Source organism: Nyctereutes procyonoides, unplaced genomic scaffold (assembly GCF_905146905.1).
Source record: "Nyctereutes procyonoides isolate TBG_1078 unplaced genomic scaffold, NYPRO_anot_genome, whole genome shotgun sequence".
NCBI classification, from domain to species: Eukaryota; Metazoa; Chordata; class Mammalia; order Carnivora; family Canidae; genus Nyctereutes; species Nyctereutes procyonoides.
In genome coordinates, this window is record NW_026575125.1 from 96,094,509 (window position 1) to 96,166,597 (window position 72,089).

At 37.2% G+C, this 72,089-nt stretch overlaps 2 protein-coding genes across 2 annotated transcripts; one reads left to right on the plus strand and one right to left on the minus strand.

Moving 5' to 3' along the window:
- The first annotated feature begins 19,241 nt into the window (after positions 1–19,241).
- LOC129518570 (proline-rich protein 32-like) lies at positions 19,242–21,080 on the plus strand. Its single transcript, XM_055338737.1, has 2 exons — positions 19,242–19,367; positions 20,192–21,080. The coding sequence occupies exons 1-2, from the start codon at positions 19,348–19,350 to the stop codon at positions 21,069–21,071; spliced, it is 900 nt and encodes a 299-aa protein (XP_055194712.1). The 5' UTR covers positions 19,242–19,347; the 3' UTR covers positions 21,072–21,080.
- Positions 21,081–42,132: 21,052 nt separating this feature from the next.
- Positions 42,133–44,044, minus strand: LOC129518073 (keratin, type I cytoskeletal 18-like). Its single transcript, XM_055338109.1, has 2 exons — positions 44,023–44,044; positions 42,133–43,576 (listed from the first exon to the last, which is right to left on the minus strand). The coding sequence occupies exons 1-2, from the start codon at positions 44,042–44,044 to the stop codon at positions 42,192–42,194; spliced, it is 1,407 nt and encodes a 468-aa protein (XP_055194084.1). The 3' UTR covers positions 42,133–42,191.
- Positions 44,045–72,089: the final 28,045 nt, after the last annotated feature.

A 72,089-nucleotide genomic window follows, 5' to 3' on the forward strand; every position in this document is an offset into this window, starting at 1 on the left:
ATTCAACATAGTATTAGAAGGCCTAGCCTCAACAATCAGGCAACAAAAAGAAATAAAAGGCATTCAAATTGGCAAAGAAGAAGTCAACCTCTCTCTCTTTGCAGATGACGATACTGTACATAGAAAACCCAAAAGACTCCACCCCAAGATTGCTAGAACTCATACAGCAATTCAGCAGTGTGGCAGGATACAAACTCAATGCCCAGAAGTCAGTGGCATTTCTATACACTAACAATGAGACTGTAGAGAGAGAAATTAAGGAGTCAATCACATTTACAATTGCACCCAAAAGCATAAGATACCTAGGAATAAACCTAACCAAAGAGGTAAAGGATCTATACCCTAAAAACTACAGACCACTTCTGAAAGAAATTGAGGGAGACACAAAGAGATGGAAAAATATTCCATGCTCATGGATTGGAAGAATTATCCTTGTGAAAATGTGAATGCTATCCAGGGCAATTTACACATTTAATGCAATCCCTATTAAAATACCATGGATTTTCTTCAGAGAGTTGGAACAAATCATCTTAAGATTTGTGTGGAAGCAGAAAAGACTCTGAATAGCCATTGGAATATTAAAAAGGAAAACCTTAGCTGGGGGCATCACAATGCCAGCTTTGAGGTTGTACTACAAAGCTGTGGTCATCAAGACAGTGTGGTCCTGGCACAAAAACAGACACATAGATCAATGGAACAGAATAGAGAACCAAGAAGTGGACCCTCAAGTCTATGGTCAACTAATATTCGACAAAGGAGGACATTCAGGAAATATGAGGAAAGACTATCCACTGGAAAAAAGACAGTCTCTTCAATAGATGGTGCTGGGAAAATTTGACAGCCACATGCAGAAGAATGAAACTGGACCATTCTCTTAAACCATACACAAAGATAAACTCAAAATGGATGAAAGATCAAAATGTGAGACAAGAATCCATCAAAAGCCTAGAGGAGAAGACAGGCAACACCCTTTTTGAACAGTCACTTCTTGCAAGATACGTCCATGAAGGCAAAATAAACAAAAGCAAAAATGAATTATTGGGACTTCATCAAAATAAGAAGCTTCTGCACAGCAAAAGAAACAGTCAACAAAACTAAAAGACAACCTACAGAATGGGAAAAGATATTTGCAAATGACCTATCAGATAAAGGGCTAGTATCCAAGATCTATAAAGAACTCATTAAACTCACCAGCAAAGAAACAAGTAATCCAATCATTAAATGGGCATTAGGGGACAGAAATGTCACAGAGGAAGACATGGCCAACAAGCACATGAGAAAATGCTCCGCATCACTGGCCATCAGGGAAATACAAATCAAAACCACAATGAGATACCACCTCACACCAGTGAGAATGGGGAAAATTAACAAGGCAGGAAACAACAAATGTTGGAGAGGATGTGCAGAAAGGGGAACCCTCTTGCACTGTAGGTGGGAATGTGAACTGGTGCAGCCACTCTGGAAAACTGTGTGGAGGTTCCTCAAAGAGTTAAAAATAGATCTGCCCTAAGACCCAGCAATTGCACTGCTGGAGATTTACCCCAAGGATACAGATGCAGTGAAACGTTGGGACACCTGCACCCCGATGTTTCTAGCAGCAATGTCCACAGTAGCCAAACAGTGGAAGGACCCTCAGTGTCCATCGAAAGATGAATGGATACAGAAGATGTGGTCTATGTATACAATGGAATATTACTCAGCCATTAGAAACGACTAATACCCACCATTTACTTTGACATGGATGGAACTGGAGGGTATGATGCTGAGTGAAAAAGTCAATCAGAGAAGGACAAACGTCATATGTTTCATTTATTTGGGGAAATAAAAAATAGTGAAAGGAAATAAAGGGCAAAGGAGAGAAAATGAGTGGGAAATATCAGAGAGGGAGACAGAACATGAGAGACTTCTAACTCTGGGAAAGGAACAAGGGGTGGTGGAAAGGGAGGTGGGCGGGGGGTTGGGGTGACTGGGTGACAGGCACTGAGGGGGCACTTGATGGAATGAGCACTGGATGTTATGCTATATGTTGGCAAATTGATCTCCAATTAAAAGAAATTTAAAAAAATAAAAATAAAATAAAATAAATAAAAAAGGAAATTAAAAAAACAAAACAAACAGAACAAAAACAGATTCAAGCACAGGCAGAACTTCTGCTAAATAAAGCAAAGGAAATTTGAAAGGCAAAAGTAAAAAAATAAAATTAAATAAATAAAATAAAATATAATGGTGCAATAGGCACGGGGTAGACATTCCCAATCCAAAAATGAGAAGTAGAAAATAAAAATGGAATAACAAGTCCAAGACATAAAAGGGTAATCACTAAACCTCAAGTCTTGAGAACAGTTCTCCTTGGCTTGATGCCCTTCCTTACCTATCCTCTAGTCTGGAGATTATGCTTCCAGATACATCAGGGCATTCTCCAACCCTACTATTTTGCTGCCTATGCAGCAACTCAGATTCTAGTTGTGTATCTGTGACTGTCCTAGCCTGGAATCAGACAAATGTGTCTTTACTGGTCTGGGATCACAGGGAAAGCCCCACCCCCATAGGTCTGCTGGTCATTGTTCTACCTAGTCAAAGCTCTCTATAGCAGCCATGCTTTTGAAGAGGCTTTATGCTTGGGTTCTGTGCCCTGGGTTCCAGAAGGTCCCATCATTCCAAATCTAGGCAGTGGTTTCTCACCATGACTTTGCTTGGGTCTGGTCCCCATAGTCTGGGCAAGGATCACCTGTCTTGTTTAAACCCAGGAGATGCCCCTCCCCACCTTTGAAACTCAGGAGGAAACCTTGATGATCTATGAATTGAATCACCTTTGAGGATCTTCTTCCCTTGTCCTACAGAATAGCACACATTCTCAGCCAAATAGTTCCATTGTCCTGCCCTATAAAGTCTAAGAAGTAAGAGAACCTTCTTTCATTCTTTTCTGTCTCCTTCTTGATCAATTCAAACTGACTGTTTTCCTGGTAGAGTGACTGATTTAGCCTGTGGTTCACATCCATTTTAATATCCTTATCAAAAAAGCCACTTAGCCACAGAATGTTCTCTTCTGAACATGCTTTCTCATTTATAATATTTTTTGCAATATGATATAGGATGAGAGTTTCCAAACTCTTAGGTTATTTTAAACACTAAATTTTATCAAAAGTCACATCCCAAATTCACAATTAGTAACAATCCCTTCATTGCAATGTAGGCTTTTTCAAGCATACACCTCAAAACTCCTCTAGTCTATACCCATTACCTGGTTCCAAATCCACTTCTACATTTTTAGGTATTTGTTACAGCAGCACTCCATTTACAGTACCAATTTTCTGTCTTAGTCTGTTTAGGCTGCTATAACAAAATACCACAGATTGTGTGGCTTATAAACAGCGGAAAATTATTTCTCACATATCTAGGGGCTAGAAGTCCAAGATCAGGATACCAACATGATAGGGGTATAGTGAAAGTTCTCTGCCAGATGACAGACTGCCAACTTCTTGCTGTGTCTTCCCATGGTAGAAGGGAAGAGTCTCCTCTCTGGGGCCTTTTTTTTTTTTTTTGTAAGGGCACTATTGTGAGTGCTCCACCCTCTTTACTTAATCACATCCCAAAGCCCTCATAACCTAATGTCATCATCCTGGGCATTATGTTTTCAACATATGAATTTGGGAAGGACACAAACATTTATACCATAGTATTTTACTATTTTGGAAACAGAACAAAAGTCTATATCAATAGTCTTTATTAAATATAACTTCAATAGAATAGTTATTAGACTTAAAACCAACTAGTTTGAACAGTAGTATACCTAAATCCATCTAACAATGAGCCCTACCAATTCCAGGTTCTTCTTCTAGTAGCATATAGCCAGAAAGATTATTAAATTCTTTCATTTTACAAATGGGAAAATTAAGTTTAGAGAGATGAAATGTCTCAATATTATCCCTGTTGGGTCACAGGCAGGCTGCCCCAAGATGGGCCACTTTTGCATAAATGTTATTTTCAGTTAAAAGCAATCAAAAACCAGTGAATTCAGGAAAAACTCTTTAGCTCTCCCTCAACTTCTTTCTTGTACCAAGAAGAAAGTTATTAACAAAGACTTTCTTTACCTAAGAAACTTACCCACATAATAGGGCAATCTTTGTTTTCTAAATATCTCCTTTCCCCTACCTGCTGATGGTCTTTCTCATCTGCATATCTTTAGATGCCTTCCCATCTCCTTAGCTCATATGAGCATCCTGTTGTCTCACTGTCTTTGGAATTTCCATGTCTATGTGCATTCCCCATACATACACCCTCTATTAAATTTTATTTTCTCTTGCTAATCTGTCTCCTGTCAATTTGATTCTTAGTCCAGATAGAAGGATCATGAAGGGTAGAGAAAATTCTTCCTCCCCAACATTCTCAATTTCCACAAATTAGTTAGTGGCATAGTCAGGACTAGAACATATTTCTACTCCAAGCCCATTTTTTCTAATCAATTCCTATCACAACTCAAATTAATATACTGTATTTTTCACATACTTCAATTTACAAAACACACCAAATGATGACTTAATGTTGAGAAATCAACTGTTGTTAACTAGAGAGAAGAAAGAGTAGGTCAATCTTGTTGAGGGGAAAAGAAGTTTAGAAGAACATAAAAAGCTAATTACAATAAGATAAAAAAATAATGAAAATCTTTTATTTTAAAGATTTATTTATTTATTTATTTATTTTTTTTGAGAAAGAGAGAGTACACATGAATATGGGAGAAGAAGCAGAGGGAGAGAAAGTCTTAAGCAGGCTCTGTACTGAGTGTGGAGCCCCATGCGAGGCTCAATATCACAACCCCGAGATCACAATCTGAGCAAAAAACAAGAGTCACTCGCTTTAACCAACTGTGTCACATAGGCACCCTGTGAATTCTTTTCAAACAGATCAAGTTAGATACTGTCTCATTCTCATCATTATATCTGAATGATTCTTTTTTTAAATGATTTTATTAATTCTTGAGAGACACACAGAGAGAGAGGCAGAGACATAGGCAGAGGGAGAAGCAGGCTCCATGCAGGGAGCCTGATGTGGGATTCGGTCCTGAGACTCCAGGATCACGCCCTGGTCCAAAGGCAGGTGATAAACCTCTGAGCCACCCAAGGATCCCCTATTATTTCTTACTCTATAAAGTAATCTGTATGTCCAATGAGAAATATTCAGAAAAGAAAAAAAATGACATTTTATAAGCAAAACAATATCTTCAACTTCACTTTGTAAAGGTTTTACCCCGTCAAATGTCCTTTTTTGATAATTTTCTCTGATCTTTTTTTATATTCATATTTTCTATCCCACACATTTCATTTCTTTAGGATTGGGGACATGTAGATGTGGCATTTGTGTCACTCCTTTATGTGCCCAAATGTTCTAAGGTTTTCTCCTTACAGTATCCATAGATTTTAACAGCAGTTGCTCCCAAATTTTTAATAATGAATACAACTTTTAATTTCTAAAAATTGTATAGATCCCACATAACAGTTACTTCTTAATAGTTGTTGATTGATAAAGTCTTTAAACTCCAACATTCATTCATTAACACTCTAAATGAACTTATTTTGTTGTTGTTTGGGTTTTTGTTTTGTTTTGGGGGTTTTCAAAAGTTTTATTTTTTAAGTAATCTCTACACCCAATGTGGAGCTCAAACTTGTGATCTTGAGATCCCAGGTTGCATGTGCTACCAACTGAACCAGCCGTGTGCCCCTGAATTTGTATTGTCTTAATAACATCATTTGCATATGTTTAAAAATTTGTAGATAATTATTTGTAAAGCATGGTATTTATTCAGTATGTACACCATGACTAGGCGGCATAGAGTTTCCTGGACTCTATAGTAGAGCCCTGTCTCCCAACACCAATGATGAGCCTGGGTTTAACCCTTACAAGTCTCCCTGTGGAAGCCCTGTGTTTGTAACAAACTGGAAAGAAGCCAGGAAGGGAATCTACACTGGTCCTTCTTCCTACTCATAATTATATCCATATTCATATACTTTCAACTTCAAGAAGACTGAGACTTCACTAGACTTATCCACCACCTCAGTTGAAAGGTTTTAGGGCACAGTCCCTCCCCATCAAAAGTGTCACTTAAATGTGGATTTTTTTGAACTGAAGGCACTTGAGACTCTGTGGTCTCAAAAGGAACATTTGTCCCTCCCTTAATACAGAAGAATCTAAATTGAGGGTCTTTCCCATAATAAGAGTTATTAACAGAGATAAATTTTATCTGAGAGACCCATTTGTTATGGTAGGGCAAACATCTAATTAACAAACAATTGCTCTTATCGCCTTGTAAAATGCATTCTTTTTCTCTGAAATCCCAGAGTTCTACCCCCATCTCCTTTGTCCAGAATGACATATATACCTCATTTTTCCAATTATCTTTGGAATTTCCATGTCTGTGTGGATTCCTTGTATGAACTTCTGTTAATCTGTCTCATGTCAATTTGATTTCTAGTCTAGTTAGAAGGATCTTTGATGGAGCAGGAATTCTTGCTCCTCCATACAGTACTAGGAAAAATGCCTGGCTCATAGGCTGTCCTCAATAAATATTTGATGAGTATAAATCAATCTGCAACGATACCACGTGTAAGCATACCTCCAACCAAGAAATTTTCTTTACTTCAGTTTTTCAAATCTGACAACTCTGGAAACACTTATGAATTACCAAGAAAGACCCTCCCTCTGACAATAAGCATTTCCATGCCAACTAGGGTACATATATTAACCAAGGTAAGAGAATATTTAATTTCAGGTAGACCTAGCTATCCAAGTATTTGTTTTGTGAGTTTTCATAGGGGGAGTACAAATAAATAGAGATCAAATACAGAGGGATGCCTATTTTGGAAGCACAGGGTGATAATTACAAGAGTGAACATTTTAGTATTTCCAAAAGCTATATTATAAATCTGGGAAATTTCTGCCTAATGATGTAACAAGTTTATTGAATAATGATTATTAACCAGGCAATAGCGCTAAGTGTGTTCTGTGCACTATTTTATTTAATTCTCACAACAACCCTATAAAATTGGTAATATTATTATTTTTATTTTACAGGTGAAGAAACTAAAGTTAGGGGAAAGTAAGTAACTTATCCAAGGTCACACCGGTAATTCTTGAGCCATTACTACTAACTGTTATATTCAAATATTCAAAGATATACTAAAGGAAACTTTTAGTAGCTTCCTACCTAGATAAATTAGAACATTTCTCCTTTTATCATTAGTTCACTAGAGTATTAATTACAATTGCCATTTTTGGCAATTGCCTTACCTCCTTCATTTCCTATGATTCTGGTTATTTAGTTATGTGTGCTTTTATTTTCTACTTGCCCCTTTAAAAGAGGGAAGAATTGAAAAGTAGCATTAAAGATGGTTTTGGGAGCACCTGCATGGCTTAGTTGATTAAGCCAGGGACTTCAGCTCAGCTCCATCCCTGGAGTGGGGCTCTAAGCGCAGTGGGGAATCTGCTTCACCTTCTTACTCTGCCTCTCCCCTGGCTCATGTTTTCCCTATCTCTCAAATAAATAAATAAATAAATAAATTTTTAAAGGTTATTTTAAACACTAAATTTTATCAAAAGTCACATCCCAAATTCACAATTAGTAAAACCGAACTCCATAGTATTAGACGGAGTTCCATTATAAACAAAAGTAATTAGGTCAGAAATTGGGAGGAAAAATATAGGTGATTGTAAATTAATTTCTCTCTAGTGTTGCCAAGAGATCTATCACAGCCACTAACTCAGGAAACAAATGCTGAGCATCAGGAAACAAATCCTGAGCCCTGGTGTGCTGCTGTAGCCAACTGCTCCATTCCAAGGGGACTGGACAAATCAAAAGCATAGCTCCTAGTTGGGTTTGCTAAAAATATTGCAGAACAAATTTGGATAAACTTGTCACAAAAGAAGCCAATAACTCCAGAAAAGTGGGTTCAGTAAAAAGAAAGGAGAAATTTGTTTCAGGTGCCAGCAGTGAGGGGAAGTGGCAGGCTCAAGACTTCAAGAAGACAAGTGACTTCTCCATCCACTAGATGGACACCTAGTGTCTTATAAAGAGGTTGGGGGGGGGAGGGGTACCTGCGGAAGAGCAGACAAAAAGCACGTAATTATGGGTAGGGGTTGGTATGTGGGAAGGGGATATGTAAGTGTGGTCTTCTAGGCATTCTGTTGCTATCAGGGTTATTCTGCTCTGGCTGTTGGGACGTTCCAGGTTATTGTAAAACACCTTCACCAAAACCTCAAGAAGATGCAGTAAGAAACAAGCATGATGGGTTTTAGAGCATGAGTTAAGCAATCTTGTCTATTTCTGGTTTTGACTGGGGGGGGGGGCGGTCTTTAGTTGAGTAAGAGGGCTTGCTAGCAATAGTACTTATCATCAGTTTTGACCTTCTAGCAGTTGTCCATTCTCCCTTTGTTTGATTCAGTAGCTTTTTCAGAGTTACTTTAAATTCCAGAACACTGGCAACAACAACAATAAGAAAATAAACAACAGGATAAACATTTGTGGAACTTGGCCTGTTAACTCCTGACCAGACATTTATGCTTTACCTCCTTCAAAATCTTGGGAAGAATTAGGCATTTGACATTTTGTCTTTGCACAAGGCCTACTTTTCTCTGTGTTTCTTTTTACCATCTTCTCTCACTGTTTTTTAGGTCCTACCTGATCTTACATACCAAAGAGCAAAAGATGGGTGCATGTCTAGAGCAGAAGGATTGGAAAGAGTCAAAAGCTTTTTACTGAGTATTCCCTTTAACCTCAGTAGTTCATTTCATTCATTTGTACTTAAAAGTAGTATGAGCTATTTAAGAGATCAGTGGCATGATTTTCAAGCTAATTTTCAATAGATGTGCATGAGATAAGGGTAATTTCAGAGACAAGTTAAAAGTAAGTTTTTAGCAAAAATTGCTATACATTTTTGTTCCCTGACTTACAAGCTTGGAACGTCTTTATCAGCATGGTTTACAACTCTCAAGAATTTGGTTATAGCCCTATTAATGGTATACCTTACATTAGTTCATATTCCCCAAAGATTTTTATTTATTTATTATTTATTATTTATTTATTTATTTATTTATTTATTTTTATTTTTTTTTCCACAAAGATTTCTTAAGATGCTTATTGTTCACTTCGGTAATAATTTTGGCATAATCTTTTTTAGTATGTTTAACTTTCTAAACAATAGATGTTTATAAATTTTTCTTTGCCATCACTGCTTCTGGATCGTAAACTATTTTTTTAAAGATTTTATTTATTTATTCATGAGAGACACAGAGAGAGAGAGAGAGGCAGAGGCATAGACAGAGAGAGAAGCAGGCTCCCCATGGGAGCCCAATGTGGGACTCAATCACAGATCCCAGGATCATGCCCTGAGCCAAAGGCAGATGCTCGACTGCTGAGCCACCCAGGGGTCCCTGGATTGTAAACTCTAGATAAAATGTTTTAGTATGTCTAACAACAAACCAACCAATAGTGAGGTACTTAAGATTTGGACCCTTTAAATGTTTGACAGATATATGGAATTTGTTTATGCTTATATTAATGCATATATTAAGTTCACAGGTAAAAATATAATGCCACATTTGGTTGATAAGTTCTCTTTACACCTTTAAGTTTTAAAGACTGTATAGCATCAATTTTCCTTTTACTACAATTTCTTATTACATAGTAGTATATTCTGGTATGCTGCTATGAAATGAATTTATATTTAAGCCATATTACATTTCAAAATCTCTAAGTTAATTTTGTCCTGTATTTTTTAAATAACAGAACATTGAGTAGCATCAACTATGAATTCACCAAAGCCATGGAGGAAAATGATTTTGTAATTGTATCATACCTTAGTTTGGATTTATTTTTTTTAAACATTTTACGTATTTATTCATGAGAGACATACAGAGAGAGACAAAGAGAAAAGTAGACTCCATTCAGGGAGCCCTATGTGGGACTCCATACTGGGAGTCCAGGATCACGCCCTGGGCCAAACTCAACTGCTCAACTGCTGAGCCAGCCAGGTATCCCTTAGCTTGGATATAGAAGGTAGTGGAATCTAAAATGCAGCTTCTGGGGGCTCCTGGCTAGCTCAGTTGGAAGAGCCTGTGACTTTTGATCTCTGGGTTATGAGTTCAAGCCCCTCACTGGGTGTAGAGATCAAATAAATAAACAAACAAACAAACAAACAAATAAACAAGCAAACAAACCTAAAAAAATAAAATGTAACTTCTGTTAGCAATTAATAAGATGTAGAAGAGGAAAACTTTTCCTATACCCTTTAAGAGTCTTCTGGCTGATATGAGTTAAATTAACATGAGACAGATTAACAGGAGAAAATCAAATTTAATTGTATTATGTATGTATGGGGAATCCACATAAACATTAGAGATTTCAAAGGTAAAAAGAGGTATAGTCATTCTGAACTAAGGAGAAGTAGGAAAGGGTCTGAGACCTCAAAGGGAAGGAAAGCAATCCACAGGAAGGCAAAAAAAAAAAAAAAAGAATAAGCTTTTGGCAAACAAATGTTTTCTGGGCTACACAGAGACAATGGGGCATAGAGAGGAATTTTAACAAACATATTTTGCTAAATTCCTGCCGGCCACCCTTACTTCTTCTTATAATGTATTTATCTATAAAGATAGCTCTCTTCCTGGAGCATTTAGTCCTTGATCTAAATTCTTTTTTTTTTAATCTAAATTCTTTTAAGCAGTTTGTGGGAAAGTCAGTTTCTTCCTAAATCTTTTTGGCCTTGATGTTTTCACCTTGAAATAATCTGCAAGCTGAAATGGCACATTTTAGGGCAATTGGTTCTGAGCCCCTACAAGGGTGTGTAAATAATGAATACTAAGAACTTTATATTGGCAATTCCAAATCTGTTTCCTGTGAGTGATTCAAAGCACAAGACTAAACAAATATAATTAGGTTTTGCTGCATAAAGTTATTATTTGTTTAAATGTTGTAATCCTCTTACTAAATATAATCTGAAATTTAATTTGGTGACAAGCAGTAAATATTGAAAAGGAGGCTGAGCTTTCATCAAATCTATCTGGTGTGCACCCCTCTTTTGATGATTTTTATATTTGCATAATTAAAACTTTTTTTCTCCTGCTGTTTTCTCAAGTCCAATGAAAACATGGTGAAATTTTCTTGGAAATACAGCATGGAAAGGGAAAGAAACCAATTTTTTTCTTGTTTTTTTTTTTTTAATCTTATGGAAGCCAAACAATTGTGCAATATAATGCACTGTAAACATACAAATGGTCTTCTTTCAACTGGATACCCAGATACCCTTGGGAAAGTTTTTCAGGGACCTTCACAACAGAGCTTAAAGGTCTCAAATGTAATAATAAAGGTGACTTTTTTCTACAGTATAATAATAAAGTCTGATGAATTTAGCAAAAACAAGAACTACTGCTTTCATTTACTGCTGATATAGTAGAAAGGGGTCATCATGAGGAGATTTTAAAACAAATTGCAAGCCATTGTCAGCACTGAACAGAGAAAAGACATTGGTTCTTTCTCTGGAGCAGTTGGAAAAGTTCCCAATAGCCATTTCAGAACTCTGGGAGCAAGCAATCTTGCAACTGGACACTCCATGTATAATGTTAGCTGGAGCTCCCTAGAGAGCTCCCTAGAGAGTGCTTGAACCTCACCACATGCCTTCAGTCCAAAATAATCTGACCAGTTAAAAATACATAAAACAGGGTCAAAAAATAAGCTAATTTACCCAGTGGTGCATAAAAATGAGGTAGCTACATAGAGTAAAAACAAAGGAAATATCTGATTTTGAATCCAGACTTTGGTAACAATTTTCTTTTTTTTTTTAAGATTATTTATTTATTTATTCATGAGAGACACACACACAGAGAGAGAGAGAGAATGAGAGAGAGAGAGAGAGAAAGAGAGAGAGAGAGAGGCAGAGACACAGGCAGAGGGAGAAGCAGGCTCCATGCAGGGAGCCCGATGTGGGACTTGATCTGGAGTCTCCAAGATCACACCCTGGGCTGAAGGCGGTGCTCAACTGCTGAGCCACGGGCCCTGATAACAATTTTCTATGTGGCTCTGGTCAAAGGCCAAAGATGGAAAAAAAAAAGTCTGTGATAACTATTTGACTTAATTCCACTGGAAAAATAGTTTCTTTTAATTTCTAAGACACTGAGGCAAGTGTTTTAGCATGTTTTAGGCTAAAATACTCTAGTTATTATTTTAGATCTCTGATATTATATTCTGTGTTGTTTAAAAATGATGTTATTGGGACACCTGGGTGGCTCAAGCAGTTGAGCATCTGCCTTTGGCTCAAGTCATGATCCTAGAGTTCCGGGATGGAGTCCCGCATCAGGCTCCTGCATGGAACCTACTTCTCCTCCCTCTGCCTATGTCTCTGCCTCTCTAGGTGTCTCTCATGAATAAATAAATAAAATATTTAAAAATAAATAAATAAAAATAATGTTATTGTTTAGTAAAGTGATGGTAACTAAAAGTATCAAACGATATAGAATGATTCAGAATGAATACTAAAATCCCCTTAAAGTCTATTTGTAGTATTTCTTAGGAAAAGATTTAATTAGAGAACTGTTTTTTCCTATTCAAATCCTTTACATCTTTTGAAGTAGGGCTGCAGTTTTACCTCTCCTGAGAAAACCTCTGTGATTAGATTGCTTAGCTTCCACTCATCTTTGCTTTTGATTAATTTTAAGGAAAATAATGTAAACATTCTACAATTGGACATTTATTTAATATGATTTATTTTTATTTTCCCAAATGAATGTAAGTTACTTAAGCCAAAATGTATTTTTATCTCATATATAGTGGCTTACATAGCATTGATAATACAGGAGACATCCAATAAGTCAATAATTGTTGACTTGTATTGTACTACTCATTTCTATCTTAAGGATTTATAAAAGGATGAAAAATTAAGAATCTGAGTATTTTAACAAGGCTTGAAATTTCCTTGAGATTGGGAGCAATTTCACCAATTCAGATTAAATGATGCATGTTTAAAATTATGCTTGGTTAAATAAAACATAGATTTTAAAACTCTTCGATCTGATGCTATAACTGATCCAAACAAGAATTCATCCACCTGATGAACAGTAAGCAAATAATAATTGATATTGAGCTTTTGCAGTGAAAAAAAGATAGGCTATTTATTTGTGTGGTGCCCCCAAGAGAATTAGGGGGGCCGAGGTGGGGGGAGAATGCTCAAAAGTTTCAAACTCTTTGATGGCTTGCAAGTGAGGATTTTTTAAGGGCAAAATTTGGGGTAGGAGTCTCCTGAGTAGGTGGATGCCACTAATTGGAGGCCCATGAAGCCATTCTAGCAAGTGTTCTGGTGCCGCTTCATTTGGTTCCCTGGAGGTCTTTTCCATTTCAAGAGACTTGTAATCTGAAAAATATCTTTATGTTATGGATTTAATTAAGTACATATAATAATTTTATCTTTAGGGTAGTGCTGATTAACTACTTGTAAGCGAGTGGGGTTGCATTCCTTTAGGTTCCTTAACTGGTCCAATATGACCTCTGGTGTTTATTCTTTCATCTGAACTAAAAGATGGATGCTAGCTTCAGGACCACTTTACACTCCTTTTTTAAAACAGATTTTTTTAAATGAGTTATCTCTACACCTAGTGTGGGGCTTGAACCCACAACCTCAAGACTAAAAGTCTCAGGCTCTACTGACTGAGCCAGTCAGGTGCCCCGTGGGCCATTTTACACTCTTAAAAAAATTATTCAAATCTCTACAATGAATTTTTGTTTGGGAAGGTTATATCTATCAATATTTATCATATTAGAAATTAAAACTGAGAAAATTTGAACATGCAAGAATATAGAAACATATATGCATTAGTTATCAAAGCAGTGACATTTCATATCATATAGCCTCTGAATTCAAGCCACTATATACTCTTGAGGGAGTGAAAAAAGCAAATAAAGTCTTCATGTAATAGTGAAAATATTTTGATATTGTGGGCTTCCCAAAAGGATCTTGACAGTAGTTTTATCCAGACCACACTTTCTGAATTGCTGCTCTTGATGAACTACTCAACACATCTGTTCAAAAGTAATCATTGATGGAACAAAAAGAACTGGAGACATTGGTTATGGTCAAAAAGATTTTATGTTTTAGTGCTCCAATATCTGGTCCATAGGTTAGACCTAGAGAATAAGAGTATCCACTAGAAGCCTGGGTTCATCCCCAGAAGGCTAGGCTTCAAAGCCATTAGACCATATAGCCAGTATTTCTCTGTTGTGATCTGAAGACCACATCAGAATTAGTAAATATTTCACCTACAGATAACTGGATCCCACTACAGATCAATTAAGTAAGATTCTTGGAGATGGAGCCCAGGAATCCTCTATTTTAGTAAGATCCCCAAGTGAATCTGTTACTCAGTAAAATTTGGGAACCACAGGCATAAATAGAAGTATAGGTTACCAGAAATAGCACAATAGCCCACAGCACCACTTGTTCTGGTTTACCTATATACAGAATGACCCAGTGCCTCTAGAAGTTTCATCACCTTGGTTCAGATATTACTCTAGGGTTGTTGAGACTTCAATATCTGAGTAAGATTCCTGTTATCTGCTAATAATCTTCCAAGAAGCACTTTCCCATTGCCAGGCCCACAGTCTGATATTTTCTTCTGATGAGTTTTTCCCCTAAATAAACACACATATCAATTCATAACATAAAAAATGAAAAGCGCAAGATCTGAAACATTGCAAAAATAAAGCAAATAGAGACTCTACAGCACTTGTGATTATCCAGGACCTCTGAACAAGCAAAACAACATAGGCATACAGCATAATTCAGACAAGAATTAAGAATGGTTTGGATGGGCTTCATTATTATCATAATCATTATTATTATTTTAATTATGAGCTTCATGAACAGATTTTCTTGAACACTGAATTACAGTCAGTCTATAAAAATGTTACACTTTCTTCAGCAGCCTATTTATTTGACCACTTGAGAGGGATATAGGGTTGGGGGCAACTGAGATGAGAAAATTATTATTTTTTCTTTAAAGTAACGAATCATTCGGAGAATCAATCAAATCTTCACTATCAGGAAGCAAAAGCAACCTTTTTCAGGCTTTTCATTCTAATCATCACAGGAGCTTTCAGTGATACAAGATTTCCTGCTGTGAAACACAAGATTCTGAAGCCCAATTAAATATATAGTCAAATACAAAAATGCAGACTTTTTATTCTAACATAGTTACTGCATTAAATACAACAATGGGTGAGATTTATGTAGCATCAATTGAAAAGTTTAAAGTATTTACATCATGCAGCTTTTAAAATAGTGTAGCTAATCCTTCCCACCTTAATGATTCAGGAAATGAAAAAAACGGCCTTAGGTATAGGTGGAATAGGTGACCACCCACACAGTGCTATTTAAAATGTGCCCTAAAGTCCTCTTGCCTCTGAAAATATCACCCAGGGTTACATTAGCCTAATATATGTAAAGTGATTTACAGATTGCCAAGCAGTTTCACATAATTATCATATTTAAATTTCTCAACTGTCCTGAAACTGGTTAATAGAGGTATCATCATCCCCATTTTACATATAGGAAAACTGAGTCTAACATGTACAAGGCAAGGGACTATATTTTAATCACCTAGTATATAACAGTTACTTTTCACGATCTATTATAATTCTCTCTATAATCCTACTTTACAAACGAAGAGAGTGAGCTTCAGAGAAGTTAAAAAACCTGTCCAAGGTCACAAACTCAGTTGAGTAATGAAGCTGAGACTTTAATGCAGGTCATTGTTCCTCTGATTCCAGAACCAAAGCTCTTAACAACTTGGCACATATGACTCATTTTAATAAAGTTTGATAAAATATTTTCAACATGAATCTACAATGTCTTAATTACAAGCAAGAAGAAACTAATCTAAAATAGTTTTTGTTTTTCAAACCAAATGCTCAAGAAGTTAAGTATGCCTTCATTCCTTTGCTTACCAATTAATTCTAACATGGGGAATATACATCTATGTATATGCCATCATTATAGATTTATGGTCTAATGGGCTACTGTAAAGTAATATTTTTCATTAACTTTCCTTGTTTTACTTATTAGTACATGTTCCTATCTTAATTTATAATAATATATACCAATGTGAACATAGAGTGCTTTTATTTTTAAATTAATACATCTTTCTAATTCAGAAAGATATTCTCTAGAGTTATCATTAATAGCTTACTTGGACAACTCAACCCTACTCATTTCAACCCAACACATTCTCTCTCTCTCTCTCTCTCTCTCTCTCTTTTGCACATGCGTGCACGCACACACACACACACACACACACACACAGTTAACTCTAAGTTCTTCCAGTTCCTCCAATGCTGCAAGGTGCATGACCTAACCACAATTATGGGCTCAGTTTCATCTTAGTGCCATGGAAAAAATATGAGGCATATCTGAAGCTCAGAAGTTCAATATTAATTTAAGCTTAATATTGGTAATATTGGGCATATGTTAAAATTAGTGTTTTAGTAATAGTGCTTTTTTATGACTAATTTATTTTTTCTGTCACCAACCCCAGTTGTTCCATGACAGGGATTGTAGTCCTTACCTTCTTGCAGTAGTACCACCAAATGCCTAATCTTCACCTGCTGCATCCCTGCATAGGGAGGCATTCTGGGATGCTTTGCAGATGGGATGATTTCTTTATTACAGAATTACCTTAAGATGAGTCAGTGAATCAATGAATTAAACTAAATTCAGATCTGGGACACATATTTTTATCTGAGCCACTTACGTGATTCACCTAGAGCTACAATTAGGAAGCCATGTGGGCAAATGGAAAAAATATGGGCTTTGGTGTCAGACTGACTGTATCTGAATATTTTCTGCCACTTACTAGCTGTGGGGCCTCAGAAAAAATATACTTAACTTCTCCAACTCTCTTTATGATCATCTACAAAATAGTTGTAATAATAATAGGAACTGCCTTAGAAGTATTCTGCGAATATTAAATGAGACCAAATCTATTTGTCTAGTACAGAGTAAGTGATTAAAAAAATACCTCTGTTTCCTTTTCCTTCTTTCTTTTTTCTCATCTGGTTTGCTCCACTACTACTTAATTTCCAGTTTTCACTTTCAGGAGATCTAGAAAAAATAGAGAGATAAATGATCAAGGAACTGATAGCTTTTGATTTATACAAACAAATAACCTGTTTCGGAGGAACTGCCATAAATACTTGATTTGAAACCAAAAAAAAAAAATGTTTAAAAGTCTGCAACAAAGAACTTTAGAAAAGCAATGACAAGCTTTTCAATTTCATACAAACAGGTCCAACAGTGAGGCATATATTGCTAGTTGTTTTTGCATGTGCTGGTGGTGAAATAACCATACTCTCACCTGTTCATCCTCATCACTTACCACACAGAGTTTGCAGGACAGCTGTCGCAGAGAGGATAGGAGTACAGCCTATAGTTGTGCAACTGAATAATGTCTGACCCATTCTGGGATAATATCATGCTTTCATTAATCTCATGGTTTTTTTTAATACACTGAATTAAATAGCAAGAGACTCAAAAATATCTGGTCTGTCTTTGAGAAGTACTTTTTGATATCTTAAACTTGCAGAACTTTCCACAAGAATAGCTACATTACATTTTGAAAGTGAGTTAATGGATGGAATCTTTTGACAACAGTCCCCCAATGATCAGCATGATAATCTCCTCATCACTTCCTGATTACCCTGATGGAAACAGAGAAAGCCATTCTTATGTCTCTATTCCCTGGATTCTTCTTCTAAGCAAAAGAGAAAGGATGCATTTTAAATGAAACTTTGCTTGTATACGTGCACATCTGCAAAATTTCTTTGAAAAAAAAAAAACAACAACATGATTTTGGCAGTACAACCACATTTTTAATGACATTGTAATTGTGCAAAAGTAAATATATCCTTCTATGGTCCTTACTTAGCATTTCAATGAAGTCTTCAAAAACTTTTGAGAGATATGTAATATCTGGAGCTGGCCTCAAGAAATAAGAGGCCATGGGTAATGAAAGGCATTTATAGCTTAGCTGCTTTCACAACTAAGCTACGTTTTGGCAAATCCTCAACTTCCATTACCTATTTTCCCTGCCCAAAGCAGTCATTCAAACAAACAAAAAAGGTACACATTTTACTACTTCATTTTCAGAGCTCAATAAATAATTGAGGTAGCCCAACTGCTTTTTTGTAAAGGTTAGGTTTTGAGATGATTCTAGTTTTCCCTTTAAAATATGTGAGTGCCTTCAAATATTACTTGATTGGTACAACTTGACTAATTATCTTCCTGATCTTACTATCTGCAATTGATTCTTTATATTTCCATTTCTGTCAAATATGAGTCCTAGAAAGGATTAAAAATCTGAACTTAAAAATATACTTGTTTAAAGTGGAGGAGGAGGATGAAATTTAGGCTGGAAGAATAGAAAGTGTCTTATGCAAAGAAGTTACAAGGTGAAATCTGAGCTAATATTCATACATTTATGATACCTGTTATGCCTTTTATTCCCCTCCCACTTGTAGAGAAGTTTACCAAGCTCTGTTATAAGAAAAAAATGTATATTTACAGAGCTCTATTACAGGAAATATGTATATAGCACACACACACACAGAGATGCACACACAAACACCGACATACAGAGCCAATAAACTAGAAGGTAGGAAAAAAAAAACAAATTGAGGGGTTAAAAAACAAAAGCCAATATGATTTTTAGGCTGATTTTTCTATAACGCTATTTTTGTTTCATCTTCACAAGAGAGACTCAGATTGAAAACCTATTTAATCCCACAAATTTCTATTCATGAAGTATGCATCTTCAAAACTGGAATTTTAAATTGCAAGACTACACATGGTACAGTACTCAAAATTTCCATTTCCAAACTCAAGGAAGAGATATGGTAACTACCTTTCCTAACCGAAACTTCAAAAATAACTCTTAATAAAGTACCATGCTTCCATGATCGTTCTAAAATCTTGAAATGATTTGTCTTTCCATCTGGCCTGCAACAGGGTTAATTTACCTAAAGCCCTTACCATCCATCTACTACTATGCAAAAAGGAGTCCTACATTTAGCTTCAAAGGAGTGTCACAGATTTATCCCCTCCCCCTCCTAAGTCCTTTTCTCCCTCCCTTCCCTAGCAACTGGTAACCTCAGAAAGAGAACTCCAAATCTAGAAAGAAGCAGTTGGTCCCTGACTTTATTCGAGTAGCCAAGCTGCTCTGAAGCAGAAGCACAAGTCCTCTCTCCAGACTGAGCTGGCCTACGTGGGCATTCAGCTGGTTTTCTACATTATCTCACGAAGGTTTTCCTGATCAACTTTCTCCATGGCTTGTATTGAAAATGTGTAAGTACAGAACTCAGTAGACCTGTTTAATTTTGAAGGCAAAAGGCAGTTTGGATTGTTTTTCTGTGTAACCTGGACGGGGAGGAGTGGGCTGGAGGGAGTGCAGGAGAGGATCACAGACAAAAACCTTGCAGGACACAAACTCCGGTACTAAAAATACTGGATTTAAGGGCGGAAATTTTTAAATGTAATTTTGCAACAAAAGTGCAAATCCTTAGTCTAAATAGTGGGGTTAAACTTGGGGAAATTTGTTCTCTAGAGTGTGGTACGGGTTGAAAGAAAGAAAATTTTAACAAAACTTGGTGCAAATGTTTAATGATGCTTCAAACACTGGAGTGTTTGTTCACACAAATAGCCTTTCTTTTTAGTTCTGTAGAGGAAAAAGTCTTTCTTCACAAGGCTTTTCAGAACACTCCTGCCAGAATCTGTGTGCTTTAGTGGATCATAGGTCCTACTGGGACTGGAAAGAGTTGCTGTTTTCTATCGCAAGCTTGCACAGGCAACCTTAGGAAGCTCTCTGGGCTTTCTGGGTCTTCTCTTTCTTGCTGCCTTGAGGAGGTGGAGAAATGGGGACTAGGGTGGAGCCACAAGAAAGTCCTAAAGGGGAATGGGGAAGTCTGTTTTAAAAAGCCACCTGGTACTGTGAAAGTGGGCTAAAAAAGTGCTTGGAGAGACTGCACGAGGGAGGAAATAGGTCTCTCCCTTTCCCCTGGTATATTCCTGCGAGTTTAACCAATCACATATTTCAGATACTCCCAGGTCCCTGCATTTCCATATTTGTTGACTTACTTATTTCTATTTTATTTATTTCTATTTTTTGCAAGCCTTGGTGGGCACGCCCCTTCACCCAGTGGAGTAGTTGCAAATGAGTGTGGGATCCGGGAGCCGCACCCCGACGACGTGTCCCTCCCGTGTTCCAGTTCCATGCCGAAAGGCGACGTGGAGCCTTGGGGCCACCATCGCGTCCTGCTGAGACCTCCCCTCACTGTGCTGACTGACCTGGCGAGAGAGCAGCTGGAGCGCCCCTCTGAGACCGCAGGAGCCTGCATTCCTGTCGACAGTTCCAGAGCTCACAAACACCCCTATGGGCCACCACCTGCTGTTGCGGAAGAGTCCCTAGCAACAGCAGAAGTAAATAGCTCGGAGGGGCTGGCAGGCTGGAGGCTTAGGGGACAGGATTCTATTAATGTGTCCCAGGAATTCTCTGGCAGCCCTCCCGCACTGATGATAGGGGGGGCAAGGGTCAGCAGTGGGGGCACCGAGAGAGGTGGCAATAATGCAAGGTTATACATGGCTTTGCCACGAGGTCAGGGGTTCTTTCCACCCAGGGGTCCACAAATAAGAGGCCCCCCACATATCCCCACAATTAGATCAGGGGTAATGATGGAGCTGCCTCTAGGAAATACAAGAATGACCAGCAAGGAAAGGCTGGCTCATGTTTCTTTCCCACAGGGAGGCCCGCGGCACCCCGTGGAAAATTGGCCAAGGTCTCTCCCCTTGTCTTCCAGTACTCCCGGTTTACCTTCTCATCCTACTGCTCATTGCTTTATATCTCCTCGACCTCCGAGTTTCAGTCCATTTCTTGCTATGCCTATTGCTTTTGCTCCACCCCCGATATTTGGTCCTCCGTTGCCTTCTTATTTTGCCAATTTTCCTTCCTGGGGTATGCCGGCTCCTGCGCCCTCAAACAGAGAGAACAACTGAGGACAATAAATGGAGGGGGGAAAAGGGTTGGAGGGAAAAGGTGAAAATTACTCATTTACGTTTTTATATTTGACCTACCCTCGTAAACTTTGTTTAGCACTAATGTGCCTTACATGATTGAAGATTCAATAAAAATTCTAAAGTTTGAAATACTGTGAATTATTTTTAAAAACTCCACCTTGGGACCCTAAACACTAGCTTTTGTTTTCTGACTTTAAGGAAATTAAAGCAGTAACGTGTTAGTGCTTTCTAAGTAGTTTAGTTAAATCCCTAGCCTTGGCTTGCAGCTAGGGCAGGGGCAGGGAATGGGTGTGTGTGTGTTGTATCCATTGGGTTCTTGCTAGATAAAATCTACGGTGGGGAATTGTACCTACCTCAGGCTATGGGAGTTGCTCAAAGCAGGATAGGAAAATTAAAGTCGATAAAGTAGACCAAAGTCTAGATAATCGAGGACAACGCCCAATGAGTAAAAAAAGGACAAGACTCCTGAAAGTACTAGCCAACACTCAACAGCCAGTTAAGAGGAAGAACTAGGCTGAAAGATGAGGAAACAAAAGGGGCAAGGGAGGGAGGCCTCTGACTCTTGATTTGGGCTGAGCTCATGATCTCTGGGGTGAGATGGAGCCCCAGAACAATGTTGGGCATAGAGCCTGCTTAAGATTCTCCTCCCTCTACCCCTCCCCCCAGCTAGATTTCTCTTTCTCATAAAAAGGGGGGAAGCAGGGGAGATAAAAACGTAGTTTATTGATTCAAACATGAACTAGTTTGCCCCTCAACATTATACGTTACTAAGTACATGGTATATACAGAGCTGGCTTAATAAAAGTCCAGGGAAAAGGTGAAACGGACGGTTCCTTCACCTGTTGCCTGAACACAAGGCTACTATCTATTCAGAACTTTTAAACACAAATAAAATATGTTACTCACATAGCATTATTTTCTCAGATACTGCTGTGTTTGTACTCTAATGTGCTGCAGTGCCCTATTATAATGAGAGATTATCTGAGAGATTATCACAATATCTGGATAGGAGCTTTTTCTTTTCTTTTTTTTAAAGATTTTATATATTTATTCATGAAAGAAACAGAAGACAGAGACATAGGCAGAGGGAGAAGCAGGCTCCATGCAGAGAGCCCGATGTGGGACCCAATCCGGGAACCACACCCTGACCCAAAAGCAGATGCTAAACCACCGAGCCACCCAGGCATACCAGGATAGGAGCTTTTTCAAATCCAAGCGGTAGATACAGGCACAATATGCAGAGTGGAAAGATGATCATTCTGACTGCTGTATAATTCAATTCACTATATAATAAAATGCCCTAAAACAAAGCACACTATATGAACAACCACTAAATTAGAAACCTCTTTAGAGGGATGCCTGGTTGGCTCAGTCAGTTGAGCAACTGCCTTCAGCTCAGGTCAGGATCCCAGGGTCTTAGGACATTGATTGAGCTCCAACTCCCTGCTCAGAGGGTAGCCTGCTTCTTGCCCTCTGTAGCCCCCTGCTTGTGCCCTTGTGTGATGCCTCTCTCTCTCTCAAATAAATAAAACCTTTTTTAAAAAAATAGAAACCTCTTTAGAGAATGATTCTTCAAATATGCAGTTTTCATGTCTACAGCTGATGGTGTAGGTGACGTAAGCAGTTAAAGGCTGATGAAACCTGCAGATACAAAAGACATCTAGCCTATAAACAAAATCATTAATGTGTTTTTAGCACCAATAACACCTTTGTTGCTACTCTGACAAAAAGGACACGTGGATCCATAAAATTTCTTTTTTCTCCATTTATTTAATATTAGATTGTTCTAAATTTACAGATGGTAGTGCAAGGCTTAGAAGGAACATCTGGATAGTGCTTGCTAAAATTCTCCTCACTCTGTATGTCCTAAAGCTGGCACAATTCCATCAATTCACTGTGGTGAGTTGAGCAGACGTATTCAGCAAATCATTTGACAGCTGTTCACTATGAGGTAGCTTAGTCCCAGTGTACCAAACACTTACTGAATTTTCAGCCTTAATGAACAGAGGAGTTGGGCATGCTTATAGTCATAAAAAATATCTTTTGAGCCAGATGTTAAAAGATATTTTGACAAAAAATCAAGTTGTTGTGTCAACAGTAGTGCTGAATCACTGGAGAGTTGCCAAGAGGTGTGGTAAGTGACAGCAGGACAGGATACATTTTCCTTCTCAAAGGAAGTAGTGTGATAAAGGCTCAGAAAGACTACTCACAAATACAAGAGTCCATGACAAATTCTCCATAACAAGAAAGTGCCACTAACACAATCTGCTGGTTTTCAACCTTCTGTTGTCTTTCCTAACACCCTCTGTGTTTGTTATTTTCTATGTCATTTCTAAACACTGAACGGAGGGGCCCTAAACACTGAATACCTATAGTGTTCAATAAAAAATAACTATTTGCAAATCAAGGCATTGAAGCTTTATTTATATTCCTGTGATGTAGGATGAGCATTTTCTTTAGATTATGAAGAGTTTTATGCCTATATAACAAATTTCAGTGAATGCAAGTATAGAATAAACCTGGGATTCTGTTGTTAAATGCAAGTAAAATGTAAATATTTTTGTTTATTCACACCTTCTGTATGGAAATGATGTATCACTTTGTTATCATAGGTGTCAGCATCCTCAATGACAGTAAAAAACATTCATTTTAAACGTATGATTTGCCTTAACATTGTTATTTTTAAATTGTTCTAGTGTAACTTAAGCCAATATTAACCCTATAGCACAATATCCTATTTATCTTAGAAAGTGCTCATAATGCAATATATTCAACACTCTTGAACATATACATTTTCCTTTCTTTTCTATGGCTTAAATAGCTCTTTACTGCAAAAGGAAAAGATAAACATCAACAAAGTAGTCCTTTCTTCTGCTAGTAATGGGATTGAGTTAAGTATTTCCTATTCAAAGTTATAATCATTGTCACAAGAAGATTCATGTCAGACTGTTTATTATTTATAGTTCTCATTATATTCTTTGTCACAAGACTGTAGCATTGGAATTTTAATGTCCTATATATTCTCTAGAAGATAATCATAAACTGTACAACTTTGACCTTTTCCATGTCACAAAGTATGATTAATTAGCCATTTCTATTTTCCATTGTTTACAACTTCTGTAGCCTGATGGAAGAAGTACGCATGGAGCCAATCAAACTGCAGAATAGTGAAAAGGCTAAAGTTCAAAGTTATGAAATTTTTTAAGTTTATAGTCTTTCATAAGTCATAATGATATTAAAAGTACACTTCATTCTTCTCAGAATTATTAAATACTAAGCAACACTAAATAATTTATTTTCACTGGAGTATTCAGGTTGAGATCATTGTGTTCTTTATCTACCATGGAATAAGTGGGCCTTTTTTTTTTTTGGTGGTTGCCACTAAATAATTAGGTAGCATATATATAATGTGGGAGAACTATATCCTTACATAACTATTACTCTATTTCAAGATCAATAAACCAAACCTAGAGATAAAATAAATTTTAGACAGATAAAAACATTATGTTGGGGCACCTAGCTGGCTCAGTCCCTAGAGTATGCAAATCTTGATTTTGGGATTGCTGAGTTTGAGCTCCATGCTGTGGGGTTTACTTTTAAAAAGAAAACCAGCAAAACACAACACTATGTCATGTCACAAATTGATTCCATAGCTATCACAAAATTTTGTGTGTCTTCCTTATAATAAGCTTGACTGAGTGATATTCCCACAGAAAGAGCAAGTAATGGGACTAAATTAGGTGAAATAACCCATCTGTTTCTCTGTGGTAATATTCATTTTTTCTTATAATAATGCAAATGTACTGAATTTATCAAAGCAAATCTAGATGTGAGAATTCAGAGAAATTGTGCTTCATCATGCAATCCTTTTATTAAGTACCTGAGAAGGTACTACTCTTACTAAAGACTGATTAAATACATATACTTTTTCACCCACCTTTGGGAACTTCACTGCCACTCAGAAAGGCTTACTCAGTATCTCAATTTCTTAAAAAAAAATTATCTGTGAAAGTTATTTTCATGAAGTGACTCCACCACTGTTTTTTGAGAATGGACAAGTATCCTATATGACTTTATGGAGGTAAACTATATTTTTTCCAACCCTGAACATCTTTTTTCCCAAGCACAATAAGATAATATAAAGCACACAAACCTGTCAACCCTACCATAAAAGGACTTTGCCCATCTAATTGTTTAATCATTTAATTGATGGGGAAATATTCATTTATAAAGGACTTCAACACTGATTACAAAAGTTTTGACTCAGAGGCAAAGCAACACACAGAGTACAGGGGTGATGGATGGTGTTTGTGCATATGAGAAAAAAAAACTGATGGAGAAAGAGGATTAAAAATAGAGAGGGGCAGGACCACTGTCAGTTGAGAAGAGATGAAGTGCTTTAGAACAGGAAGCAGCTGCAAAATGGAAGTACTGTGGGAAAAGTAATAAATTTGGATATAGGAGAATGTAACCCAGAGGAAGTAGAAAGGTGGCAATTTGAAAAGAAAAAAGTGGTATGGATTAAGTATTTAATGACAGAAAGGTTCCATGTAGGAGCCACACATTCAAGAGGGTGGGGATGAGGTGATTAGAGAAACATTATCCAGCCTCCCTAAAAATGAATCTATCTCCACAGCTTCATTCCTTCCTATAAATATCATCTCTCCTTAGATAGCAGCCAATCTCATATTCCCTATGTGAAACTGGAAACTTTCTGTTTGAGGTTTCATTAAGCCCCCAAACTGGCCTTGACAAGCAGACACATCATCAAGGTTAACTTTCTTAGTGAAGTAGGTATTCAAAGAATTAAACTCACAGAAGAACATTTTCTGCTTAAGTTCTGAGACAAATAAGAGCCTGAACCATTTTTTTCTTTTTTTTTAAATTTAAACTCCTATCTTTTTTTTTCCTCTAATGAGGTGCATTAATCATTTCCTAATTTTGCCTTTTCATTCCTCCTAGTAAATCATAATTTTCATCCATAATCAGGTAATCTATTATTTTTCCTAGGGTGCATATTTGTACCTCCTTTAGGTATAAAATCTTTTTTTTAAGATTTTATTTATTTATTCATGAGAGACACACACAGAGAGAGAGAGAGGCAGAGACATAGACAGAGAGAGAAGCAGGCTCCATGCAGGGAGCCTGATGTAGGGACTCCATCCTGGGACTTGATCCCTGGACTCCAGGATCACACCCAGACAGAATGCAGATGCTCAACTGCTGAGCCACCAGGAGTCCCCAGGTATAAAATCCTTATACATTGTTAATTCTCACTGGTGCTCAGCAGTTGTTAGTGATATATTGTACCATAAATGTGTTGAGGACAGTGTTTAATGTCCTAAATAAAAAAGTTGATTGTTTATAAATACAACATTGTTTTTTTAAATCTTGTATTACAAATAAGTCTCATCTGGACAAAAAAGATCAAATATATATAATATTTCCTAGTTAAAAAAAAGACCACCTATGAGATAGTCTTATAAAGATTATCAGTGGGATGCCTGGGTGTCTCAGCTGTTGAGCATCTGCCTTTGGCTCAGGGTGTGATCCCAGAGTTCTGGGATCGAGTCCCACATTGGGCTCTATGTATGGAGCCTGCTTCTCCCTCTGCCTATGTCTCTGCTTCTCTCTCTGTGTGTATCTCATGAATAAATAAATAAAATCTTTAAATAAAAGATTATTAGTAAAATCATGGATAAGCCCCAATTTAACCAAATGATATGGCTTTAAGAAAAATCTCTGAAAAAAAGAAAAAAAAATCTCTGCAGAGTTTATATGAACTGTATTGCTGCAATGCTAGGCATTTTCACAAATCAATTGCAATCTATATGCATCTCAAATTGTACAATATATAATAATAATATAATAATATTGCTAAACTTACTGATTAAATGAATTTATGTTATTAGAAAAAGTACAGATCCATATAAAACATGGATAAGTGACATTATCAAGTAATTTACAAAAGAAGAAATAATAATGACTAATAAACATACAAAATAGTTTATAAATGTAAATTAAGATAAGAAATACAGTTTCTTATCTGTCAAATTAGTAATTTTTTTACATAGTTGTATATATTATTAGAGATGGCTTAAGCATATGTGTACCCTCATATACTATGCAGGAGTATAAATGGCAGAACGTTTATTGAGAGCATTTTGCTATATTAAACAAATTCCTTAAAATTATAATGTTATTTGATTTAAGAATCCTGCTTGGGGTTTGCCCTAAGGAAATAGTCATGGATATGTACAAATCTGTAGCTACAATCAAGCTCATCTTAGCATTGTAACAGCAAAAAATAATAAGTAAACTAAATGTTCTGAAGTAGACAGTTGTCTATTTAAATTGTGGTATATTCAAATGATAGCATATAATGCCACCACCAGAATAATAACAATTATAATTTTAAAAATAAAAAATAAAAAAATAAAAATAAAAATAAAAATTGTCAGGGCTACCTGCCTCACTCTGTCTGCAGAGAATATGACTCTTGATCTCAAGGTAGTGAGTTTGACCCCCATTTTGGGTATGGAGGTTACTTAAAAAAAATCTTAAAAATAAAGACAAACTTCTATATGCATTTTAAGTGAAAAAAAGTTTCAGAAGTATATGATAGAAAGATCTTTTCTTTTTGCTTAGCTATAATTTGAATTTTTATAATGAAAATTTTTACTTTTGTAATGAAAATTAAGAGTCATGATAGGACAGAGATTGTGTAAGTGTACCTGGCTGACTCAGTCAGTAGAACATATGACTATTGGTCTTGGGGTTATGGGTTGGAGCCCCAAGTTGGGTGCAAAGTAAAAAAAAAAAAAAAGATGGGTACCTGGGTGGCTGAGTGGTTGAGCGTCTGCCTTTGGTCAGGTCGTGATCCTGGGGTCCTGGGATTGAGTCCCTCATCAGAGTCCCTGCATGGAGCCTACTTCTCTGTCTGTCTGCCTATGTCTCTGCCTCTCTTTCTGTGTCTCCCATGAATAAATAGATGAAATCTTTTTTTTAAGGAAACTGTATATGATTTCTAAGGTCTCTTTCAACTCTATCCTTCAATGAAACAATAACATAATACAAAACAGAACATTATAGATATTATGTAGGAACCTTTATTTTATTTTATGTTATTTTGTAACTATAATCTTAAATGAATGAATACTCAGAGAAAGAGAAAAAATCAAGTGTGATGAGAGTAGTTATATTTAGTCAAAAAGTTTGAGTAAGGCAAAGTCAGGAGCACTAATGCCTTTGCAACATTTTGTTTATTGATCCTTGATGGAATGAGGCCCTATATTAGTTATGTTAGTGAAAATCTGATATTTGGTTGTTTCCACAAGTCACTGACCATCAGTGAGTTAGGACTGGCCAATACAGGCTAAGACTCAGGAGAATGAGCAAAAAATACAATCTGGTTTTACCATCGGTTTAGGCAGGCAGGGGTCAAATCCATACAGGTCAGCTGAAGCAGCATGGTGAAAGTAAGCATAAATTCAGTTTAACAACTTTTTCATATATTTATGCCTTTTTAAAAAGTAATCTTTATATCCAATTTTGTCCTTGAATTCTCAAACCCAAGATCAAGAGACTCATGCTCTACAGACAGAGCCAGCCAGGCAGCCCCTTTAATATATCTATGCTCTTTAACGTGAAATTTCTTGATTTCCCATTGAACTACAATGATCCTAGATTTGTTTTAAGATTTTTTGTATATATGTATGTATTTACTTGAGAGAGAGAGAGACAGAGAGAGAGAGAGAGAGAGAGAGAGAGAGAGAGAATGAGGGGAGGAGCAAAAGGAGAGGAATAAACAGACTCCATGCTGAGCACAGAGCCTGACACAGGGCTCAATCCCATGACCCTGAGATCATGACCTGAGCTGAAATCAAGAGTTGGACACTTAACCTAACTGACTGAGCCACCCAGGCATTCCTACAATGATCTTAGTTTTAATTCTAGCAACCTGGAATAGCATATGTTAACTGTAGCCAGAAAAACGTAGGTGTCATGTTTTTGATGTAGGAAGGAACAAAGGTGCTAAGATTATCAAACTGGAGCAGTATCTTCCCCTTCTACACTATTTCCTGTTGAATGTGAACAATTGAAAATTGTTAAAACAACCAAGGATGATGTAAACATTTTAAAACTGCATAAAATATAACCCAGCCTGTAGAGTACCAATCCTAAATTATTTTCTAGGAGCACCTGGAGACTCAGTGGAGATGCTAATCCTGATCTCAGGGTCATGAATTCAAGCCCCACATTGGGTGTGGGGTGTACTTCTAAAAAATTGTTTTCTGTAACCCATTATGACACCCACAATTTAATTTTTTAAGATTTTATTTATTTATTCATGAGAGACTCAGAGAGAAGGCAGAGACATAGGCAGAGGGAGAAGCAGGCTCCTTGCAGGGAGCCTGATATGGGACTTGATCCTGGAACTCCAGGATCATGCCCTGAATGGAAGGCAGACACTCAACTGCTGAGCCACCCAGGCATCCTGATACTCACACTTTAGAATACTTTAAAAAGTAAGCACATCAAGAATATGATTGTATAGTTTGTACCCTGCACAAAAGTGTCCAGCCAAAAGGATATAAGTGGGGATTGAAATTCAGTTTGCTTTCTGCTTGATAAACAGTATACCTGAGGAGAATCAACTTTTTCTAATTTATCCACGTAGAATGAGTGCCCTCTTCCAATTTGTCCATAGAAGTAGTAGATACTAGTGTGGTTCACGTAAATAACAATGAGTCCAAACAACTTCATATCTAACAAAACTAGAAAATTGTTAAAGAGCATGATCCTAGTTTAAAGAAACCACAATTTCAGTGTCATTAGAATTAAAAAATAATTGCCATTCAAAATGCCCAACAAATGATCAAAGACCAGCAGGCTTTCAACTGCAGATTACCTGTTACCATTAGACATAGAAAAATAATCCATATTAAAAAGTAAATTTGGGGGATGCCCTGGTGGCTCAGTTGGTTAAGTGGTTGCCTTAGGCTCAGATCATGATCCCAGGGTCCTGGGATCAAGCTCCACATTGGGCTCCCTGCTCAGGGGAGAGCCTGATTTTCCCTCTCCCACTACTGCTCTCTCTGCTTGTGTGCTCTCTTTCTTTGTCAAATAAACAAAATCTTTAAAAAAAAAAAAAGCAAATTAAGGGCATCTGGGTGGCTCAGTCAGTTAAGTGACTCTTGATTTGGGTTCACATCATGATCTCATTGTTGAGAGAATGATCCCTGTGTTAGGCTCTGTGCTGGATGTGGAGCCTGCTAACAATTCTCTCTCTTCTTCTGCCCCTTTTTCCCACGTCTAAAAAAATTTTTTTAAAGCAAATTAAAACTAAAATTGACAAAAGACAGTTGCTTTAATGGTATTTACATGAAGGAAAAAAAATCTCATAAAGCATCTCTTTTGTGCTTGCATAAAGAATACTTTTAATGGAAATAATGTAGAAATATAGCTAGAACCTTTCAAATATATTTTGGAAAATGACTGCTATCACTGATACTATTAAAATATTAGAAGTAATAACACTGAAATTTACAAGAGTCATCCAATATAATGAGCCCTCAAATATACTCTAAACATAGTTCAGTATGAAATCTACTCTTTAAAGCATATGTTGAGGCATGCCTGTGTGGCTCAGCAGTTGAGCATCTGCTTTTGGCTCAGTACATGATCTTGGATTTGCAGGATCGAATCCCATATTGGGCTCCTTGCATGGACCCTGCTTCTCCTGCCTGTGTGTCTCTGCCTCTCTTTGTATATCTCTCATGAATAAATAAAAAATGAATAAATAAAGCACATGTTGAATATCAGATATAAATAGATTAATCAGTCATTTTCCATGAGCAAAATAATTTTGCTCTCTGAATGCATTTAATATGCTATTTTTTCTATTTATTTTCTCTCTTTTTTTTTAGGATGAGATAGCACCAGAATCCTTAAAAGGAAATTCATCATGCCTCAACTATATTCACATTTCTAGTGAAGAAGCTTATTTAACAATTTCTTAGAAGATATCTCTTGGGTTTAGCTGTAGGCAGGAAATGATATATAATTAGCACTTTTATGTGGCATTAACAAACAATCTTGTTAGTTCATTACTTTTTAATATTTGCATCAGTCCTCTGAAAGCAGATTAAGAGCAACTGTAATTTCCATATGCAAGATTCGTCAACCACAAAGCTCAGAAATTGTTCACTTTAATCCAAACCATGCCACAATAATGTATCTTTTATTTCTTTTCTCTCTGAATTCTTTTTTTAATGATTTTATTTATTTATTCATGAGAAATACAGAGAGGCAGAGACACAGGCAGAGGGAGAAGCAGGCTCCCTATGGGGAGCCCCATGCAGGACCTGGGACTCTGGGCCCAAGTGCTGAGCCACCGAGGCATCCCTCTGAATTCCTTTTTAGCTTATTCAGTAATGTCTCTGTGTACTGTAAAGTCATGGATTGTATCAACTACCTTTCTTTAAAAAAAAAAAGATTTTATTTATTTATTCATGAGAGACAGAGAGAGAGAGAGACAGAGAAGCAGAGGGAGAAGCAGGATCCATGCAGGAAGCCTGATGCAGGACTTGATCCCAGGACTCCAGGATCATGCTCTGAGCCAATGGCAGGTGCTAAACCACTGAGCCACCCAGGGATCCCCTGTATCAACTACCTTTCAAGTCTCTATATAGAACCTACAGTAAATTCACTGTATGGTATTGCATTAGAGGCTGCTCCCTGTACTTAGATATTATTCCACCACTAAGTGGAAAGTATGTAATTATTTTTATTTGAAATGTAACATCAAGGGTGCCTGGGCAGCTTGGTTGGTTAAATGTCTGATTTTGGCTCAGGTCATGATCCTGGGGTCCTGGGATCTGCTAATAGCATTCCCTGCTCAGTGGGGAATCTGCTTCTCCTCTCTCTCAAATAAACAAAATCTTTGAAATGTAACATCGAATACATATATTCCTAAAACTACATATACTATTATTATTCTTTGTACTGTTACAAACACTGAGAACAAACTTTTATTTAATAATCTCAATTATTTTCCCTTTGAATAGGACACTGAAAACACAAGACCTTATTCCTTTAAATTGTGACCATAAACTGAAACCAAGGGAGACTCTCTGGATCCAGAATCAAACATATCTATTGTCTAGACAGAACATTCACCCATCGTTCACTAGTTGTTTGGCTACCAACACAGTCTTGACTTCTGTTGAGTTTGTTGTAAACAGAAACACCTGAGTCTTACTTACTTTCAAGATGCTAGAAAGCTAAATATTCCCTTCATCTACTTTATGTATTTGATTAATCAAAAATTAGACACTGGCATTACCTAATATTTCTTTAATTAAAATCCCTTTTATATCGTGCAGCCCAGGTGGCTCAGCAGTTTAGCGCCACCTTCAGCCCAGGGCCTGATCCTGGAGACCTGGGATTGAGTCCCATGTCGGGCTCCCTGCATGGAGCCTCCTTCTCCCTCTGCTTGTGTCTTTGCCTCTCTCTCTCTCTCTCTCTCTCTCTCTCTCTCTCAATCTCTCTCCCTCTGTGTCTCTCATGAATACATAAATAAAATCTTTAAAAAAATCACTTTTATTGATTTAAGTCCATATTATAATTTCTGCTATTTGAAAAATGTTTACTTCAAGATACTAACATTCTTCTACCCTCATATCAAGGTATGGCATGCAGTTTTTAAATATTTTCATGAAGATCATTGATAGCAAGAAATGTGGAATTCGTTCAATGCAGAGTCCTGAGGCATTCCACTAGAGACTGTCCTCAATTAATGAATATTATGAGTATCTGGCCATTTAACCAGCTGTGAATGCATTCAATTACACTATAAGCCATTTTTCTATTTTTCCCAGAAGCATGTAATGAAAGATTTTGTTCAAAGACTTTTAGTAATCAAGACATACTATGAATGTGACATTTCCCCTTTAAATAGATGACATTTAAATGTTCACTCAGGATAATGATTAATATCATCTAGAGGGGAAACAAAAACTTTCATTTTTACATCATTATTTTCATAAGCTATGTATATTCCTGAATATTATAGGGTAGAAGAAAGTGTACACATTGAAAGGACAGTATTACTTGATGAGGACTTATCTGAGTGGAAAATTGGCATACATATTAGACACTTAGAAATAAATTAGTCTAGGTATCTTATTATATATTTAAGAAATGCAATGTGTACATAGACCGAGAACTCAGGCTTCCTAACTCGCATTCCTGGGTTCTTCACCTCAGGATGTTTTCTTTTTTTCTTTTTTTCTTTTTTTCTTTTCTTTCTTCTTTCTTTCTTTCTTTCTTTCTTTCTTTCTTTCTTTCTTTCTTTTCCTTTTCTTTCTTTCTTTCTTTCTGGATTTGTTTGTTTGTTTATTTATTTATTCATTTTTAGGATTTATTTATTCATTTTTATTATTTTGGGGGGAATTTATTTATCTCAGAGATGGGGTGGAGCACAGAGGGAAAGGAAGAGAGAGAACCTCAAGTACACACTATGAGAGACTCCTAACTCTGGGAAAAAACAAAGGGTTTCAGAAGGAGATTAGGGTGGAAGATGGGGTAACTGGGTAATGAGCAATAAGGAGGGCACGCGTGATGGGAAGAAAACTGGGTGTTATACTATATGTCGGCAAAATAAACAAAAAAAAAACTTCAGAAAGGAAAAAAAAAAAAAAGAACCTTAAGCAGACTCCCTGCTGAACTTGGATCCTGACACAGAGACCTACATGGGGGCCTGGTATGGGGCCTGACACGGGGCCCGACACGAGGCTGGATCCCACAACCCTGAGATCATGACCTGAGCCGAAATCAAGAGCCTGCCACCCAACTGACTAAGCTACCCAGGAGCCCCTCAGGGTATTTTCAAGAAGAGAATCAGTAAAGCATTTTATGGGTATCAGTGCAGACACTACCACCTAACCATTGCTGAACTAAAGAAGATAAAACATTACAAGACAATTGCCTTCAAAAAATTTACAATCCAGTAGCATTATTACATATAGAAAGCAATGATAATGCTGTGTCTAGCAGTAGAGCTAACATGTATATAGTTAATTTTTGGTTTGTAAATTATGTTTTTATGATGGGGGAAGGTGCACATTTTAAAAATTCACATGCCTGAATCAGCATAGCAGTAAGTCAACTTATATGTGAGTTTAGGTAAGTATATAATATGCAAACAAACTGTACTCAGGAAGCTAATGCTTCCTGTTCTACTCTATGAATGTTTATAAAGTAGAACATTCTAAAGAAACTCATACAATATAAGAGAGACTAAGAGAACAGTAGGAGAAAAATCAAGTGTACCATCTTTGAACTTATTGCACTTTAGTTTCTTTTACAAGTTTTTTTTTTTTTTACAAGTTTTTGTTTTCTTCTGTAGCCCTTACTAAATATTTAGTAAAAAATTCAATGTCCTCTGCTCCGTCAGTGCTTCTCCTCTGGCTTGTGCCTTCTCTCTTGTCAATGCTTCCTTAAATGTTCATACTTTACACTCCGTAAGTGAAATAGACTGATAAGGTGACCACCTGCTCAAGAGCCATGGTGGAGGGATGCCTGGATGGCTCAGCGGTTGAGCACTTGCCTTTGGCCCAGGGCATGATCCTGGAGTCCTGGGATCAAGTCCCACATCGGGCTCTCTGCATGGAGCCTGCTTCTCCTTCTGCCTGTGCCTGCCTCTCTCTCTGTGTGTCTCTCATGAATGAATAAATAAAATCTTAAAAAAAAAACATCTTTCCACATTAACTTGAAAATATCTCTGATAGCGAAAAAATGATTGGGAAATATCAGAAAGAGAGACAGAACATGAGAGACTCCTAACTCTGGGAAACGAACTAGGGGTGGTGGAAGGGGAGGTGGGTGGGGGGTGGGGGTGACTGGGTGACGGGCACTGAGGGGGGCTCTTGAGGGGATGAGCACTGGGTGTTATTCTATATGTTGGCAAATTGAACACCAATAAAAAATAAATTTATATTAAAAAAAGAAAATATCTCTGATAGCAAATGAAATAAAATTTCCAAAAGTAATTTTACTTATGGAAATGGAAATATTCACACACTAAATGCACTTTCAGTGAATGACTCTGTCTACTGCCCTAACTCAGCTATGATATTTTCTTTCCTCTGCCTTTGGTTCCCCATTTCTTGCAATTTAAACTTTTCTAATCATTCTTTGAGCAACACATTATTTATGTTTACCCAGGAAAGCTGCTTTCCTGAATGTATATAAGTTTTGTTGTAATTTCCTAGAAATGCTACCAGGTTCCACATTACCTTCAGAGGTGCATCAGAGCATGTGGTCATTGCTACCCAGAGATTGTGTGCTCCTTATTTTTTACCAGTGGTGATAAACAATGTAGCTGATCAACACACCAGAATTTCTGAGAATCTTGTATATTTGATAATTTGGAGACTTCATCCACCTGGTTCTTGGTTTAATCAAAATTTGGTCTTCTTATCATCAATAATGAACTATCAAGGAAAGATCCACTAGCTCAAGAAAGGGAAGATTTATGAGAGGTATGTGGACAAAGCAAATGAGATTATTTGCTTTTTTCTCTTCAATAGCATTGTAGAATTGAGAAAACTTTCAATTAGAATTATTACTGCTATTTGTAAAAATACCTGTTTTTATCAAATCACTGGGAAGGACTTCCTGCTTATATTAGGATAAACTATATGAAATTGGTGATTCAATCATTTTGATAGATAAAAAAAGCAATTTTAAGTTTTATATTGACTTTCTAAATTGAGATATAATTCATATGCCATAAAACTCACCCTTTAACCCATATAATTCAGTGATTTTTTTTCACAAGATTGTGTAACTATCACTACTAATTCCATAACATATCCATTGCTTTTAAAAAAAAACTTCATAGGGACGCCTGGGTGGCTCAATGGTTGAGCATCTGCCTTCGGCTCAGGGCCTGATCCTGGAGTCCCGGGATGGAGTCCCACATTGGGCTTCCTGCATGGAACCAGGTTCTCCCTCTGCGTATGTCTTTGCTTCTCTCTGTGTCTCTCATGAACAAATAAATAAAATCTTTAAAAAATATAAAATAAAAAAATAAAATAAAATAAAATAAAATAAACCTCAGGATCATTAGCTTCCACCTTTATTCATTCTTGAATTGATTTATAAAATGTTCATGAGCACAAAACAAGAGAAGAGTAAGAAGCAGAAATAACTTGGATACATGGAAGCATATGCTAAATGCTATAAGAAAATCAGATGTAGTGATGAGTTAAAAGGATGAGAAGTCAATTCTAATGTATGAAGTCAGAGAAGAATTCATAGAAGTGACCTGTGTTTGAATAGGACATAGATGATACTGGCACAAAAACAGATACATAGATCAATGGAACAGAATAGAGAACCCAGAAATGGGCCCTCAACAATATGGTCAACTAATATTTGACAAAGCAGGAAAGACTATCCACTGGAAAAAGGACAATCTCTTCAATAAATGGTGCTGGGAAAATTGGACAGCCACATGCAGAAGAATGAAACTAGACCATTCTCTTACACCATACATAAAGATAAACTCAAAATGGATGAAAGATCCAAACGTGAGACAAGATTCCATCAAAATCCTAGAGGAGAACACAGGCGACACCCTTTTTGAACTTGGCCTCAGCAACTTCTTGCAAGATACATCTATGAAGGCAAGGGAAACAAAAGCAAAAATGGACTGTTGGGACTTATTCAGGATAAAAAAAGCTTCTGCACAGCAAAAGAAACACTCAACAAAACTAAAAGACAACCTACAGAATGGGAGAAGATATTTGCAAATGACAGGAGTGAGAATGGTGAAAATTAACAAGACAGGAAACAACAAATGTTGGAGAGGATGTGGACTTGCACTGTTGGTGGGAATGTGAACTGGTACAGTCACTCTGGAAAACTGTGTGGAGGTTCCTCAAAGAGTTAAAAATAGAATAAATAAATAAATAAATAAATAAATAAATAAATAAATAAAATAGAGCTACTCTACCACCCAGCAATTGCACTGCTGGGGATTTACCCCAAAGTACAGATGCAGTGAAATGCCGGGACACCTGCACCCCGATGTTTATAGTAGCAATGTCCACAATAGCCAAACTGTGGAAGGAGCCTCGGTGTCCATCGAAAGATGAATGGATAAAGAAGATGTGGTTTATGTATACAATGGAATATTACTCAGCCATTAGAAACGACAAATACCCACCATTTGCTTCAATGTGGATGGATCTGGTGGGTATCATGCTGAGTGAAGTAAGTCAATTGGATAAGAACAAACATTATATGGTCTCATTCATTTGGGAAATATAAAAATAGTGAAAGGGAATAAAGAGGAAGGAGAGAAAATGAGTGGGAAATATCAGAGAGGGTGACAGAACATGAGAGACTCCTAACTCTGGGAAACGAACAAGGGGTGGTGGATAGTGTGGTGGGTGAGGGGATGGGGTGACTGGGTGATGGGCCCTTGATGGGCACTGAGGGGGCACTTGATGGGATGAGCACTGCGTGTTAAGCTATATGTTGGTAAATTGAACTCCAATAAAAAATATACAAAAAAAATGAGATGTGGTATTAGGTGAGATGGTATATGTGTAAGCTGATGGCCAGGTACAGAATGAGTGGGCCAATGGCATGTTTTGAATCGGAATCATTATTGAAATTCAAGATTACAATCCAGAGATTTTTCCAGATAAATCTCCATTAGGAAAGGAGCAAGCCAAGGCTTGTTTTATTAATTAGTGGAATATGAGCATTTCTGCTCTTGCTCATGTGTACAGAATATATATTACTTAATATAAAAATAACTGAGTCACTTACCTATAAAGAACTGAGCATTACCAGAGGGGAGGTCAATGGAGGATGGGTTAAATCGGTGGTGAGGACTAAGGCATGCACCTGTCTTGATGAGTACCTGGTATTACCTGGAAGTGTTGAATTGCTATATTTATACCTGAGACTGATATTGTAATGTATGTTGAATAACTGGAATATAAGTAAAAACTTTAAAATATAAAAACAAAAAAAATGAATAGGACATAGAAATATTGATGGAATTTCACCAGATAGAGATAAGGATTTGCTAAAATAAAAAAAATGCATGGTTCTGATGTTAAATTCTAGTTCCAACATTTACTATCTGTGTCACTCTGCATAACATACTTAATCTCTCAGACTCAATCTATTTTCAAAAAATGGGTATAATACATAAGTTCAGTTGGTTTACAACCAGAGTTGTAAAGATTATAGAAACTTAAAGTGCTTAGTGCAATCTTGGCACATATAGCTGTACCTATAATGGTAGTATTCAACAACTTTTTTTTAAAGATTTTATTTATTCATTCATGAGAGACACAGAGAGAGAAAGACGCAGAGACATAGGCAGAGGGAGAAGCAGGCTCCCCTGCAGAGAACCCTATGTGGGACTCAATCCCAAGACCCCAGGATCATGTCCTAAGCAGATGCTCAACTGCTAAGCCACCCAGGCATCCCTACAACAACTTTTGATATTGATTTTGTTGGAAGAAAAACATGACCAAAGCTGCTATACATCAAAATAGAATGAAAGCACCACCTCTAGCCCTCTGAGTCATGACTTCCTTTCTTGACTTTTGTACATTACAGTCTGGTAAATGTTTGAACAACTAGTTCTGGGTTTGAGGGAGAAAGCCCTGATATGCAACATTTGGTGATTCCCTTGGGGTAAATACCCCCACAGTAGCCTATTTCAAGCTACTGTTTTACAACTGGCTCAGATACTTTCTGTAATTTAAAAAATCAGCTCTTGTGAGTTGTTGGAGCATACTGCTGCTCATAGTACACAAAAACACTAATAGCTTCATTGTCAATTAATTGGAAAACTAGTTTTTTAAACATTTTATTTTATGCCAAAATCCTTGATGGATTATTACATAGATATTTAACAACAGTTTAGAAATATTTCAGAGAAATGGTTAGTGTTTCTAGATGAGCTGGGAACACATTATTTTTCCACTAAAATAATGAAATATAGCATTCTGCTTTTTAAAAATTTATATTCCACTGCATTTCAGAAGTGATCTGATTCAGATACTGAAAGATGCCTGCAGTGTCAAAACCAATCTAATCTGAGTCACAGAGAATCAGCTCTGGATAAATCCAAGGATCACCTAGTATAGTGTTTTCAAACTATGCTGGGCTTTACACAATATATATTATAAAATATACTTCTTGTTGTGGGTGTCAATCAAAACATTTTGGAAGATCTCTGATTAATTAATTAATTAATTAATTAAAGGATGCTGCACACCCAACTTGGGGCTTGAAATCATGACCCTGAGAGCAAGAGTTTCATGCTCTAGATCCAGTCAGGTGCCCCTGGGTATCCCTGTTTTAAATAAAATAAGAAGATTGACATTTGGAGAGTGGAAGTGAGTAATCTAAAGTCTCACACCCAAGCTAGTCCCAGAGCTGATATTAAAACACAGACTGATTCTTTGGTCATAGTTCTTTCCCACACACCATGACTTGACATCTTATGTTTCAAAAAGTCTGTAAAATACTTAAAGCAAAAGCTATATTGAGTCCTATTCAATTAATAATACTTTATTAAATGATTTGTTCTTTCTTCTCTCTTTTTTTAATCTGCTCTATATTTTTGGATTTTGCATTAGTGTATTTGAATTAATGTTTGTATAATTATCATGTTGAAACTCTTTATTGATCTATTTTGAGATTGAGCTATGTTTGGGATAGAGAGCATTTTCAAACAATATTGAGCCAATCATTTGGTTACAATTGACTGGAATCCTTTCTGCTTTCTGCACTTGTTTTCTCTAAAAGCTAAAAGACTAGACTGCTTTTGCAACTGTACTTGCTTGCTCTTTAGTACAACTACTTCCATGAAAGGGATGTGCTTGAGTGCCAGACTAAAAGCCCGTTTATTTTAAAGGGCAGAAGTAGCATTTCTTTGTTTTATACTGCACAAAATTTTATTCCATTAAAATGTAAGAATAATAATTTCACTGCAAATCCCATTTTTTTTCCTCTGAGAGAATCTTAAGAGTAGGGATTTCCTGTTTTTGTTTCTGATATTTCCACACATTATGGACTGACTGACTTGTTTTCTCTTTGTTTTTTTTTTAACTACACACACATCCATAAATTTTTTATTCTTTTATTTTTTAAATATTTTTCCCCAGGGTCCTTTTTTTTGTATTTTTTTTTAATTGGAGTTAGATTTGTCAACTTGTAGTATAACACCCAGTGCTCATCCCATCAAGTGACGCCCTCGGTGCCGGACAACCAGTCACCCTATCCCCCTGCCCACCTCCCCTTCTACCACCCCTTTCATTTCCCAGAGTTAGGAGTCTCTCATGTTCTGTCACCCTCTCTGACATTTCCGCTCATTTGTCTCCTTTCTCCTATAAACCCTTTCACTATTTTTTATATTCCCCAAATGAATGAGACCATATAATGTTTGTCCTTCTCCAATTGACTAACTTCACTCAGCATAATGCCCTCCAGTTCTATCCACCTTGAAGCAAATGGTGGGTATTCATCGTGCGTAATGGCAGAGTAATATTCCAGTGTATATATAGACCACATCTTTATGCATTCATTTTTCGATGGACACCGAGGCTCCTTCCACAGTCTGGCTATTGTGGACATTGTTGCTACAAACATTGGGGTGCAGATGACCTGCTGTTTCACTGCATCTGTATCTTTGGGGTAAATCCCCAGCAGTGCAATTGCTGGGTGGTAGGGTGGCTCGATTTTTAACTCTTTGAGGAACTCCCACACAGTTTTCCAGAGTGACTGTACCAGTTCACATTCCCACCTACAGTGTAATGGGTTCCCTTTCTCCATATCTTCTCCAACATTTGTTGTTTCCTGTCTTGTTAATTTTCCTCATTCTCATTGGTGTGAGGTGGTATCTCATTGTGGTTTTGATTTGCATTTCCCTGATGACAAGTGATGCAGAACATTTTCTCATGTGCTTGTTGGCCATGTCTATGTCTTCTTTGGTGAAATTTCTGTTCATGTCTTTTGCCCATTTCATGATTGGATTGTTTGTTTTTCTGCTTTTCAGTTTAATAAGTTCTTTATAGATCTTGGATACTAGCCCTTTATCTCAGTATGTCATTTGCATATACCATATCTAATTCTGTAGGTTGTCTTTTAGTTTTGTTGACTCATTTTTGCTTTTGTTTCCCTTGCCTTCATGGATGAATCTTGCAAGAAGTTGCTGTGGCCAAGTTTAAAAAGGGTGTTGTCTGTGTTCTCCTCTAGGATTTTGATGGAATCTTGTCTCATATTTGGATCTTTCATCCATTTTGAGTTTATCTTTGTGTATAGTGTAAGAGAATGGTCTAGTTACATTCTTCTCCACATGGCTGTCCAATTTCCCAGCACCATTTATTGAAGAAATTGTTCTTTTTCCAGTGGATAGTCTTTCCTGCTTTGTCAAATATTAGTTGACCATAGTCATAGTTGAGAGCCCATTTCTGGGTTCTATATTCTGTTCCATTGATCTATGTGTCTGCTTTTGTGCCAGTACCAAACTGTCTTGATAATCACAGCTTTGTAATATAACTTGAAATCTGGCATTTTGATGGTCCCAGCTCTGGTTTTCTTTTCAATATTGCCCTGGCTATTCGGGGTCTTTTCTGATTCCACACAAATTTTAAGATGATTTGCTCCAACTCTCTGAAGAAAGTCCATGGTATTTTGATAGGGATTGCATTAAATGTGTAAATTGACCTGGGTAGCATTGACATTTTCACAATGTTAATTCTACCAGTCCATGGCCATGGAATGTTTTTCCATCTTTTTGTGTCTTCCTCAATTTCTTTCAGAAGTGTTCTGTAGTTTTTAGGGAATAGATCCTTTACCTCTTTGGTGAGGTTTATTCCTAGGCATCTTATATTTTTGGGTGCAATTGTAAATGGGATTGACTCCTTAACTACTCTTTCTTCAGTTTCATTGTTAGTGTAGAGAAATGCCACTGATTTATGAGACTGATTTTTTTTTTTTTACCTCTGAACCTTTTATTGTCCTCCTGCTCCTCAAAGGGTACCCTGTTTTGCTGCCTCAACGCCTCAGAATTTTGGTGTCGTTGGTCTCAGACACCACCTTGCCGTCCACGATCTTGCGGGTGGTGGTCTTCTGGATGGTCTGCAAGGAGTTGCTGCTGTCCAGGGCGTCAGTAAGACTGAGGTCCTCCCGGTCTTCCAACAGGCGACGGTAGGTAGCAATCTCAGCCTCCAGCTTGACCTTGACGTTCAGCAGGGCCTCGTACTCCTGGGCCTGGTGCTGCCCCTCTGCCCGGGTCTGGGACATCTCTAACTCCAGGTGCAGCAGGACCCCGTTGAGCTGCTCCATCTGCATCGCGTAGCGGGTCTCGACCTCCCTCAGGCTGTTCTCCAAGCTGGCTTTCAGGTTTCTCATGGAGTCCAGGTTGATCTCCAAGGACTGGGCGGTACGTCTCAGTTCCGTGAGGGTCATCTCAGCTTCTCCGATCTCAGCGGTCTGTGTGGTGACCACTGTGGTGCTCTCCTCGATCTGCTGAGACCAGTACTTGTCCAGCTCCTCCCGGTTCTTCTGAGCCAGCTGGTCATACTGGGCCGGGATATCTGCCATGATCTTGCTGAGGTCCTGAGATTTGGGGGCATCCAACTCCACCGTCAACCCAGAGTTGGCGATTTGGTTTTGTAGACCCTTTACTTCCTCCTTGTTGTTCTTCTTCATGAAGAGCAGCTCCTCCTTGAGAGCCTCGATCTCTGTCTCTAGCTGCAGCCGAGTGACATTGGTGTCATCAATGACCTTGCGGAGCCCATGGATGTCGCTCTCCACGGACTGGCGCATGGCCAGCTCCGTCTCATACTTGACGCGGAAGTCGTCAGCAGCGAGCCAGGCGTTGTCAATCTGCAGAATGATGCGGGCATTGTCCACAACACTTGCAAAGATCTGAGCCCTCAGGTCCTCGATGGTCTTGAAGTAATGCCCCCAGTCTCTGACCTGGGGGCCCTTCTTCTCCAGGTGTTCCCGGATTTTCATCTCCAGTCTCTGATTATCAGCCTCCAGGCTCCTCACCTTCTCCAGGTAGGAGGCCAGGCGGTCATTCAGGTCCTGCATGGTCTCCTTCTCGCCCTGGATGCCCCCTATGCCCGCCAGACCCCCGGCCATCCCTGCGGGCAAGCCTCCGGACCCCCAGCCGCCCTGGAAGCTGGTGGAGCGGGATACGGAGATCCGGGAGCCCGAACCCCCTGCACCTGCATAGACGCTGGCCGCGCTGCTGCTGATGGGCCGGACCCGGTGGCTGGGCGCCTGCACGGAGCCCAGGGACCGGTAGTTGGAGGAGAAGGTGGAGCGGGCGGTGAAGCTCACGCTGCTCGGAGGGAGGGCCGGAGGGCGACTCGGGAGGCCAGGGCTCAGGCTCGGGCCAGGGACCGAGATTGATTTTATATTGTGCCACACTGGCAAATTGCTATATGATTTCTAACAATCTTGGGGTGGAGTCTTTTGAGTTTTCTACGTACACTATCATGTCATCTGCAAAGAGGGAGAGTTTGACTTCTTTGTTAAATTGAATGCCTTTTATTTCTTTTTGTTGTCTGATTGCTGAGGCTAGGACTTCTAGTACGATGTTGAATAGCAGTGGTGAGAGTGGACATCCCTGTCTTGTTCCTGATCTTAGGGGAAAGGCTCCCAGTGTTTCCCCTTTGAGAATGATATTTGCTGTGGGCTCTTCGTAGATGGCTTTTAAGATGCTGAGGAATGTTCTCTCTATCCCTACACTCTGAAGAGTTTTGATCAGGAATGGATGCTGTCTTTGTCAAATGCTTTCTTTGCATCTATTGAGAGGATCATATGGTTCTTGTTTTTCTCTTGTAGATATGATCTATCGCGTTGATGGCTTTACGAGTGTTGAACCAGTCTTGCATCGCGAGAATAAATTGCATTTGCTCATGGTGAATAATCTTCTTAATGTACTGTTGGATCCTATTGGCTAGTATCTTGTTGAGAATTTTTGCATCCGTGTTAATCAGGGATATTGGTCTATAAATCTCCTTTTTGGTGGGGTCTTTATATGGTTTTGGAATTAAGATGATGCTGGCCTCATAAAACGAGTTTGGAAGTATTCTATTACTTTCTATCTTTTGGAACAGCTTTAGTAGAATAAGTATTGTTTCTTCTTGAAACGTTTGATAGAATTCCCTTGGGAAGCCATCTGGCCCTGGATTTTTGTGTCTTGGGATGTTTTGGATGGCTGCTTTGATTTCCTCCCTGGTTATGGGCCTGCTCAGGTTTTCTATTTCTTCCTGTTCCAGTTTTGATAGTTTGTGGTTTTCCAGAAATGCGTCCATTTCTTCTAGATTGCCTAATTTATTGACATATAGCGCTCATAATATGTTTTTAAAATAGTTTGTATTTCCTTGTTATTGGTGGTGATCTCTCCTTTTTTATTAATTAGAGTCTTTTCTCTTTTGTTTTTAATAAGACTGACTAATGGTTTATCTATCTTATTAATTTCTTCGAAGAACAAACTCCTGGTTTTCTTGATCTGTTCTACAGTTCTTCTGGTCTCTATTTCATTGAGTTCTGCTCAAATCTTTATTAACTCTCTTCTTTTGCTGCGTGTAGGTTTTATTTGCTGTTCTTTCTCCAGTTCCTTTAGGTTCAAGGTTACCTTGTGTATTTCAGTTTTTCCAATTTTTGGAGGGATGCTTGTATTGTGATGTATTTCCCTCTCAGGACTCCTTTTGCTGAATCCCAAAAATTTTGAACGGTTGTATCTTCATTCTCATTAGTTTCCATGAATCTTTTTAATTATTCCCTAATTTCCTGGTTGACCCTTTCATCTTTTAGCAGTATGCTTTTTAACTTCCACGTGTTTGAGTTTCTTACAAATTTCTTCTTGTGATTGAGTTCAAGTTTCAATGCATTATGGTCTGAAAATATTCAGGGTACAATCCCAATCTTTTGGTATTGGTTAAGGTCTGATTTGTGACCTAGTATGTGGTCTATTCTGCAGAAAGTTCTATATGCACTTGAAAAGAATGTTTCTCATGTATGAAATCCACAAAGCCATGTATGAAAAGCCCACAGTAAATATCATTCTCAATAGAGAAACACTGGGAGCCTTTCCCCTAAGATCAGTAACATGAGAGGGATGTTCACTCTCACCACTGCTATTTAACATAGTACATTGTTTCTTGTTTTTCTTGTGTATTCAGTTGTGTTTGGATGCAAAGTTCTGTATGTATCAGTGAAATCCATGTTGTCCAGTGTTACATTTGAAGCTCTTATTTCTTTGGAGATGTTGTGCTTAGAATATCTGTCATTTGCAGAAAGTGCCATGTTGAAGTCTCCCAATATTAGTATATTATTATCTAAGTATGTCTTTACATTGTCTATTAATTGATTGATATATTTGCAGCTCCCACATTAGGGGCATAAATATTCATGATTGTTAAGTCCTCTTGTTGGATAGATCCTTTAAGTATGATATAGTGTCCTTCTTCATCTCTTACTACAATCCTTGTGATATACTTTAATTCATCTGATATAAGGATTGCTAACCCAGGTTCGTTTTGAGGACCATTTGAATGGTAAATGGTTCTCCAACTTTTCATTTTCAGACTGTAGTTGTACTTAGGTCTAAAATATCTTTTTTAGACAGCAAATAGATGGGTCTTGCTTTTTTATCCACTCTGAAACCCTTTGTCTTTTGATGGGATCATTTATTTAGCACATTCACGTTCAGAGTTACTATTGAAAGATATGAATTTAGTGTCTTCATAATACCTATTCAGTCCCTGTTTTTGTGGATTATTTCCTTGGGCTTTCTCTTTCTTTTACAGAGTCCCCCTTAATGAGAGCTTGTTTGGTGGTCACATATTCTTTCAGTTTCTGCCTATCTTGGAAGCTCTTTATCTCTCCTTCTATTCTGAATGAGAGCCTTGCTGTAAAGTATTCTTGGCTGCATGTGTTTCTCATTTAGTACCCTGAATATATCTTGCCAGCCCTTACTGGATTGCCAGGTCTCTATGGAGAGATGTGCCATTAATCTAAAACTTCTCCCCATATATGTTAGGGATCTCTCATCTCTGGCTTCTTTAAGGATTTTCTCTTTATCTTTGGATATGCAAGTTTCACTATTAAATGTCGAGGTGTTGAACTTTTTTTTTTTTAATTTGGGGGGGGGGGGCTATTTCCTGGATCTGAATGCTTGTTTTTCTCCCTGTATTAGGGACATTCTCTACTATGATTTGTTCAAATATGCTTCCTAGCCCTCTGTCCCTCTCAGCGTTCTCTGGAACCCCAATTAAAAGTAGACTTTTCTTTATGAGGCTATCAATTATTTCCTTAACCTTTCCTCATGGTCTTTTTATTGTTTTTCTCTTTTTTCCTCAGCTTCGTTCCTTGCCATGAACCGTCTTTTATGTCGTTCACTCTTTCTTCCATCTCATTAACCCTTGTCGTCAGGACCTCAGTTTGGATTGCATATCATTTAACTGATTTTTAATTTCAGCCTGATTAGATCTAAATTCTGCAGTCATGAAATATCTTTATTCCTTTTGCTTTTTTCTAGAGCCTCAAGTAGCTTTATAATTGTGCTTCTGAATTGGCTTTATGACATCAAATTGTAATCCATATTCTGTAACTTTGTGGCAGAGAGTACTTTCTCTGATTATTTCTTTTGTGGTGAGTTCTTCTTTGTATTCATTTTTCTCAGTGCTGAATGGTTGTAGGAGTGGTCTGAGTCAAGAATATCAACCACTACCTAAGTAAATTTCACCCTAGATGATTTTGCCAAGGTCAGCGACCAGAAATGGAAAACAATGATCAGAACAATATAAAAAAAAGTACCACGAAGTGAAAAACAATTTTAAAACAAAGTAGTAAAAAATAAAAGGCCAAGAATCCCACAGCAGAAGTGAATTAAAAAAAAAACAGAATAAAGAAAGAGGACAATAAAGGAGAAGAAAACAAGTCGGGTGGGGACTGGGGGATGGTGGTGGTGATGAAGTTGTAGTGGAGGGAGAATGTAGTCTACCTGATGGGCTATAGAGGGTGATACTCTTCGTTCTGAGTATGTTAAATTCTGCATTTTAGAAGATTCTCAGTCCCAAATGTATATAAACAGAAATACTTGTAGAGAGCCCCAACATTGACCACCAAAACATAAATGGAATAAAAGAGGGGGGCAGTGTGGGAATGAAGACAGAATATAATCTCACAGAATGAACCATCATGGTATACCACGTGGTTCTTGGTGCATGCTGGTCTTGTTTTAGAAGGTATTAACTTCCTCCATTTTAGAACAAAATGAGTAGAGGAAACAAAAAAAACACAAAACAAAACAAAAAAACACATCTTGTACATCTCCCAAAATTAAGTTGAGTATGTTAAGGGAATCTAGAAGTGGAAAATATATCTATGACCTGTAATTGTAGAAATATGAAAGTCAAAACGGAAAAAACTTTAAAATGAAGAGGTGGTAAAATATTGTAGTTAAGGTTGGAAAGGAAAAAAAATTGGAAATTTACAGGCTGATATATAAATGAGTTGTACTGGAAAAAGGAAGAAAAAAAAAGGAGGGGTCCCCTTTGGTTGTATATACTGTAAATCTAGTGACTTCTGGAGCTTTCCAGCGCTGCTTGGTCAAGAACTTTCTCTTCCCCTGTGCTTCCAGCTGGCCTTCTGGGAGTCAGGCTGCTGTGCTAATTTTCAGGTGCATGCACCTGGGGGAGATGCCCCCTCCCATACTGGGTGCTGGGCTCAGTGGGAGCTGTTTACCCCATGAGGCCTCTCTTCCCTGGGGGCCCCACTTCTCCCAGGCACAGGGTGACACAAGGAGTAACAACAACACTGGTGGCAGCCAGGTCTCTAGCCCTGGAGTCAGCTCCTTGTAGGTAACTACCGCAGTGTCCCACTCAACACTGGCCTGGATGCTCCCAGGGCGTAGGTTCCCTGATCTGCACAGCTTGGGGGCGCTGGCAGCAAAAGCGTCCTCCTTGTCCTGTGCCCTCCCTGCCTCTGCCTGTTCCGGGTGGAACACAGGATCCTGGGCTGTGTCCTATTGGCGCCCTGGGATCCCTGGCCTGCGCTGCTGGAATCGCGCTCCCGGACTGGGGCTCTCGAATACAGCAAGGCGCAACCACCTCTACCCGGAGCCCCCACCTGACCTACCGGCTTCTCCCTGAGGCCCCACCAGGCCTGCGCTCCAGCCCTTTACAGAGATCAGCCCACAGTTTATGGTTCACTTTCCCCCAGGGCGCACCTCCTCTAATAGTGATTCTGGAAGACCGGAGGCTCCACTGCCCCTCCTGAGATTCTGCTCAATTTCCTTGCTAAGCACCTTTCCGTTGAGGACGAATCCGGTGCAGATTTTTGAACGTTCCTGCTTCTCTGGGGCTGGGCTTTCCTGTCTCTGAGGCTCTTGCCACCGGCCTTAGCCTGGCTCCTCGCGGGGCCCCTCCCCCACTTGATTCTATTTTATTTATTTCCGCCTTCCTACCTTGTTAGAAGCGAAAACCCTTCTCTCTGTAGCGTTCCAGCTGTTCTCTCTTTAAATATCAGGTCGAATTTGTAGGTTTTCAGGATGATTTGAAAGTAATCTAGGTAAGTTGGTGGGGCCAGGTGAGTTGGGGACCCCTACTCCTTCACCATCTTCTCCAACCGACCCATAAATTTTTTTATTTTTTTTAAATTTTTTATTATTATTTTTTATTTATGATAGTCACAGAGAGAGAGAGAGAGAGAGAGAGAGAGAGAGAGAGGCAGAGACACAGGCAGAGGGAGAAGCAGGCTCCATGCACCGGGAACCCGATGTGGGACTCGATCCCGGGTCTCCAGGATCGCGCCCTGGGCCAAAGGCAGGCGCTAAACCGCTGAGCCACCCAGGGATCCCCCATAAATTTGTTTATGTATGCAATCTGAGCTGAAGAATTTAGTGCAAGTTATTAATATGCAGCTTAAATATTTCATCTTCTCTCTCTAATTACATGAAGGTTTGGGTTGCCAGAGGTCTATTTCACCTATTTTGGATATTTCTGAAATACCTTAGGAAAACTAAACCATTCTAACACCTTTTTCTAGAATGGTTACAACAGCTTGCAAAGGCAGAATTTAAAAAGTGGTTTATAAATAGAAACAAATGAGGAGTATTCCTACCCTGAAGTGTTAGATACTTGCTGTGTTTGAGCACAACAATTTATAAACTTTCTAACCAAGATAGTTTTCCACTTTATAGAGTCCATAGATCATAAGTCAGGGTTGATACTCAAAATAGTGTCCACCAGTATAGCCATAGAGACCATACCTGCTCTCTCCTCTAATTGGGTAAGGACCCATTTAAGATTTCATATTAAATATTTTGACTCTCACTTCTGATATTGACCAATTCCTTAGGACATGTAATACTACTCTTTGTCCTAACAATGTCTTCTACATAAAGAGGATGCTCAGTGGTACAAAACAACAACTATGATATTAACAGCAACAAAGACAATGGCTATCAATTAGGTAGCACTAAAAAGAATATTAAGTAGTACTTACTATCTTCTTGGCACTGGTCTAGGAACATTACAAGTATTAGCTCACCTAATTCTTACAAAACCTTTATGAGAAAGATTCTATTTTACAGATGTGAAAACGGAATCAGGTAGAGGTTAAACAACTTAACCATTGAGATATAACTAATAACAGTTAGAACTGAATTCTTAATCAGTCTAGCTCCAGAGTCACTTGACTTAACACTTAAAATGTGATAAAATCATGGCTACTTAATAAAACAGTCGTATCAATTTCATAGAAATATTTTTTATAAACTACCTCAATTTAAGCCCATGGCATTACACCAAAATATATTCCAAAAAGACCTGCACATTTTATACAAGGAAGATGTTATTTATGGAAGTATAATGTAGACTTTGTATCCCGATGATAGAGTGCTTCATTCAGTAGTGAGTAAATATTGTGAGCGAGCCAGAAGGACCTCTACACTATCCCACATCAAGGCCACCATTCACACTGCATTTTGTGAGAAAAATTTCTCCTGGAGTTGTGCAATGTGTTTGGCCATTTTTGCAGGTATGCTTGGACTTCATATAGTATAAATATTTCTTCTTGAACCTGGAAGAGCTAGATTAGAAGTTATCTGTTGTAAGTTTAAATGCACATGACTTATTAGAATATGAATATAGTTAATGTGGCTTGTGGTGTTCTGTTCTCCCCAAGAAAACACCTTAGGTAGTCCAGACAAGAAGGTCTGTCATGAATGCTGGGAGGAATAGCTCTTAATTATTGCTTTCACTCTATAGTGCTTAAGAGTTCAGGTTTTGGAGTCAGACTAATATGGGTTCAAATGCTGGTTCCTCAACCTGGTACTGTGTGACATTGGGCAAGTCATTGAACTGCAATTTCATCATCTGTAAATGAGAATAACAAAGAAGATAATCAAGTGAGATTATGTATTTAAAGACCTTAGCACAATTCCAAGTATAGAGTAGGTACTCAGTAAGAATTAGAAAATTATACTCTGATTTCTTCTGGAACTTGCCTTTTTCAGTATATTATTTTTGTAATGTAATCATGTTTACACATTAAGCTGTAGTTCATTCATTTTCATAGTTTTAAGCAGCAAAGGATTCCATAGCATAACAATGCATCCATTTATTAATTTGTAGTTTTCATAGTTTTTTACTTCAATAAAAAATACTGCAATATAAATTCTTGTGCATGGGTGCTTGGGCAGCAAATTACTTCTTAATGAGTCTTTAAGCATTAAAGTAGTATTTTAATTGTTTAGAACTGATAGTATAGAAAATGTAGTAGACATTGTCCAGGCTTATATTGTAGATTCGATAAGCTAATATTTATAGATAGATGTTTTCAAAATCTCAGACAGCTTTGTTCAGATAAAATGATGTATTGGTAAATAATGTTCATTTGTAAAAGGAGAAAGAAAAGCAATTTATTATAGTCATATAGGAGACCAACTGTTTAATAATAAAAAGCATTTGGTGGAAATCTTGATTAAAAAAAATTAAGATGGGGACACCTGGGTGGCTTAGTGGTTGAGTCCCTGCCTTTGGCCCAGGGCATGATTCTGGAGTCCCAGGATCGAGTTCCACATCAGGCTTCCCGCATGGAGCCTGCTTCTCCCTCTGCCTGTGTCTCTGCCTCTCTGTGTGTATTTCTCATGAATAGATAAATAAAAATATTAAAAAAAATAAGTTGATTTTTCCCACAAAATAAATGTTTGTGATACAAATGTCCGAAAATCTCCTAGAGTGAGGCTCTCACTACCTGTATACAGCTTATAGAGAACCCACATCTCACCCCCACCCCTGCACCAATCGTGATTTTGTTTTGTTTTACCTTCATACAAACACTTTTGGAATAAAGCATGTGTTACAAAAGTGTCAATCTCTATGATATTTGCGATGGGAATATCATTTACTATAGCCATCTTTCTTTCATTTCTTTTAATGTACACTACAGTATTCACTGCATACTCTAGTTTCTGTTCTCCTTGTAGAAATAATGTCCCTGATTCACCAGTCATTATTGACCATTTTGTTTTTTGGCCCAGATCTTCCACACCTGCCTCACCAGCCCCATCTGCTGGAAAATAATGGACCTATTGAATACAAGAGATGTGTGGTGCTGAATCAATATCTCCCATGATTCCATTTGCTTTTCTTCATGAAGCTCTCCAGAAATTTCTTCCTTGTGTCTCTGCTCATAAAATTCAACTTTGCCACAGCTAAACATAACTTTCCATATTTAAACAATTCTTGACATCAAAATGAAAGGGAAAAAACCTTCATAGCTTTAAAGAACATGATGTGGCTTTTATTTCATCTTTTTTTTTCTATATCCTTAAAACAATAACAGTAAAAAAAAAGTTGTCTAGGAAAAGTAATCACATGTTAATTACAGAATACCATGATGAATTACCTCATCACACCCTTCACCATTTGTCAAAAAAACTGTCATCCTTTCAAAAGTTTAGTGCCATTTCAGTCAGCATAGCAAAGATTAATAAAAAACCCTTGATATTTGACTTAGTAATCACAATTTTAACTATTCTAAAAATTTCAATTTATATCTTAAAGTCTCCACTTGAAAGATTTTAGAATGTATTCATGTATTTTTATTTTTTGTTGGAGACTTTATGTATTATACACCATCAGAAATAATTTTTCATTTCCCACAACTCTCTCATCTACAATATATTTAAATACATCTTTCCAAGTCTATATTAAGTTTAATTATAGATATAAACTCATTAAAACAATTGTTTTTTTCCTGTTTTTAAAGTGATCTCTATAGCCAACATGGGGCTCAAACTCGTCACCCTGAAATCAAGAGTCATACACTCCAACAGCTGAGCCAGCCAGGCACCCCTGTTATTTTTGGTAATTTACTCAAGAAACTGAATGCTCAGACATGAACAGAAAGAATTGTCAATCATTTTTAGGTGTAGACATGTTAATTGACATTAATATATATGTCAGGCACTGTACTTAAGATATTGTTTTTTTTTTTTCTCAACACTGATTCTCAACTCTGAATGTATGATGGAATCACCTATGTAGCTTTTAAAAAGTACTGATGAAGAGAGCTTGGTCATATTACTTATTGCTTAGCCTCCTTTGCTTCCTGTCCATTTACTTTCTACATTTTATTTATTTATTTATTTATTTATTTATTTATTTATTTATTTATTTATATTTTTTAAAGATTTTATTCATTTATTCATAGAGACAGAGAGAGAGAGGCAGAGACACAGGCAGAGGGAGAAGCAGGCATCATACAGAGAGCCCGACTGTGGGACTCCATCCAGGGTCTCCAGGATCATGCCCTGGGCTGTGGGAGGTGCTAAACCGCTGCGCCACGGGGGCTGCCCTTTCTACATTTTAAAAATTATCTTTCTTTTGTTTTTGCTCTTACAGTAAGATAATATGAGAAAAGCGCATAAAACACAACTGTACAGTACAGTGATTGATTATAAAGCAAGCACCCATATAAAAGCCATCCAAATGAATGGATAAAATATTGACAGCACTACAGAAGCTGCCAGTGTATCCCTTCTCAGTTTCCTTTAACTATCCCACACTCTGCAGAAGGAAACATCATTTTAATGATAAGCAGTTATTTGCTTTATTCTGCAGTATTAGCATTGTATATGAATCCTTAATAGCATAGTCTAATTTTGTCTGGTTTTACACTTTACAAAAATGATACAAGAATCTACATATGATTTTGTGCCTTTTTTGTTTAACATTTATTTATAAGAATTATCTGCACATTGTCACTATACTTCATGTATTGTTACTGACTTATAATACTCCATTGCATAAAAATATTATAATATATGTATTTATTCAATTGTTTATGAACATTTGGTTGTTTTTAGTACAGGACCATTACAAATAATGCTGCTGCTATGAACATTATAATATATGTATCTTGGTGTACATATCTAAGCATTTCTGCAAGGTATACATTTAAGAGTGGAACACTGATCAAAGGCAAGACATCTCTTCAACATCATTAGATAAATACAAATTATTTTCCAAAATGGTGGAACTAATTTACATTCTCACCAATAATGTATAAAAATATTCTTTCCTTCCACATCTGCACTAACTTTTTGATGTTTTTATGACTTTAAAAATATTTTGCCAATCTACTGAGGATGGTTTTGACTTGTATTTTCATGATTTACTAACGATTTTGAGAAACTTTTCATATCTTTATTGTCTATTTGGATTTTTCTTTTGTGAAGTGCCTATTCAGTATTTTGCTCACTTTTCTATTGAATTGTCTACCTTTTTCTTATTGATTTGTAGGAGATTTTATACATTCTGGAGATAGGACTTTTGTCAGTTATATGTTTTTCTATATTTTGTTGTTGTTGTTCAGAGTCAGTTTTTGTTCCTTGTAAGCATGAATCCTGACTAATTCTAAATATGATAAGCTAAATTTAAATTTAGCTATGGTCAGTGGATAACTAGGGAGAAACAAACACACATATACTTAGAAAATATTGAAAGTAATTATACAAAGAATATATCGATAGTAATTGTAATTTGGATGGTGAAATGTCAGGTAATTGTTTTCTTCTTTCTGTTGTTTCAAATATTTTAATAATGAGCATGTGTTTGTCTAACACTATTGATGGAGATACAGAAGGTATAAAAAATAGGCTGTATTCTTATTGATTCCATATCATTCCTCTGGAAGAGTTTTGTGGATAAACCTCTTTACTCACATATTTTAAAATTTAACCATTTCTGCAAAAAAAAAAGTAGTTGGAGTAATTATTAATGAAGGGTTCTGATTATGTGGTTTCTAATTATTTCAGTTGTTTCTACATTAGGATATTTATTTTCCAAGTTTATGATTCCAAAAACAAATTACCATTTATTTAGTTATGAATGTGTATTTCAGCTGGAAAAGGAATATTTTGTAATGAATCTAAATGCAGAGGTCATTTTTTTCCTCTATATTTTATTTCAACAGCTGTGTTTCTACCCATTCATTTTATAAATATTTTCTACTTTACCCAACAAATTATATTTTTCAGGCCTTCTATAACATTCAGAGATACTTTAAATATATATATATATATATATACATATATATATATATATATATAAATATAATTTTTGTTCTTGCTATCAGTATACTATATCATATTGTGTGGTTCAAAAAGGCAAACAAAGTATAAGAAAATATTTCCACATGGAGTCACACACTGTGGAGAACAATGCTCTGTGCTGAAGAAAATGTTGAAAATAGATAAATCCCATATACTAGAAAAAAGCACGAGAAGATAGTTATAAGCACAAATACATTTTGATAGATTCTATGAAAAGGGGGTATTGGTAGATATCATTATAGAATCTTTCAAATAAACTAGCAGGCACCATCATTACTTCTTCAAGTACAGGCAGTATAGAAAGAATAATAGCACATACACCATTAAATACCCAGAAATTTTATTTAACCAAGTATTTTTCCATTTTTCTTGCTATGTAAAAGTCAGAAAGCTAGTAATTTGACTTTACCTTGAATAGATAATCTCTTACATAGGTGGCTGTGAAAAAGGAAACTGCATTTTCATGGAACATGTTTTTTTTTTTTTTTTTTTTAAATGGAGTTCAATTTGCTAACATACAGCATAAAACCCAATGCTCATCCGGTCAAGTGCCCCCCTTGGTGCCCATCAGCCAGTCACCCCAGCCCCCTGCCCCCCTCCCGTTCCATTATCCCTTGTTTGTTTCCCAGAGTTAGGTGTCTCTCGTGTTCTGTCACCCTCTCTGATATTTCCCACCCACTTGTCTCCTTTCCGCTTTATTCCCTTTAACTATTTTTTATATTCCCCAAATGAATGAGACCATATAATGTTTACCTTCCCCGATTGACTTATTTCACTCAGCATAATACCCTCCAGGCCCATCCACCTCGAAGCAAATGGTGGGTATTTGTCGTTTCTAATGGCTGAGTAATATTCCATTGTATACATAAACCACATCTTCTTTATCCATTCATCTTTCGATGGACACCGAGGCTTCTTCCACAGTTTGGCTATTGTGGACATTGTTGCTATAAACATTGGGGTGCAGGTGTCCTGGGGTTTCACTGCATCTGTATCCTTGGGGTAAATACCCAGCATTGCAATTGCTGGGTCGTAGGGTAGCTCTATTTTTAACTCTTTAAGGAACTTCCACACAGTTTTCCAGAATAGCTGTATCAGTTCACATTTCCAACAGTGCAAGAGGGTTCCCCTTTCCCTACATCCTCTTCAACATTTGGTGTTTCCTGTCTTGTTAATATTCACCATTCCCAGTAGTGTGAGGTGGTATTTCACTGTGGTTTTGATTTCTATTTCACTGATGGCAAGTGATACAGAACATTTTCTCATGTGCTTCTTGGCCATGTGTATGTCTTCTTTGGTGAAATTTCTATTCATGTCTTTTGCCCATTTCATGATTGGATTGTTTATTTCTTTGCTGCTGAGTTTAATAAGTTCTTTATGGATCTTGGATACTAGTCTTTATCTGATAGGTCATTTGCAAATATCTTCTCCCATTCTGTAGGTTGTCTTCTAGTTTTGTTGACTGTTTCTTTTGCTGTGCAGAAGCTTCCTATCTTGATTAAGTCCCAATAGTTCACTTTTGCTTTTGTTTCCCTTGCCTTCATAGATGTATCTTGTAAGAAGTTGCTGTGGCCAAGTTCAAAAAGGGTGTTTCACTCATATGGCGAATATATGAAATAGTGAAAAGGATTATAGGGGAAAGGAGTGAAAATGAGTGGGAAAAATCAGAGAGGCTGACAGAACACGAGAGACTCCTCACTCTGGGAAACAAGCAAGGGGTAGTTTAAGGGGAGTTTGGCGGGGCGATGTGGTGACTGCCTGTGGGGAACTGAGGGGGGCACTTGACAGGATGAGCAGTGGGTGTTACACTATATGTTATGCAAATGAACTCCAATAAAAAATATACCAGAAACCCCACAATAATTTATTTGATTTGGGGCTGGAGAATATCACTTGATGAGAACAGAGAACAGATTAAATTTAATTGCTGTGTATGTCACAACTGTTCTGTGTAAATAAGGAAATAAAATTCAACATTATATAAAAGCTACTCCAATCCCTTCAGATTAAGTAACAAATTAAAAAGTACTTAAGGAAAGTAATGCTCAAATTTCATGTTACCCTCATAGCACCAAATCAGATATTGCCATGTTAGCCAAATTTGTGTATAATAGAAGAAGTCTTAAAAGTGTTATTATAAAAGGATAGATTACATTTTTCCTATTACCTCTAATTAGTTTAGTGTTTGTTCAGGACCAATTCAATCTCCCTGATCCTCCTTATGCAACAGGTAAACAGAATGATTTCAAAGTGGATTAAAATTACAATCCTTTTCTCTCTTGACTTAGCACAATATTTTAGAAAATTATATTTGGAATTACCCCCACATATGGATTTCTGTGTGTAAATTAATAATAGGATTAAAGCTGAAAAATTCAAGCAAACTTAAATTACAGTGAATTGAACAGAGTAGGGATAGGGGAAACATTATAAGTATCACTTTTCAAATCCCTCATTTATTTATTCACGCATCAAGTATTTACAAAGGACCTACTATGAGCCATATGTTGGAAACATACTGATTAATAAGGCAGATAGCAAGTAAATATAAAATAAACTAATAACTTCAGGTAGTGGCAAGTGTAATTAAGGAATTAAACATGGTTATGTGCTAATGACTGGCAGTCACCTTCTCAGGTTTATAGAGCTAATTTACATAAAGTTGTGAGGAAAGGACCCACTGAGGTGTTGATACTTGAGCTATGTTCTTCATAGAGAGGACCCAGTGGGAGGGAAGAGCATTACTGACAGAGAAAACATACAGTGCATTGGTACTGAGGTAGCATGACTGTGAGATTAGTTATTTGAAGAAAATAGAGATTGTAGTTGAAGTTTCTGGCCCAAAGAAAAGAAAGTGATCTCAGATTTTTTGGAGAGGTAAGCAGGGCCAAATCATGTAATGCCAACAGAGTGTTGTGAGCAGTTTTATTTTATTCTCTATGCAATGGGAAACATAATTGTTTTGGGTTACTGAAGAGAGTAACGTGACCTGATTATATTTACCCTGAGTAGTATGACAATGTCAGTAAAGGAGGGAGGCCAGACTGAATGGAGATAGATCAGTTATGAAGGCATTGTAGGAAAAAAGAAAAGAAGGCATTGTAGAAATTCAGATGAATGATGACAATGTTTTCTTTTTAGGATTTTATTTAATTATTGGGGGGGGTGTACAGAGGGAGAGTGAGAAGGAGAAGAAGACTCTCCATCGAGCAGAGAGCCCACTGTGGGATTCAATCTTAGGACCCTGAGATCATGACCCGAACTGAAGACAGACCTAACTGGCTGAACCATGCAGGTGCCCCAGTGACAATATACTTTTTTTTTTTTAAAGATTTTATTTATTTATTCACGAGTAACAGAGGCAAACAGGTGGAGACATAGACAGAGGGAGAAGCAGGTTCCATGTGGGGAGCTGGATATGGGACCCAATCCCAGAACTCCGGGATCATGGCCTGAGCCAAAGGCAGGTGCTCAACCACTGAGCTACTCAGGTGATCCCCAATGACAATATCTTAACCTATAGTAATTGTAGTGAAGGACACTCATCTAGAATCAACCTTATGCCATAATATAGAAAATGTGCTGTATCTTTTTTTTAAGATTTTATTTATTTGTTCATGAGAAACACACAGACAGAGGTAGAGACACAGGCAGAGGGAGAAGCAGGCTCCCTGCAAGGAGCCTGATGCGGGACTCAATCCTGGATCCCAGGATCACGCCCTGAGCCGAAGACGGACGCTCAACCGCTGAGCCACCCAGGCTCGGAAAATTTACTGTATCTACTCAGTTGAGATTAATCATGTTTTCCTTCCATAAGGAAAAATCTATAATTTCACAATGGAAATGATATAGTTTATGACATATGAGCAAAATCACATTTTATCTCATTTTCATTATCTTTAATAGGAAAACATGATCTAAGAAATAACTTTACTGTGAGGACTAAAGTGCTTGAATTCCTAGGAAAAATCCTCAATATCCTCAAGTTTTTCATGATCTAACTAATTTTAAGTTGTTAAAATATTTGGGTCATGGGGAGGTGTTCTTACAGGTATCTAGTAGATAGATGCCAGGGATATTGCTGAACATCCTACAATGCACAGGGCTGCACTCCACACAAGAAAAATAAGAGTTCAGCCCCAAATGGTACTGATACAGAGAAACCCTGATCTACCTTTACTTTTTTGCTTGGATTTAATTCTGACTCTCCTTTGAGGACACTGCCTTCCCTTTAGCCTTTTTGAGTGGTGGTTTTTAATTTTTTCCCATTACTACTCATAATATAGAGCCTAGAGAGCACAGTAAATGTCATACTTACTCTTCATTGCAACTTTCAGCCCATTTTTCTCTCCACCTCATCCCTAAAATCCCTGAATCTTATGTTATTGTGAGCTACAGATAAGTAGATCACCTTTCACTCTTCCCCTGCTTTAGTTCTGGTTCACTGAGATGCTCTCTAATACTACTACTCCTGTAATTGTTCTTGGCAATATGTGTATAATATTGTTCCAATATCATAGCCTCTAAGTGCCTTAAACTGCTCTCTTCAATGATCTTGAGGTTGACCCTACCTCATCCACTTAGTCTCATGGTCATACCCCAGACTTTATCATTATCAGTAATTGCTACCCAACCTCATCTCAATTCCATCCAACCTATTCTCTCACCACTTTTTCTAACTTTTCAGGTTACTATTTCTTGTGTTCTATCTGCAATAATCCTTCGTTCTCACCTGAGCTTGAAATGTGTAACTTTCCAATGTGTTTTAGTCCCTTATGCCCCTGGTATCTTTTTATCTAACTTAAATTTTATGTTGAGCCATTATAATTTATTGATTCTCACACCCAATTCAAATGTGTATGTGTGGTTTCCCTACACCAACAAGCAGTTCTCAGGACATTAACTGGGTGTCCTACAATTTTTTTTTGGTGTCCTACAATTTAACTCAGCTCTGGCCCTATCCACCTGGAGATAGCATCAAATTCCACAAGTTATGGACTTAGTTCCACAAGATTGCCCTCTATTTCAGATGCCAATCAGAAGCCCAGTTGTTACTTGTGTTTCTATTGACCTGCTGCAGATTGGAGATTCCCATAACCCCCTCATTGGATTTGATTAATTTGCTAGACCTGCTCACAAAACTCAGAAACATTTTACTTACCAGATCCCTAGTTTAGCATAAAAGGATATAACTCAGGAACTATCAGATAAAAGAGATGCAAAGAGCAAGGTATGGGAAAGTTTCGTGAAGCTTCCCTGCTCTCTCCAGACATGCCACTCTCCCAACACCAACACGTGTTCACTGGTCTGGAAGTTCTCCAATTTCTGTTCTTTTTTCTTTTTTTTTTTTTAAATATTTTATTTATTTATTCATGAGACACACAGAGAGAGAGGCAGAGACACAGCCTGAGGGAGAAGTAGGCTCCTTGCAAGGAGCCTGATGTGGGACTCAATTCTGGATCCTGGAATCACACTCTGAGCCAAAGGCAGACGTTCAACTGCTGAGACACCCAGGCACCCGTCTTTTTTTTTTTTTTTAGTGACTTCATTACATAGGCATCATTATTAAATCATCGGCCATTGTTGATCAGTTCAACCTCCAGTTCTCCCCTCCCTGGAGGCCAGGGGGTAGGACTGAAAGCTCCAATGCTCCAGTTACATGGTTGGTTCCCATGGCAATAACCCTCCATCATTAGGTGCTTTCCAAAAGTCACCTCATTTACATAAACTGAGTTGTGGTGGAAAGGGACTTGTTGTGAATAATGAAACACCCATTTCACCTTTAGGGTCTAACCAATTTCAGGAACTGAGGACAAGAAACCAAATATGATGACAAAAGATGCTCCCATTGTTCTTATCACTCCAGAAATTCCAAGGGTCTTAAAAGCTTTAAGATAAGAACCTTGGGAGAAATATATGAGAAATATATTTTGGTCATCCAGTTGACAAAATTGCATAATAACATCCTTGTATTGATCCTCAGTTCTTTTTCTCCTTTTTCACCTCATCACACTCACTTGGCAAAATACAAACCTGCATAATTGCAATTTTCCAGCTACTCTGTGACAGCACTCATGTAACTGAATATAGCTGGAGGAACAATGTCTTATTCATGTCAAGATCTAGTATTTAGCATAATTCCTGGAAAAGAATAAATACTCAATAAATGTCGATGGCTAAGTTTTATCTGTTTTGTTTATCTGCAGTCAATTCACTACTTATATGGTTCCAGTGACATCTGCTTCATTCCTTAATCTTCACAAACCAACTCTTGTACATAGCCTTATTTAGGGTTAAGTGGTCTCAATGAAAAGTACCTTTATTGCAGGACCTTATCTTGTCTCCCCTCTCCTTACGGTTCCCAAAGACTCTGTTCTTGTTTAAAAAAGCCTATTATCCCTATTGGGATTTCGAATAAGTTTTCTTCATATCTGGCATTTAGATCATAGTAAATGTGCATACACAAATGCAAATCCATGCCATTTCTAGTTTGAACAATCATCCCCTCTTGCTATGCTCACTATCATGACTCCATAAAAACTGACAAATTTTTAAAGAATTTTTCTTTAATAATATTCATTTTTATAAAGACTATAAATTAACAAGAGGATAATATGTATAATTAATACCATCAATTGAAGAGAAGGGTCATTTTCCCATAATCAGTCTTTTTGGTCACTTCCAATTTAGGAAGGTGTGTGAAGTTGTGGGGACAGGATGGGAATTTCACCATTTGTATCAGGAACAAGAAACAAGAATGAATTTAGGCTATTCAATTTCACAAACTGCTTTCTCTGTCTCAGTAGAACTCCCTGTGCAAAGCATGGTGGGTGAAGATTGAAAGTAATGATAAGTGAAATAGGAGAATGGAGTTTTGCTGTCATGGGGACTAGACCTTAGAGATACTGGAACTTGAAAAAAAAGATACTCAGAACCTCCAGTTTCCTCCCTCACTATGAGGAACTTGGAGATGAGCCTCAAAGTGGACAAATTTGATGATTAAAAACTCTAGGGGAGCCAGTCTTAGGAAGACCCCTGCACTTTCATGAGTTTTACTTCCAGGAGCCCTACTAGGTTCTCACAATAAATATTGGAGCAACATTCCCTCTTGCTTCTATCAGGTAATGGGAGAAAGTAGATATTTTAAAAATCTATCAAATAATTCTATTTTCTTAACAAAGCCTATTTTTAAGGAAAATAATTTTACCTGAATAGGGTTTTAGCAGATCCCAAATATGTGGGAGAATGGAAGGGCCCAACTCTAGCTTGCTCTAGCCTACCACCTGGGGCAAGGTGGGGGAAGGGAAATATCTCACTCTAGGCCTCTCTTCTATTTATCTCATTTAAGCAGGTGGAGCAAAACAAAAGTGAGAAACACTTGTGAAGATCATAGTCCAGAGGCAGAGGCTAAATAAAAGACTGGCTAATAAAAAAAACCCAAAACAAAACAAAACAAAAAAAAAAAACCAAAGCCTGACTAATTTTACAACTATAGAAAATATTCCTTCCCTCCCACACCTTGACACCAAATCAATAAGGCCCTTGATTAATAATAGCAGAAAACAATGGAAGCAACTATACCTCTAAAACAATACTTAAGAGGTATCAAAGGAAACACAAAAAGGATAGACAAAAAACAGAGACTGGGGAAATTTTAGCCTCTGACACATATAACTAGAACAAACAGTAAACACAGCCCAATTCCCACCCAGGTAAACATATAACTTCATGTTATTTATTTATTTCTTATTTAAAAAAATTTTAAAAATGATTTTATTTATAATAAGAGACACACACAGAGGGAGGCAGAGACATAGGCAGAGAGAGAGAAGCAGGCTCCAGATATCCAGGGAGCCAATGTGGGACTCCATCCCGGGACTCCAGGATCATGCCCTGAGCTAAAGGCAGATGCTCAACCACTGAGTCACCCAGGCATCCCATACATGTTTTTTATTTAAAAGTTTACATTATTTCACACTACTATGAAGTCTTTTTTTTTTTTAATCTCGGTTCCTTTTTTTATAGTACATCATATCCTGCAAACAAAAAATTAAAGGCACACTAAAAGACAAAAAACACAATTTGAAGAGAAAGAGCAAGCATTAAACTAGACTCATATATTGAAGAGATCTTGGAATGATCAGACTGAGAACTTCAAGAAAAAAATGGTTAAAATGCTTGGGGTACTAATGAAAAAAGTGGACAACATGCAAAAGCAGATAAGTAATACAAGTAGAGTTGGAAAATCTAAGACACAATCCAAAATAAATACTAGAAATCACCATAATGAAAATGAAAAATGCTTTTGGTGGACACATCAATAGACTGGGCACAGATGAGGAAAAATCAATGACCTTCCAGAAATATCAATAGAAACTTCTAAAATTGAAACATAAAGAAAAAATGAATGAAAAAAACACAAAAAAGAATGTGCAGGAAATGTGAATGAATACAAAAGTATAACATATGCATAAGGAGAATATATAAGAGAAGGAAATGAAAGGAAAGGAAGGGAAAGGAAAGGAAAGGAAATATTTAAGGCAATAATGACTGAGACTTTCCCAAAATTGATGATAGAAACCAAACCACATATCCAAAAAGTTAGAGAACATCAAGCAGGATAAATAACCCAAAAATCTGCACTTAGGCATATCATATAAACAGACTGCAGAAAACCAAAAACAAAGAAAAACTCTTGAAAGAATCCAGAGGTGGGGGCAGCCCGGTGGCTCAGCGGTTTAGCGCTACCTACAGCCCAGGGCGTGATCCTGGAGACCCAGGATTGAGTCCCGCGACCAGCTCCCTGTATGGAGCCTGCTTCTCCCTCTGCCTGTGTCTCTGCCTCTCTCTCTCTCTCTCTCTCTCTCTCTCTCTCTCTGTGTCTCTCATAAATAAATAAATAAAATCTTAAAAAAAAAGAATCCAGAGGTGGGGGGCACCTGACATATAGAAGAAAAAAGATAAGAATTACATCAAACTTCTCTTCAAAAACTATGCATGCAAGCAAAACATGGATAGAAATATTTAAAGTATTTTTTTTAAAGAATCACTTCCCTAGGCTTCTGTAAACAGCAAAATTATCTTTCAAAAGTGAAAGAAAAATACAGATTTTCTCAGACAAAAAAAAGAAACTTGATTTTTTTTTTTTTGCCAGAGAATTTGACTTGAAATAAAGGTTAAAAGTTCTTCAGAGAGAAGGCAATGGTATAGGTCAGAAACTCAAATCTACATAAAGAAAGAAAAAGTATTACAGAAGGAATTAAAGTAAAATAATATCTTACTTTTTAACTGATCTAACAGCTAACAATTTGTTCAAAATAATAGCAACAATGTATTTAGTAGTTTTAGGTTATAGATAAGTGAAATTAATGGAAGTAATGTTAAAAGGGACAGAAGAAAGAAATTGGGAATATGAGGTATTTGTACTGCCTAAGAAATGATATAATGTTATTTGAAAGAGACCTTGGATTAGCTGTAAATGTTTATTGTAAGTATGAGGGCAACCACTAAAAAAGTGGAAGTTACATGCTTCCATTTATGAAATGAGTAAGTCATGGAGATGAAAGCTACAGCATAAGGGATGTAGTCAATGGTATTATAATAGTGCTGTATAGTGACAAATGGTAGCTATACTTGTGGTGATCATAACATAATGTAGAGAGTTCTCAAGTCACTATGTTGTACACTTGAAACTAATTAACGTGTATCAACTATATACTTCAATAAAATGAAATTACTGAATTGAAAAAAATGTTCAAAAATGTATAAATTACATGTTAACAGGAGAAAAAATTGAATCATGCAAAATAATTAAAACCATAAAAGGTAGAAAAAGAGTGGAAGACAAAGAAGCAAAGAATAAGGAAAATGGATAGAAAAAGTAGAAAAAAGTAACAAATATGGTAGACATTAATCTAACCATATAAACAATCACTTTAAATATAAACTATCTAAATACACCAAAATTGCAAAAACTGGTATAAAAGAAATAGATGAATCCACTATTGAAGCTGGAGATCGCCACACACCTACCTCTACCTGTAACTGAAAGATCCAGCATGCAGAAAACTAGCAAGGAAATAGTTCAAATGAACAGCATCATCAGTCAACTGATTATTATTGACATTTATAAAATTCTATACTCAAAATTAGTAGAATATACATTAATAGAATACTCAGAGCTTTCACCAACATAGACCATGTTTAATTCATAAAACACACCTTAACAAATTTAAAAGTACAGAAATCACACAAGGTACGCTATTAGATCACAAGGGAATTAAACTAGAAGTCAAAAACACAAATATAGGCAGAAAGTTCCAAAATATTGTAATTAAAACAACATATTTTTAAATAATCTTGGTATTTCATGCCCATTCAATTCATGTGCATCCATTGTAGTTGGAAATTCCACTCACTAGAAGACATAATTTGTTTGCCCAAATAACCTACAGTTAATGAATATTCATTAGAGTATACTGCTCACACCTCACTTTGAACTAACACTATCATAGCATACATCTTTGGAGACGAGCAAGAGGAAAAACTTTGTTTTCAATTTTTCTTAGTATAATTTTATTCTTCAGCAATGAAACCTTCATTTCCAAGATGGTCAAGCTTTGATGTTCTTAATTACTTCCTGGGAATCAATGCCTCCAGCAGTAGCCACTGCCTGCTTAATAACTTATTAAATTATGTTTCTCATGCCAAAGACTGTAGTAAGACGTGAAGAGGGACACTCTATCATACTTAAAGGATCTATCCAACAAGAGGAACTAGCAATCATGAATATTTATGCCCCTCATGTGGGAGCTGCCAAGTATATCAATCAATTAAAAACCAAAGTGAAGACATACTTAGATAATAATATACTAATAATAGTAGGAGACTTAAATATGGTGCTTTCTGCAAATGACAGATATTCTAAGCACAATATGTCCAAAGAAACAAGAACTTTAAATGTAACACTGGACCACATGGATTTCACCGATACATAGAGAATTTTGCATCCAAATGCAACTGAATATACATTCTTCTGAAGTGCACATGGAGCTTTCTCCAGAAGAGACCACATACAGGGTCACAAATCAGACCTTAACCAATACCAAAAGATTGGGATTGGCCCCTGCATATTTTCAGACCATAATGTTTTGAAACTTGAACTCAATCACAAAAAGAAATTTGGAAGAAATTCAAACAGGTGGAGGTTAAAGACCATCCTGCTAAAAGATGAAAGGGTCAACCAGGAAATTAGAGAAGAATTAAAAAGATTCATGGATACTAATGTGAATGAAGATACAACCATTCAAAATCTTAGGGATATAACAAAAGCAGTCATGAGAAGGAAATATATCACAATACAAGCATCCGTCAAAAAATTGGAAAAAAAATATATACACAAGCTAACCTTGCACCTAAAGGAACTAGAGAAACAACAGCAAATAAAACCTACACCCAGCAGAAGAAAAGAGTTCATAAAGTTTCGAGCAGAACTCAATGAAATAGAGACCAGAAGAACTGTGGAACAGATCAACAAAACCAGGAGTTCATTCTTTGAAGGAATTAATAAGATACATAAACCATTAGCCAGCCTTATTAAAAATAAAACCAGACTCCAATTAATAAAATCACGAATGAAAAAAGAGAGATCACAAACAATACCAAGGAAATAGTAACGATTTAAAAATATATATATATTATGAGCACCTATACACCAACCAGTCAATCTAGAAGAAATGGACACATTTCTGGAAAGCCACAAACTCCCAAAACTGGAACAAGAAGAAATAGAAAACTTGAACAGGCCAATTACCGGGGAGGAAATTGAAGCAGTCATCAAAAACCTCCCAAGACAGAAAAGTCCAGGCCCAGATGGCTTCCCAGGGGAATTCTATCAAATGTCTAAAGAAAAAACCATACCTATTCTATTAAAGCTGTTCAGAAAGATAGAAAGAGATGAAATACTTCCAAACTCGTTCTATGATGCCAGCATCAGGTTAACTAAAAAACGAGACAAAAACCTCACCAAAAAGGAGAATTATAGACCAATATCCCTGATGAACATGATGCAAAATTCTCAACAAGACACTAGCCAATAGGATACAACAATACATTAAGAAGATTATTCACCATAACCAAGTGGGATTTTTCCCGGCGATGCAAGTTTGGTTCAATACTCATAAAACAATTAATGTGATAGATCATATCAACAGGAGAAAAAACAAGAAACACATGATCCTCTCAGTAGATGCAGAGATAGCATTTGACAAAATATAGCATCCATTCCTGAACAAAACTCTTCCGAGTGTAGGGATAGAGGGAACATTCCTGAGCATATTAAAAGCCATGTATGAAAACCCCAAATCAAATATCATTCTCAATGGGGAAACACTGGGAGCCTTTCCCCTAAGATCAGGAATGAGACAGGGATGTCCAATCTCATCACTGCTATTCAACATAGTATTAGAAGTCCGAGCCTCAGCAATCAGGCAACAAAAAGAAATAAAACGCATTCAAATTGGCAAAGAAGAAGTCAAACTCTCCCTCTTTGCAGATGACATTATACTGTACTTAAAAAACCCAAAAGACTCCACCCCAAGATTGCTAGAACTCCTACAGCAATTCGGCAGTGTGGCAGGATGCAAAATCAATGCCCAGAAATAAGTGGCATTTCTATACACTAACAATGAGACTGAATAAAGAGAAATTAAGGAGTCAATCCCATTTACAATTGCACCCAAAAGCATAAGATGCCTAGGAATAAACCTCACCAAAGAGGTAAAGGATCTATACCTAAAAACTACAGAACACTTCTGAACAAATTGAGGAAGACGCAAAGAGATGGAAAAAAATTCCATCTCATGGATTGGAAGAATTAATATTGTGAAAATGTCAATGCTACCCAGGGCAATTTGCACATTGAATGCAATTCCTATCAAAATACCATGGAATTTCTTCAGAGAGTTGAAACAAATCATCTTAAGATTTGTGTGGAATCAGAAAAGACCCCAAATAGCCAAGGGAATACTGAAAAAGAAAACCAGAGCCGGGGACATCATAATGCCAGATTTCAAATTGTAATACAAAGCTGTGATCATCAAGACAGTGTGTTACTGCCACAAAAGCAGACACATAGATCAATGGAACAAATTAGGGAATCCAGAAGTGGACCCTCAGGTCTATGGTCAACTAATATTCAACAAAGCAGTAAACACTATCCACTGGAAAAAGGACAGTCTCTTCAATAAATGGTGCTGAGAAAATTGGACAGCCATGTGCAAAAGAATGAAAGTAGACCATTCTCTTACACCATACACAAAGATAAACTCAAAATGGATGAAAGATCTAAATGTGAGACAAGAATCCATCAAAGTCCTAGAGGAGAACACAGGCAACACCCTTTTGGAACTTGGCCAAAGCAACTTCTTGAAAGATACATCCATGAATGCAAGGGAAACAAAAGCAAAAATGAATTATTGAGAATAATCAATATTAAAAGCTTCTGCACAGCAAAATAAACAATCAACAATACTCAAAGACAACCTACAAAATGGGAGAATATATTTGCAAATGATATATCAGATAAAGGACCAGTATCCAAGATCTATAAAGAAGTTATGAAACTCAACAGGAAAGAAACAAACAATCCAATCATGAAATGGGTAAAAGACACGAACAGAAATTTCACCAAAGAAGACATACACATGGCCCACAAGCACATGAGAAAATGCTCCGCATCACTTGCCACAGGGAAATAGAAATCAAAACCACACAGAGATACCACCTCACACCAGTGAGAATGGGGAAAATTAACAAGACAGGAAACAACAAATGCTGGTGCGGATGTGGAAAAAGGGGAACCCTCTTGCACTGTTGGTGGGAATGTGAACTGGTGCAGCCACTCTGGAAAACTGTGTGGAGTTTCCTGAAAGAGTTAAAAATAGATCTGCCCTACACCCAGCAATTACACTGCTGGGGATTTACCCCAAAGAAAGAGATGCAGTGAAACGTGAGGACACCTGCCCCCCAATGCTTATAGCAGCAATGTCCACAATTCCCAAACTGTGGAAGGAGCCTCGGTGTCCATCAAAAGATCAATGGATAAAGAAGCTGTGGTATATGTATATAATGGAGTATTAGCCATTAGAAATGATAAATATCCACCATTTGCTTCAATGTGGATAGAACTGGAGGGTATTATGCTGAGTGAAGTAAGTCAATCGATGAAGGACAAACATTATATGTTCTCATTCTTTTGGGGAATATAAAAATATAAATAGAATATAAAAAGTAGTGAAAGGAATAAAGGGGGAAGGAGAGAAAATGAGTGGGAAATATCAGAAAGGGAGACAGAACATGAGAGACTCCTAACTCTGGTAAACGAACAAGGGGTGGTGGAAAGGGAGGTAGCCAGGGGGTTGAGGTGACTGGGTGATGGGACTGAGGGGGACACTTGATGGAACGAACATTGGGTGTTATGCAAATCGAACTCCAATAAAAAATATTCCAAAAAATATTCTTTCTAATCTGCACTACTATTATTCTTTCATACTTTGCAAATACAGTATTAGCAGACTGAGAAGCTAGGAAAAAAGACTCAAGCCCTTTCACTGACTTTAATTATTTGACTCTTCCTAAGTAGCTGCAATATGTCAGGCACTATTCTAGATACTTCAGAACTTTTGGTCTGAAGTACTCAGATAATGTTTAACTGTAAATAAATATTAAATAATGAGAGCTTCTCAATGAAGAAGTAAAAGAAGGTCATGAGGTCAATTTTGCTAGTAATTATTACTGTTACAATACTCATCTGTCTAAACTAGTTGGAGATATTCTCACCTGAAGGCAAGGACATCCACCAGACAAGCTCAAGCTCTCAAGACATCTTGCAGGTCTAATCCATAATCTTCCAATAAAATAAACATTGGTCTGAATGCTTGATTCTTGGGGTTAGAGCAGAGGAAGAAACATTGTCATACCACTTTAGAGAAAATAATTTTTTTGATAGGTTTACTCTCCCTTCATTTAAATTTTCCTTCCAGACACTTCTTTAATTCTTTTTATTAAGTTTGTTTATAAATCAAGACCATGGTATTGATCTCCTTTTCCATGAAACTTTAAAAAGGATACTGCGATGGCTCAGAAGTTCAACTGTTTTTAAATTAATTCTTGCAAGTGGCCTGCACCTATCAGGGTTTCCCAAATACCTTTTTAAAAATGATTTTTTGGGGGATCCCTGGGTGGCTCAGTGGTTTGGCACCTGCCTTTGGCCCAGGGCGTGATCCTGGAGTCCTGGGATCGAGTCCCACATCAAGCTTCTGGCTTGGAGCCTACTTTCTACTTCTCCCTCTGCCTCTCTCTCTCTCTCTTTCTCTCTCTGTCTCTCTCTCCCTGTCTCTGTCTGTGTCTATAGTATCATAAAAATTCATTTTTAAAAAATTAAAAAAATAATTTTAAAATGAATTTTTAAAAAAATGAATTTTCAAAAAGATTTTATTTATTTATTCATAAGAGACACAGAGAGAAAGGCAGAAACAGGTAAAGGTAGAAGCAGGCTCCATGCAGGGAACCTGATGTGAGACTTGATCCCGGGACTCCCAGGATCATGCCCTGAGCCAAAGAGAAGTTGAGATGCACTCAACCACTGAGCCACCCAGGCATCCCAATTATTTGATTACTTAAGCCAGGAGAGAGAAAACAAAATGAACAGGAAAACAAAAACTTACATTCTAAAAATGAAATGAGACCTAATAAGGTTTCAAGTGGTTATTAGTATCAACTTTTTAAGAAACAAACATTTGATATGGATCTCATACCATGCTTCTTAGCCTATGGCAGAAATGATATTAACTTAAGGTTTGGATTTATTAATAATTACATTGATTCTATTTATAATCTATCATCATGTGATTTTGACCTATGTTCAAAACCATGATATATTGTTATATCCAAAAGAGCTTATTATAAATTATAATTCCCACTGGCTATCTAGAATTGCTAAAAAATTGCTTGTTTACCCTTAGTCTGTATAGTACTTTTAATTTAATATTCTTCCAAGATAGAAAGAGATGGAGTGCCTGGGTGGCTCAGTGGTTGAACGTTTGGCTCAGAGTGTAATCCTGGGGTCCTAGGATCCAATCCCACATCAGGCTCCCCTAGGGAGCCTGCTTCTCCCTCTGCTTTTGTCTCTGCCTCTCTCTCTGTGTCTCTCATGAATAAATAAATAAAATCTTAAAAAAAAAACAAGATAGAGGGATCCCTGGGTGGCGCAGCGGTTTGGCGCCTGCCTTTGGCCCGGGGTGCGATCCTGGAGACCCGGGATCGAATCCCACGTCGGGCTCCCGGTGCATGGAGCCTGCTTCTCCCTCTGCCTGTGTCTCTGCCTCTCTCTCTGTGTGTGACTATCATGAATAAATAAATAAAATCTTTAAAAAAAAACAAGATAGAAAGAGAACATATAATTTCAATAATCTAAACCTAAATGCTAAATTATATTGCATCTGACTGATTTCTCTATATAGCTTTGACATTGGTCTGTCCCTTATACTGTCTTTCCACCTAGACTCATTAATTCCTTTTGTTTTTATTTTATTTTAGGAAAAGAATGATACATGTGAAATTTGTTTTATTTATTTTTATTTTTTATTTTTTTTAAAGATTTTATTCCTTCATTCATGACAGACACAAGAGAGAGAGGCAGAGACACAGGCAGAGGGAGAAGCAAGCTCCATGCAGGGATCCTGATGTGGATCTGGATCCCTGGACTCCGGGATCATACCCTGAACCAAAGGCAGCACTCAACCAATGAGCCGCCCAGGGATCCTTTAAATTTTTGTTTTAAAAAGATTGTGGAGGAGGGCGGGGGGTGGGGGTGAATGGGTGACGGGCACGGAGGGGGACACTTGACGGGATGAGCACTGGGTGTTATTCTGTATGTTGGTAAATTGAACACCAATAAAAATTAATTTATAAAAAAAAATAAAAAAAATAAAAAGATTGTGAAATCTTACTCAACTCTAGATTTCTAAGCAAATTTTTTTCTCTTAAAGTCCAATTACACCTAATGTTGAATTTCCTTTTATTCAAAGATATTTCCCAATCTCTCCTAAAAATAACACAAACTGTAGCGTTATTGGCTTACAACCTTGTGAATTTCTTGGGTGAAATCTGAAAGTAGTCCCAGTACTCAGAGGGCAAGGAGACATGAAAAAGGCAGACTACTCTAAATTGGTAGGTGGCAGGTTTAATAAGCAAAGAAACTTATATACAGGACTTGTCTTTGGTGACCACAAGACTAGTAGATCTCTCTA

Excerpts from the sequence above, each read along its gene's own strand:
- LOC129518570 (XM_055338737.1), top strand. The coding sequence starts at position 19,348 with ATGGCTTGTATTGAAAATGT. Across the intron at positions 19,368-20,191 it reads ATGGCTTGTATTGAAAATGT|CCTTGGTGGGCACGCCCCTT; the intron begins GTAAGTACAGAA and ends ATTTTTTGCAAG.
- LOC129518073 (XM_055338109.1), bottom strand. The coding sequence starts at position 44,044 with ATGCAAGACTGGTTCAACACTC. Across the intron at positions 43,577-44,022 it reads GCAAGACTGGTTCAACACTC|TGTGGCACAATATAAAATCA; the intron begins GTAAAGCCATCA and ends GCAATTTGCCAG.